The 53,826-nt window shown below is 37.1% G+C and overlaps 6 protein-coding genes across 6 annotated transcripts; 1 reads left to right on the forward strand and 5 right to left on the reverse strand.

Moving 5' to 3' along the window:
* Positions 1 to 2,470: 2,470 nt before the first annotated feature.
* Positions 2,471 to 3,430, reverse strand: LOC134497325 (olfactory receptor 14A16-like). The gene has a single exon (XM_063302992.1). The coding sequence runs from the start codon at positions 3,428 to 3,430 to the stop codon at positions 2,471 to 2,473; it is 960 nt and encodes a 319-aa protein (XP_063159062.1).
* Positions 3,431 to 19,811: 16,381 nt separating this feature from the next.
* On the forward strand, positions 19,812 to 20,726 carry LOC134495501 (olfactory receptor 14C36-like). Its single transcript, XM_063300995.1, has one exon. The coding sequence runs from the start codon at positions 19,812 to 19,814 to the stop codon at positions 20,724 to 20,726; it is 915 nt and encodes a 304-aa protein (XP_063157065.1).
* A 3,766-nt stretch (positions 20,727 to 24,492) lies between these two features.
* On the reverse strand, positions 24,493 to 25,452 carry LOC134496618 (olfactory receptor 14A16-like). The gene has a single exon (XM_063302331.1). It carries the CDS (start codon positions 25,450 to 25,452, stop codon positions 24,493 to 24,495), a length of 960 nt encoding a protein of 319 aa, XP_063158401.1.
* A 3,949-nt stretch (positions 25,453 to 29,401) lies between these two features.
* LOC134496619 (olfactory receptor 14A16-like) lies at positions 29,402 to 30,361 on the reverse strand. The gene has a single exon (XM_063302332.1). It carries the CDS (start codon positions 30,359 to 30,361, stop codon positions 29,402 to 29,404), a length of 960 nt encoding a protein of 319 aa, XP_063158402.1.
* Positions 30,362 to 43,182: 12,821 nt separating this feature from the next.
* LOC134496620 (olfactory receptor 14J1-like) lies at positions 43,183 to 44,142 on the reverse strand. The gene has a single exon (XM_063302333.1). It carries the CDS (start codon positions 44,140 to 44,142, stop codon positions 43,183 to 43,185), a length of 960 nt encoding a protein of 319 aa, XP_063158403.1.
* A 4,312-nt stretch (positions 44,143 to 48,454) lies between these two features.
* LOC134495500 (olfactory receptor 14A16-like) lies at positions 48,455 to 49,414 on the reverse strand. The gene has a single exon (XM_063300994.1). It carries the CDS (start codon positions 49,412 to 49,414, stop codon positions 48,455 to 48,457), a length of 960 nt encoding a protein of 319 aa, XP_063157064.1.
* Positions 49,415 to 53,826: the final 4,412 nt, after the last annotated feature.

Here is a 53,826-nt window from a genome sequence, read left to right on the forward strand (position 1 = left end):
TTAGCCTTTTAAATTTAGAACAAGAACTATCAAAGCAATCACTACACAAAAAAGAACCACAGAAGTTTTTTTGTTTTTTTTTTTAATCCCAAACAGGATGACTATTTATGCTTAAACCTTGTAGGGAACCCTAAACTATGGCTACATTTACTCTCATAGAATGGCTGTGCCTAAATATGACATTGGACCACTTTTGCTGGTTAATGTAAAATAGCATAAAGATCTGCACAACTTCCATCTAATCCTGCATGACTCCTTCCAACAGTCTGTGGTTCTCCATGACTACTCTATGTCATGTCCCACATTCACATTATTCTTAAGGGGCCACAGGCAATATAGGTAACCTTATTGGCAATATAAGGAAGCTCTGGCGTTGGAAGCGACTAAACAAATAAGCAACATAGGCAATATAGGTAACCTTATAGGCAATATAGGTAACGGATTACATAAGAACATAAGCAGTGGATTGGACACCTGGCCCATCTCATCCAGTAGTCTGTTCTCCCAGTGGCCAACCAACTGTTTATGGAAGCCCATCAGTCTCCTAGCAGATGACCTTCATAGGTGGTCATTCCACTATCAGGGCTAATAGCCATTAATCCCCATGACTTCTGTGAATTGTCCCAATCCACTTTTGAAGCCAGCCAAGTGGGTAGCCACCACCATAGCTCGTGGCAACACATTCCAAGGTTAAACTGTATCTTATTTTTTTAACATAACCTGTTTGTCCTGTTTCTTCCAGGATTCAATTTCATTGGCTAATCTCTGCTTCTAGTATTTTGGGAAGAGTAAATTCTCCTTGCCCATTTTCTCCACCCCATGCTTAATTCTGTACACCTCAAACATGTCCCATCTCTTTCATTTCCTTTCTAGACTAAAAAGCCCAAAATGTCATAGCCTTTCTTCATAGGGAAGCTGCTACAAATCTTTGGTCATCTTAGTTCATTATCAAATCCTCCTTCAATGGATACTCACAGTAGTTAAGCTTTTAAAGAAGTTTTCAACAGGTTCTCCAAAGCACCTTTTCCCCTGCAGATTCAAACACTGCACAGCCCTAATATCTGTTATCCTTAAGGATGTCTGTAACTCAGATTTATTATTATTTATTATTGTTCCAGGGTAAAAAGGCTTCTGGAAAAAAATGGTGTTTTAGGTGTCCCTATACAAAACCCTGTACTGTAATAATTCCACTGTCAGCAATGAAAAATTATCAATCAATTCACTGAATATTTTATTACTGTCACAGACCAGAATTACTGCAAAATTACATTATATTTTTATTTTTTTAATTTTATTTTATTATCAAATTTATATGGCCACTCATCTCACAAAAGGTAACTCTGGGCAGCCTGTGAGCCTTAGAATGCCTCTTTATACCCATAAGAACATTTGAAAGGAAACAAATTGTCCTGGTGAGGTTATCTCATCCCTCTATAAAGTGAGATGTGGATCTTAGATTCCATTGGTTTAGTGGTTAAATTGCTGGGCTATAAACCAGGAGTCTGTGAGTTCTAGTCCTGCCTTAGGCATGAAAGCCTGCTGGGTGACCTTGGGCTGGTCACTCTCTCTCAGCCCAACTCACCTCATGGGGTTGCTGCTTAGGGGAAAATAGGAAGAGAAAGGAGTATGAGGTGTGTTCGCCAGCTTGTGTTATTTATAAAAAAACAAAAGTGGGATGGAAAATAAATAATAATAATAAAAAATTAAGAGGCATGGTAGAATTTAATGGAGCTACATCACAGATATATCAGAATAAGGGGGTTTTCTGTGTCCTAGGATTTCATGGAGGACTGTGTGGCCCAGCTGAAAACAATTTAGACTGACACTTCAATCCAAACGGATGATTCAAGTTGAATCAAAATGTTAAATACTGTTTTTCCAAATTACTTCAGGGAAAAGAAATATCTGAGCTGATGCTCATTGTACAATGATACAATTTATTGATTTATTTTATATTGCATTATGGTTTTTATTTATCTCATACCTCCAAATTGAAATTGTAGAATCTTCTGGATATACAGTATATTAAACAGAGTTCAGAAGTCACAAGCTAAATATACATTGATCAAACTTTTCAACTCTGCATTTCCAGAACTCAGGGAACAAACACACACACTAGAATATTACTTATTTTGTAATTTGAATGTTCTGAATCAGATTTTCTCTCTTTTTCTCTCTTGGCCCTATTTCAAGTTCTACCATGAGAATCTTGCTCACCAACTAAAGTCCTCTGAAGCATGTTCATAATAAATGAGAGATCATGAGAATACACTGTCTCCATGTTAGGGTTGAATTTTGTGGAGGACATTTCATTTTTTTTTTTAAATGAAGACAGATAAAGACCCTCATATTAGGGTCAATTACTTTCTGGAGCAATGGACATAGTTTTGCCTAAATTTTGGAGATATCCTGATTAAAATATTTTTTGATTTCTCTGAAATATATGAAAGTGTTTAAGCCTTTGCAAAACTCACTTTGACATGATAAACTTAAAATAGGTTTCCATAGAAGAACATGCTGAAAGTAATAATTTTGCAAGGGCAACCTTGATCTCTTTGTTTCTCATGCTGTAGATCACTGGATTCAGCAGAGGTGGGATGAAGGTATATATCATAGTCAATGCCAAATCCAAACCAGATGGAGTGTTAGAAGGTGGTTTTAAGTAGGCAAACCACCCAGTAAATATAAATGTAGAAAATACAATGAGGTGTGGAAGGCAGGTAGCAAAGGCTTTTTGCCTTCCATGAATAGAAGGGATTCTCAGTACTGCTGTAAAGATCAGCACATATGTTATGATGATGAAGATGAAACAACCCAGCTGTATCATAGCACTGATTGCCAGAATAGCAATTTCGGCTAGGTAGGAGTCAGAGCAGCATAGCTTTATTAACTGTGGGATTTCACAGTAGAACTGATTGACAACATTGGAACAAAAAGGGACTGCAAAGGTACTTGTAGTGTGCATTGCTCCATAGAAAATTCCACTTAGCCAAACACAAAGCACCATTTGTGTACAAGCTTGCCTATTCATCAGCACTTCATATTGCAGTGGATTGCAAATGGCAACATACCGATCATATGCCATGACAGTAAGGAGAAAGAAATCAGATCCAACAAAGAACACAAAACAGAAAACCTGAGCCACACATCCAGAGTAAGAAATGTTTCTAGTGTTCGTGAAAGAATTGCCCATGGATTTGGGGATAATAGTTGAAACGGAGCCAAGATCCTGAATGGCCAGGTTCATCAGGAAGAAATACATGGGAGTGTGGAGATGATCATCAAAAATAACAGCAGAAATAATGATAAGATTCCCTAATACAATTGCCAGATATAATATCAGGAACAGAAGAAAGTGTAGAATCTGTAATTCCCGGACTGCTGAGAATTCAAGGAGCAGAAAATCAGAAGCAGATGATGTATTATCCATTTTGTTAAGAGGTATAGCATCTGGAAGAAAAGAAAAGTTAAAATTAAGCATTTCCAAGCTTCAAGAGCAGGGCCGCAACTAGGGTCTTTGTCACCTGGGGCAAACATGCATTCTGCGCCCATTTTGGTGCTCCACAGAACTCATTTTGGCGCCCCACCAGCACAGTGCCTGGGGCACATGGCCTGCTTGCCAACCCCGCACTGCCTAGTTGCAGCCCTGTTCAAGAGGGATTTGTAGGAAGATCTCTGGCATTTCAGGTCTACAAGCACTGCCGAGTATACTCTAAAGCAGCCATGTCTTTTTTCAGGCTTCTGCATTAACTGGAAGTTTCTCTTAAAGCAGACATATCCTTTTTTTTCCCTCTTCCAAGCTTCTTTCAAATCATTTTCACAGCATACATATACCTTAAAATTATAGTCTATGCTTATACAAAATATTTATCCCCAAATCCAAGTCAGACAAGAAAGTCAGCACTCAACTTTGGTTAGCCTTTCCATTCTAGGGGAACTGGATTTTCAGACATATAGTTTGGAAGGAAACTTGGACAATTATTTCAGTCCTTACTTATATGAAATATATAAACAGTTATTATAGAAGGTCACCAGTAAACATAAATAGCCAAAATGACACATCACACAGCACACAAATATTTTACAATACTTGGCTCAGAAACTGAAATGCTTTGACAAGTTTATTATAACAGTCAACAGCTCTTATAGACGTACGTACGTACGTACGTAACAAAATTCGGACTGTAGCAACACATGACCACACTTTCAATTTTTTCCAGCTAACAGGACAAAGTTTCTTCATAAAAGAAATATACTGATATCTTCATTCCACTTGAAATAAAATATGTTCAAGGTACATGTGATAGGATGGGGACATAGCAAGTGTTGGTCATGGTTACAACATCATGTTAAAAAAGAAAAAAGAAAAGCTTTTTTCTTATGAAAGGTTTTGGATGTTTTTTATGTAGTATTGATGAATAAAATAATGCCATCAGGAAATGTAGACCAAAAGAATCATAACCTGCTGAATAGTATAAAATCTAAGTTGTATTTGATTATAAAATAATCATTCTGGTGTTATGAATATTCACTTTAATCACTGCTCCATTTTCCCCCCATATGCTGGCAATTCAGGCAAAAATTTCAACATTGTTTTCAGGGAAAGAGGCTAGAGAATTTCTAAAAAAAGATTCAAGTTCTCAATAGGAAGAAAACTTCAATAGATTCTTTCTTCTTTAAATTCTCTATTGGGCAAAAATTAAATGGAAGGAAATACTGATAGCTAATCTCTGTCTATGAATGATGCACTCAGGCGTATCAGTGATATCTCAAGTGAGAAATGTACTATTGAAGCTATTTCAATAATATGGAGTGCAGAATTCTCTTTTGGCTATGGAAAGTATCAGAAAGGATGCAAGACTACACAGAATCCCTCTTCATCTTAACAATACTGACTGAGTTGTCTTCATCACCCTAAGCCCATCATCAAGATGAAGTCATATAGGCATAAAACAAGTCAAGGTTTCTAAAAATAAAGCATGTGACATAAATCATCAAAGAGAGAATTATTGAAAATTGTCTTGCTGCATTACTGTGAACTGTGAAACTAACTAGTCTGGGAAGGAGCACTCTACACTTATTTTAAAAACCTCCAAAGAGGAAAAAAAAAAACCTTTGTTTTCCAGTCGAATGCCACCAGTGATCATACTGGCTGGGTTAGTCAATTACAGTGAATGATGGTTTATTTTCAAAATGAGTTGTTAAAGGAGCCAGACTGGTCTAGTCCAAACATATCCCTACATTTCTGAATTACAGTGGATTGATCCACATATCACACAAAGCCAAGCGCACACTGTCCCATTATGGTGCTCCACAGCCATTAAACCATGATGGTTTAGGGTTATGTAAAAAGCAGACTAAGGTGATATCATAAATCATATCATCCTGGATCTTAATTTCTGAAAAATGCAATCTTAGCAGGGTAGCTGCTTTATTCTGTTTAGGAGCTAAAAACAAATACCTGAAAAAGGAGTTGTAACACCAGAAATGTAACCTATTTATTAAGAGAGTAATGTTCAAATTTTCCATTTATCTTCTGACCTAATCTAACTATCATCTATCTATCTATCTATCTATCTATCTATCTATCTATCTATCTATCTATCTATCTATCTATCTATCTATTTAACTAACTATCTATCGGAACTAATTATTACTCTATACAATCCAATATTTTGTATACTACGATCCTCCAATTATAGCATTTAATTTCTTGACTGAAAGGTCAGTATAAAAGAGGGATTTAAAAGAATGTTTGTATTTATATGGACATAGAATTTTATGAATTCTGTTAGCATCCGTTTTGAAATATTTATTGGCTAAAAGAATGTATGTCAAAGGAAGCATGCATTTGGGAAATTTGCAGAGGAAAAATAACTGGCCAAATTGTATAGGAAATATATATTTTAGAAAGGTGCTGATGAAAAAGTCTATTAGAGATAGTTACTGTATGTATAAAATATATATCTATTGTGGGGAGAAAGAGGGATGTGATATGTATTGAAAAGAAAATGATAGACAAGAATTTCAATTGTATTTCAAGCAACTGAAATACAATTGCTTGTATTTAGTTTTCTCAATGCTTTTTTCACAGGAAATTTAACAAAATGATGTTAGTAGTCCAGATTTGAAGTAATCCACAGATTTTAATATCTGGGCATTTTTCTCAGAATAAATCCATATTCTTGAGTTCTTAAGGGTTACTGTAAGGTAAGAATATGCTGAAAAAGAGAGAGAGAGGAAAGAAAGGCACAAGTAAGGAGTCTAATGAGACTGCATTCTTCACTTTTGTATACATACCCCACTTTTTCACTTAGCCTTTTAACTGTAACCCTTCAGCAAATGCTTAATGATTTATGGTTGAACTGGATGGAAATGTTCAACGTGTTATCATTTTAAGAACATGAAAATGATTTCCAGCAAAGACATTTTCCCTTTGATATTGTTAGATGGTAAGGGCAGTAAAGGTGGCAGGAAATCCTGGATGCCTGACCTTAACAATAACTTTTAAAATCACATCCATATCCAGGAATTGCAATTAATTAGCATATTTTGAATTTTCCATGGATTGTATCTGCTCTTAAGATAGAATCTCTCAGGACTACTTTAATTATGACAAAAGAGCCTCTTTTGGTTACAGAATATGAAAAAAACCCAGCTGTTCCACTGTTTGTTGCTTTTTTAATTTCTTAATGTTGATGAGATCAACAATTAAATATGTTGAAGTTTGATGTATTAAAGTTGTCTAAGAAAGTGAGAAATGGTTTGGTTGTTTGGTTGTTTTTAAATGTAAAGTATACAAAGAAACTTCAGCAAAGGATCGTTACCTTGTCACGGTGCTGGAGCTTGAGCACCTCAATGATGCCATGAGCTAAACCGTGAAGGGCCACCCAAGACGGGAAGGTCATGACAGAGAGGTCAGACTAAATGCGATCCCTGGGGAAGGTAATGGCAACCCACCCCAGTATTCTTGCCGTGAAAACTAAATGGATCAGTACAACCAGAGATATGTCGATATACCATCGGAAGGTGAGACCCCCAGGTCGGAAGATGGTCAAAATGCTACTGGGGAGGAACACAGGATGAGCTCAACTAGCCCCAGACGTGATGACGCAGCTAGCTCAAAGCCGAAAGGACGGCTAGCGGCCGACGGTGCTGGTGGTGAACGGCGAATCCGATGTTCTAAGGATCAACACACCATTGGAACCTGGAATGTAAGATCTATGAGCCAGGGCAAATTGGATGTGGTTATTGGTGAGATGTCAAGATTAAAGATAGACATTCTGGGCGTCAGTGAACTGAAATGGACTGGAATGGGCCACTTCACATCAAATGACCACCAGATCTACTACTGTGGACAAGAGGACCACAGAAGAAATGGAGTAGCCTTCATAATTAATAGTAAAGTGGCTAAAGCAGTGCTTGGATACAACCCAAAAAACGACAGAATGATCTCAATTCGAATTCAGGGCAAGCCATCTAACATCACAGTGATCCAAATATACGCCCCAACCACAAATGCTGAAGAAGCTGAAGTAGAGCAGTTCTATGAGGATCTGCAGCACCTACTGGACAACACGCCTAAAAGAGATGTTATTTTCATCACAGGAGACTGGAATGCTAAGGTGGGCAGTCAAATGACACCTCGAATTACAGGTAAGTATGGCCTGGGAGAACAAAACGAAGCAGGACATAGGCTGATAGAATTTTGCCAAGACAATTCACTCTGCATAACAAACACTCTCTTCCAACAACCTAAGAGACGGCTTTATACATGGACTTCACCAGATGGACAACACCGAAATCAGATTGACTACATCCTTTGCAGCCAAAGGTGGCGGACATCTGTACAGTCGGTAAAAACAAGGCCTGGAGCTGACTGTAGTTCAGATCACGAACTTCTTCTTGCACAATTTAGGATCAGACTAAAGAGATTAGGGAAGACCCACAGATCAGCTAGATATGAGCTCACTAATATTCCTAAGGAATATGCCGTGGAGGTGAAGAATCGATTTAAGGGACTGGACTTAGTAGATAGGGTCCCGGAAGAACTCTGGACAGAAGTTGGCAGCATTGTTCAGGAGGCGGCGACAAAATACATCCCAAAGAAAGAGAAAACCAAGAAGGCAAAATGGCTGTCTGCTGAGACACTAGAAGTAGCCCAAGAAAGAAGGAAAGCAAAAGGCAACTGTGATAGGGGGAGATATGCCCAATTAAATGCAAAATTCCAGAGGTTAGCCAGAAGAGATAAGGAATTATTTTTAAACAAGCAATGTGTGGAAGTGGAAGAAGACAATAGAATAGGAAGGACAAGAGACCTCTTCCAGAAAATTAGAAACATTGGAGGTAAATTCCAGGCCAAAATGGGTATGATCAAAAACAAAGATGGCAAGGACCTAACAGAAGAAGAAGAGATCAAGAAAAGGTGGCAAGAATATACAGAAGACCTGTATAGGAAGGATAACAATATCGGGGATAGCTTTGACGATGTGGTCAGTGAGCTAGAGCCAGACATCCTGAAGAGTGAGGTTGAGTGGGCCTTAAGAAGCATTGCTAATAACAAGGCAACAGGAGACGACGGCATCCCAGCTGAACTGTTCAAAATCTTGCAAGATGATGCTGTCAAGGTAATGCATGCTATATGCCAGCAAATTTGGAAAACACAAGAATGGCCATCAGACTGGAAAAAATCAACTTATATCCCCATACCAAAAAAGGGGAACACTAAAGAATGTTCAAACTATCGAACAGTGGCACTCATTTCACATGCCAGTAAGGTAATGCTCAAGATCCTGCAAGGTAGACTTCAGCAGTTCATGGAGCGAGAATTGCCAGATGTACAAGCTGGGTTTAGAAAAGGCAGAGGAACTAGAGACCAAATTGCCAATATCCGCTGGATAATGGAAAAAGCCAGGGAGTTTCAGAAAAACATCTATTTCTGTTTTATTGACTATTCTAAAGCCTTTGACTGTGTGGACCATAACAAATTGTGGCAAGTTCTTAGTGGTATGGGGATACCAAGTCATCTTGTATGCCTCCTGAAGAATCTGTATAACGACCAAGTAGCAACAGTAAGAACAGACCACGGAACAACGGACTGGTTTAAGATTGGGAAAGGAGTACGGCAGGGCTGTATCCTCTCACCCTACCTATTCAACTTGTATGCAGAACACATCATGCGACAAGCTGGCCTTGAGGAATCCAAGGCTGGAGTTAAAATCTCTGGAAGAAACATTAACAATCTCAGATATGCAGATGATACCACTTTGATGGCTGAAAGCGAAGAGGAACTGAGGAGCCTTATGATGAAGGTGAAAGAAGAAAGTGCAAAAGCTGGTTTGCAGCTAAACCTCAAAAAAACCAAGATTATGGCAACCAGCTTGATTGATAACTGGCAAATAGAGGGAGAAAATGTAGAAGCAGTGAAAGACTTTGTATTCCTAGGTGCGAAGATTACTGCAGATGCTGACTGCAGTCAGGAAATCAGAAGACGCTTAATCCTTGGAAGAAGAGCAATGACAAATCTCGATAAAATAGTTAAGAGCAGAGACATCACACTGACAACAAAGGTCCGCATAGTTAAAGCAATGGTGTTCCCCGTAGTAACATATGGCTGCGAGAGCTGGACCATAAGGAAGGCTGAGCGAAGGAAGATCGATGCTTTTGAACTGTGGTGTTGGAGGAGAATTCTGAGAGTGCCTTGGACTGCAAGAAGATCGAACCAGTCCATCCTCCAGGAAATAAAGCCAGACTGCTCACTTGAGGGAATGATATTAAAGGCAAAACTGAAATACTTTGGCCACATAATGAGAAGACAGGACACCCTGGAGAAGATGCTGATGCTAGGGAGAGTGGAAGGCAAAAGGAAGAGGGGCCGACCAAGAGCAAGGTGGATGGATGATATTCTAGAGTTGACGGACTCATCCCTGGGGGAGCTGGGGGTGTTGACGACCGACAGGAAGCTCTGGCGTGGGCTGGTCCATGAAGTCACGAAGAGTCGGAAGCGACTAAACGAATAAACAACAAATACAAAGAAAGGACTTACCTAATCTCTTAGCACTTTTCTTTGAACTTATCATGTCTTTCCGGTTCTAGTCTGAAATATCATGTCATTATGCCTGACATTTATATAAGTTTTCTCTGTTCCTTCTTTTTTGCTGCTGTTGTGTCTCCAGACAGAAAAAGACTGGATGGCAGAGAACAAGTCTCTGGGGATACAAAACAGTATATACAGTGTGTGTGTGTGTGTGTGTTTGTGTATGCCATTTTGTATCCCCAGAGCCTTTTTCTCTGTCATCCAATGAAAACCAACTTTATAAGTATAAAGAATATGGCTGTGCCATGGAACTGAGTGAAGTTGGAATCCAAGGAGGATCAAATTTATTGGTATCACAGATTTATTTTCCCAAGGCAGAGTAACTCAATTCAATTAACCTGTCCAAACCCAAATGCCCATTGGTTGCTTTAGCTCATATACATTCAAAGTATCTACTGTGAAAGAACAAACAAGCTACTTTTCCTTGTTAAGTAAAAGATTGGGTAGGTAGGAGGAGTAGAACAGGAAATGTGTCATGCGCTGCCTACCTCTGAATAATGCTCAGACACTGGTTCGGTGGAACAGGCTCTGGTTTATTCACAGCGCAGGTACAGCATCGGGAAAAAAGCTGAGAGTGACAGGAGCGCGCCGGTGCGGGGTTTAAATACCCCACGCCGGTCAGCGCCCCCTCACTCGCGGTCACGTCACCCCCCTTTGTCCAATACGTTGCTCTGCCGGTGGGTGAGGGGTTGCGAGGCCCCGCTGGCGTTCCGGGATCGCCAATCATCGGGTTTTCTATTCATCCGGTGATTGCTGTCAGCTGGGCGATCTCCGTTGTATTAGCGCTGATGGCTTGGGTGTGCTCCGTGATCCGTTTAGCTATTGTTTATTGGCCGTTAGTCGTTGTGAGTTGATGGCTACTTATCTTGAGCCCCTTCTCCTGTTTCCTTGCTATTGTCATGTGTGCCATTGCGCTGATGACTTCAGCTCAACGGCACTCATGACAAAATGTTGGATACCATAATGGACATCCGCACTAACATCCACGGATAGATTGTGAGGATAGATTGACTAGGAAAAAATACATGGGTGTATGGAGCTGATGGCTAGAAACAATGACCATGATAATGATGAGATTTTCCATGAGGGCTGCGAAATATATTATGAAAAAAACAATGAGGTGGACTATCCAGAGCTCCTCAGTATCAGGGAATCCATGCAGAAGGAATTCCCTAACTCTTGACTGATTTTCCATTCTGCTTTGTAGGCTTCAAAGCTCGGTATAGGAGGCCAAACCTCTGACCCTTTTCTAATGTACCAGTTGGCAGGTTTCACGATGGGCTGAAATGTTGTTCAAACAATTTCTTTTGATGTGAGAGTACTAGATAAAAACAGGTTGATCTATGGAATCTGTGTAATTATCCTCAAGGGGCCATTTCTCAGGAGCCTAGTTTATTTCCGCAGCCCTAAATCCATGTATGTGTGGCAAAATGTGCTTAGAGCCTTGTTCATACTGCCTTTAATCTATACAGCAAGTGCTATGCTGGACATTGAGACTGCTTTCAGACTAATTTCTAAAGTCTGTGACAAATGCATAATTGTTTTTGGTTTTGGTTTTCTTGGCTAACTACTTGCACATGAACAGCTGTAGTAGGGACTTGGAAAATAGCTTAAATTTAAAAAAAATGGGAATGTTTGACAAGAAATTCTACAAAATAGTCCAGGGAACACCCCAACAATCATGTGTTATCTTAAAAAAGCTAAGCACTTGCTAGTAATAGTTGGTACTTGGTTGCTACAAATCCATTAAGCAGTTCCATTGGACGCCCAGGCCTGGTGACATAACCAGTTCTTGGGGGACTTCCAGAGGCATAGCAGGGTGCAGCTAACCTGACTTCAGGCAGGAAGAATGTTCCAAAAGGCCAGTGCCACAGCAGAGAAGACCCGCCTCCTGTCACTCACTAAATACAAGTCCCTGTCAGATGGTACCCACAACATGCCTTCTCTGCCAGATCTAATGGGATGGGCTGATGTAATTGAGGAGAGGCAGTCCTTCTGATAACCTTCTTCCATGACATGAAGGGCTCTAAGGTCAAAACTAGGACATTGAATTGGACCCGGAGGCAGACTGGCAGCCAATGCAGCTTGTGAAGCAGATACTATGTGCTCTTCTAGGGGCACACATAACTGCCTGTGCCATTCCATTCTGCACCAGCTGAAGGTTCCAAATACTCTTTGAGGACAGCCCCATGTAGAGTGTGTTACAGTGGTCAAAGCTGGAGGTGACTAGGTCATGAGTGACTGTGAGCAGAGCTTCCCAATTTAGGAAAGGGCACAACTGGCACACAACACTTTGTAGATTTTTTGAAGGAAACTACCTGTATGTATCATGTTGTCACCAAAAGTCAAACCAGGGACACTCACAGGGGACTCATAAAAGTCAAGGTAGTGCTTGCAGCATACATAGACAAAGTGTAGGGCTTTGATTAGATGGACAAGTCCTGCTCCCATGTCCTACTCCTGAAGGATTTAAAATCATTACCTTTTTTGTTTTGTTTTGTTTTGTTTTGTTTTGTTTTGTTCATTTCATTTCATTTCATTTCATTTCATTTCATTTCATTTCATTTCATTTGTACCTTAGTCTATTTGGATAATGTGTATATTTTAAGAATGAGTAGTCATGTCATATGGAAAATTCTAAAAGCATTTTTTTTTCATATTATTATATGACATGAGGCAGGATGCTGATACTTTTTAATGGAAAATGTTTCTATAATACACTGGATGAGTAAAAATCCTTGGCTAAACCAGTATATTCACAAAACTAGACTACTAGAAAGGTAAAAAGGTATGTAACTAAAATGGCATAGTGTGCACGATGTTTCAGATATTTAATGATAAATTTAGAAATACTGAGATTTAATATGGATATCACCCACAGAACAGTGTCAAATCTGTTTTTTTCTGAGATACAGACATTTATACCTGGCTGAAAATATTTAGCATTTCAGACTAAAAAAGTATTTAAGAAGAAGTAGGAAACCTACGATGATTTTTATGGGGAACAGTGGGGAGGAACAAAGCTCTTATCTTCAGAATTAAAAGAAATGTGTGTTCTGTCACTGATAGACAGACAGACAGACAGACATTCTCCATTATCTTTATGTGTCTTCAGTAGTAATCCATTTTTCTTGGCATTTTCTCTCACAGATACAGTATTACAAAGTCTGTTATATAGTAGCAGCCATTTTGGTACAGGCCTTTCTGTAGTTACTATTCTAATATGTGTATTGGTGCTCCTATATTAGATTCCTATGTCCTACTGAGAAAACAGTCAGCAGTGGTGGTTCTACTTGGAACCCTCGTTTTCAGGCTTTGAGTCGCTTTGACTGGAAGAATTGATTTCACTTGTCTCTCTCTTCAGCTTCTGAGAAGTCATTTGTGATTAGTCAAAAGGTCTCATTGTACCTCAAGCTTTTTTGGGGGAGGTTGGGGTTACTCTCAAACTTGCAATCTTTTAGCAATCTTCTCTGGAATTCACCCTGCAACACTTCAGGTGACTTCAGGTTCTTCTAACTAACCTCCTTTAGCAGCTTAAAGCTGCCCATTCCTTTCTGGGATAACCAGCCAACATTCCTCTTTCCTGTTTTTCCAATTTCCCAATTTTCAAGAACCAATGCTGCCTAGATCCATCTTGGGTTGCTGGCTGTTACACCTTCATTTCTCCTCTTTCCATTCTTGTTCTCCAAATCTTCTGTTCTCTTTTGTTTTCAGTCTCCATCTTCTTTGTCAGCTCTGCATACCACCATCTCCTTTCTTAACAAGAAAATACAGGCTATGGGGAAGTTGTGATTATCCATTGTACTCTCAGGCTTCTGCTGTCCACTAAAAAAAAGAGGATCTGTTTGAGTGTATGTGTGACAAGATTCTACAGAGCAATGTGCAACAGCAGGCTGTCACTCACTTGTTTTCTGATGAATTAAATATATTCTGCTGTGATGGAATGTGTCTACAAGGGGGGAGGTGATATGATGCACTACAGTAACGCAGACGGTTCTGAGGAAGCAGGGAGCACTTTCCAAGGACGGGAGGGCGCCAGACAATAGACAACACAGTCTGGAGTTGGACCCTGTGAAGAGAAAGAGAGTCAGAATAGCCACTCCCTAGAATCACCCAGGGTATATCCTTTACATTAGAGTATCCCAGGGTTAGTCTGGCAAGATTCTGTCTCTATGGTGTAAGCATATAAAGAACTGTACTATGGCTGGCCTGCTTGTATGTTGTTCTTGGGCTGGGCCTGACATCCACACGTTGTATCTTCATTGCACATTGAACAGATAAGAACTAAGAAATTATTCGGAGTTGTTACCATACTTTTTAATTTCCACAGCTGTCCTTACTGACAAAAAGATTCCAGTTAAACAGAAATTACATAAGGGATGGAAGATATTCAATCTGATTTTGCATCAGCATAGCTTCTGAGGGAAAAGGTGCTGAAAACACAGATATGGAATGCCTTGAAATCACAGGTTGAGATAATATTGGGAGATAAAGGATGTGTCCTATTGCCATCATGACTGAATTTTAATTGGTGCTTCTTGATAGTATCTAGAAAGGTGGATAAAAGAATGAAAAGTAGATTTTTTCCCAATCCATACCAGTCATGACTTTTTCTACCCATATACCAATTCTTAGTCTAAACAATGTAAGAGCACAAATCAATAGTTCAATCATTGAGAAATTATGATGTCCATTATGGTGCGTGTCTGTTTACTTCTGAGCACTTTTCTAAATATGGTATAAAACAAATGAAATGCATTATATTTTTAATGCACAAGTCTAAGGGCAAGTGTTATACAGTATTTGAGAGTGTTTGTCACTGGGTAACTTAAAAACAGGAGAGAAACTTTGATGTAGTGGTTAAGGCAACTGGGTAGAAACTGGGAGACCACGAGTTCTAATCTTGCCAAGTAAAAATGCAGGGACTTATCCAGGCAGTTGCCAGGAGTCAAAAATGACTTGACAGCACAACCCTCCTGCCTCCCTGCAAAAAACATAAAAACATAAGCAAGCAACATACTCTTTAGTTGAGGAGATAAAACATTTATAAAAAACATAGTAACTTTTTAATAATGTATTACTTCGTGCCATGTATTTATTTATTTATTTATTTAAGCACTTTTGGGGCCTTATAAATATGGTGGCTGAAGAGAACTTTGTGTTCAGTTTTGCTTTTTTTTAATCCTGTGAGCCAATACAGACCCAGTTGTTTGGCAATTGCTCTTAGCAGATAGATAAACCAGAAAGTAAACTTGCCTCTCTCTGCTCTCATCATTCATTTGCATTTGATTTCTGAATGGGTCCTCCAGGAATAGTTTTTGGTCTCTGTTGAACTTCTGAGAACATGTTCGGACAAACATAAACATATATTCATCATATATTCATAATATCCGGTGTCCCATAGTAACCCCTTGATATATAAGTGCAGACAAACCTTTCGACTGTCTGAAGGAGAAGAAAGAGAGGAGGGGGTTGTATATATCCTATATGTCTTCATGAGTGTTCTAGAAGAAGCACATTGCTTGGAAGGGGCACAAACTTGCAGAAGAAATTCCACCTGGAAATAAAATATATGAAGAGAGAAAGTAAGATTTATGTTTTCATAATTTTAGTGATAAACCGGACATTGCTCTCAGGGCAGAATGAAAAGAACTTTATACTCTGCGGTCTGCAGAATATTTAAATAATATCAGCAGATTTCTGTGCAGTATTCCGTTCTCTCTGCTGAGCCTATATATTACACCAAATCTGCTCGTGTATGAGTAGATTTGGTATGAAACCCACCGGCCAAATAGCATGTCCTCCTATCCAATGCCTGTAAACTAACTGGGAGCCTTTGCTGGACACTCTGTGCATGTAATTTTGGACGGAGTAAGAACACTGTATGTTGCCCTGGAATGTCGAAATATATTACCAGTTGAAAACATTCCAGTAAGTAGATTGTTCTTCTCAATGGATCTCAGTGATATTCCTCTCTCCTCCTCATCTCCCTCTGCCTTCCTTTTCCTTCCCTTCCTTTCCTTGAATCTAAATAACCAAATCCAAAAAGAGAGTGAAAATGTATGGTTATGCAGACATATTCAGTATATGCTAGCATTTGCATTCACATATGTATCTACTAGATGGGACGCGGTGGCGCTGCGGGTTAAACCGCTGAGCTGTCGATCGGAAGGTCGGCGGTTCGAAACCGCGCGGCGGGGTGAGCTCCCGTTGCTCGTCCCAGCTTCTGCACACCAAGCAGTTCGAAAACATGCAAATGTGAGTAGATTAATTGGTACCGCTTCGGCGGGAAGGTAACGGCGTTCCGTGAGTCATACTGGCCACATGACCCGGAAGTGTCTATGACAACGCCGGCTCCAAGGCTTTGAAACGGAGATGAGCACCGCCCCCTAGAGTCGGACACGACTGGACTTTACGTCAAGGGAAACCTTTACCTTTACCTTATGTATCTACCTACGTACCTAGCTACACACATACATACATACGTAGGTTTAGAATGGTAATTTTCATCTTTATATAGTTTTCTTTGATATTATTTTCTATTTTATTTCAGGTCAAACATCGATAATTCTCTGTTTAATGGGACATAAAAGAGGGTGAGATGATGGCAGCATGCACAATCTTAACAAACTTTAAAAATGGATTGTATGTTAGGCAATCAAACAAATGAGTATAACGAGACCAGATGAGGGGGAAAAAGAACAACTCCTCTACCTATCTGTTTTGCTGAGATTTTTCGTCCTTTTTTTTCTTCTTCCAAATATTACTTCATTAAACAGTAAGAATATGTTGCCCTGGAATTTCCTAATATATTTGCAGTAAAGTACATTCAAGTAAGGAGAGTGTTCTTCGCAATGGATCTCAGGGATTTTCCTCTCTCCCCTCCTCCCCCTCTCCCTTCCCTTGAGACAAAATAACCAAGAAAACTGTTTAAATAACAAAGAAAGAAAATTGAACAAAGCTTAAAGTTCATTCAAGAAGAGTGTGAAAATGTATCATTATGCATATACACACACACACAGACACACACAGACTACCATTTGCATCCAGATGTGTATCTACCTACCTACCTACAGACATACAGACATACATAAGTTTAGAAGGGTAATTCTCATATTTTTATATTTTTCATGATATTCTTTTCTATGTTATTTCAGTTCATTTGTTTTTCTTATTGTCTCCTTTCAGAATGGAAAGAGATCCCACACACTATACAATATTTAATTATGAGCAAAGTTGAAAGAATACTCACCAACAAGATTCTATTACACCATTGATGTTATGGATTCTAGTTGTTAATTATTCTGCTATCGATTTACTGAGATCGTATATTCGGCTTTATTATTTTTTATTAAATGTAAAAGAATTGTTTATCTATTTTTTTTAAGTTCTTTATTTGCACACTTTTCAGCTTGTGATTGTTTGGTACAACATACAGAGTTACTTCATGGAAAGGAACACCTTTACTTATTTATTTATCATTTAAATTTATATCACTGCCCTTCTCCCCCAGTGGGGGAGTCTTATAAAATAAAGAGAATGATAGATTCATGGAGTTGGAGTGGTTCCTATTGACATCAGTGGAGAATATGTATATAAATCTCTCACAATTTCTCTCACAAAATATTCCATTAGCTCCCAAATAATAAATGGTATATTTGGAGATATGGGCATCCAAAGAGAAGCATGGCTAGAGGTAGAATTCAAATATAGATAATTCTCTGTTCAAAGGGATATAAATGAGAGGAAGATGATGACAGCATACACAATCTTAATAATCTTTTAAAATGGTTTGCATGCTGGGCAATCAAACAAATCAGTATAATGATGAGAAAAAATCTCTACCTGTTTTGCTGAGATTTTTTTCCTTTATTTTCTTCTTCCGAATAATATATTTTTTCACTCTTCATTTCTTCAATCATGTCTTTTTCACTGGCAATCATCCCCCTTCTTTTCTTATTGCATAAGTCACCTCTCTCATCAGATTATGATTGGAAAAAAGTAGTAATGTACCCCTTGTAATAACTTCAAGTGGTCTATATATCACACTTTATGTATGATATTTGACTCTTTTATTACTCTTTTTAATATTTTATATATCATATTTTATAGATACTTATATTTGTAGAATATTAGTCATGATAATGTAAATTAATAAGATTGCTTTTAAATTTGATTAAAGGGCTCATTTACATTATGGTCTATACATATTTTAACATTTAATTGGAACCTGTAAATTCAAATTTAAAATTATTTTAAATCAGATGGTTCATGTTTTAAGGCTAATGTGTATATCTTTACAGAAAAGTATCTTGTACTGGCCAGTGACCATAATAAAATTGAACTGAACTGATACACTTACCGTTTTGGGAGACATTAGAGGACAGAGTGCTATGTTCACCTCTGAGCTCTTAGAGGAAAAAAGGTGGAATATAAACCCAAAAAACCATGAGGGTTTTTCACTTAATTGGTCTTCCTGCTTTTTCTGGAAAACCTGTGCAGATTTTGTTATAGCAAGACCCATGTTTTGACTCACCAGCCATGGATGTCACTAGAACCAAGTTCAAAGAACTATGAGAAAAAAACAGCTGATTAGATACTAATGTTCAGATGTTCATATTCCTACAACTTCTCTATATTTTTCTTTTAAATTTTTTCTCAAGAGACATGAATGTGTCATGCAACCCATTCCGTGATGTGTGAAAACAGTCTCAGACAACATGTCCTTAAAGGTATAATCCATGATGTTGTTAGGATAGCAGAATTATCATTCATGCATCACACTCGTAAGGAAACATGGCCTTAGATTACAAACACACATCACAAAATAGTATGATGCAGTAAAAATCATCAGCATCATCTGTTTGCCATAATCTTAACTAAAATGAATGCTTCTTTTATGATTTAATATATCATGTTCTCATTACTGAATGCTGATAACCAAGGTTATCAGTTCCTGTCCAGTTCTGATTACTGCAACTTTTCCACATTCATACATAATATAGGATCACAGAGGAACCGCTCATCATTATTAAAGAGCTTGAGGAGATCAGCTTAAGATTATACAACTGAACAAGTGAGAAATACTCTATGCTATAATTATGGTTGTAGATAAGTAAAGTTTTATTTGTCCTATAACTGGTTTCCTTTACTTTCTTTGTATAAGCCACCGCTTGCACCCATATTCAGGCTTCAAACAGGGAATGTATAAATTATCCACATATGTGTGAATGTGGATATTATATGCAAAAAAGAGGGGTTACAGTTAAATGGTACCTGTTACTGGCCACAACTATTTTTTAAAATTCTTTCCAATTTGATATACCTTGGCATCCCTTTTTAAAGTTTCAAAAATAAGAAGGGGGGTAATTCCTATATTTAAACCTCAGGACATTTGAAGCGCTGTGGGGATAAAGAGGGCAAATGGACAATAGGATGGCTATTCTTATTATAGCTAGCAGCCAAACCATAATACGTGATTGAAGAGTCTATAACAACTTATATGTTATTTGTGTCTCTCACCCTGGGTGGGGTGGATACATATTGAAAACATCCTTTGATAACGAACGTCCAATACACAGTTTATGGATTCTTCATGTCTCCCCCTCCGTCACGAAAAGTGTTCATATTTAAATGCAAATTTTATACTATAAGAGGCTATGATATTAATTTTTTTCCTGTTTTGTTTTCTTGCAGCTGGTAATTAATTTAAGAAATGGAGAATCAATCCTCCATCTCTGAATTCCTGCTCCTTGAATTCTCATCAATTCAAGAATTGCAAATCGCACAGTTCTGTTTAGTTCTGGTTTTATATTTAGTGACCCTAACAGGGAACCTTCTCATTATCTCTGCAGTGGTTTTTGATTACCGTCTCCACACACCCATGTACTTCTTCCTAATGAATTTGGCCATCCAAGACATTGCTTCTGTCTCAGTTCTTATCCCAAAATTCATGATCAATTATCTGTTGAATAGCAGACATATCTCTTATTCTGGATGTGTTGCTCAAGTCATTTTCTTTGTGTCCTTTGTAGGATGTGATGTTGCCCTTCTTACAGTCATGGCATATGATCGCTATGTTGCCATTTGCAATCCTTTGCAATATGAACTGATAATGAATAGGAGAGCTTGCATGCAAATGGTTGGAAGTGTGTGGGTTATTGGCTTCCTCTATGGTGGGTTACATACTGGGGGGACCTTTGTAACTCCTTTCTGCTCCAATGTTGTCAACCAGTTCTTCTGTGAAATCCCACAGTTACTTAAGCTTGCTTGCTCTGATTTATACCTATTTGAAATTGGAGCTGTAATTTTTAGTGTTCTGATTCTGCTTGGCATCTTCATCTTCATCATTATTACCTATATAAAAATCTTCTCTGCTGTCCTGAGAATCCCATCTGTTCAAGGGAGGAAAAAGGCACTGTCCACTTGCCTACCTCATATTGTTGTTTTCTCTGTATTTTTAATTCTTGTATGTTTTGCTTATCTTAGGTCCCCACCTCAGAAACCTTCCCACTTGGATTTGGCAATTACTATACTTTACTCCATTATTCCACCCATGCTAAATCCAATGATCTATAGCATGAGAAATCAGGAAATTAAAAATGCTCTATCAAAGCTATTAAGTTTCTGAGATTGTTCTAAGCATATATTATTCAATTACTTTATAGAAAGGCAATGTGCATAGCTATGAATCTCTTTGTGCAGCAATTATAATTGTAGGAAACTGCTGTCAAAGGTTAATTTCAGCAATAACTGCCAGATATAGGTAGAAAAACCATGCATAGAACTCAATTAAAACTTTTTCATTTCTATTTCCCTTTTAAATTTTAAAACCTCAGCCAGTTTCTTTGTAGATCCACTGAAGCATCCTTTTCTAAATCATTGTCTTGGTCTGTCAGTTGTAAATCCACTCTCAATAACATCTCTATCTTGTCAAATAAAATTTATTCTACGTCTGTCATTTCTTCAATATTGTCTATCCATAGAAGCAGGCAACATTACTGACATTGTTGGTTTTGTGACTACTATTTTCTGATTCCATTTTACAGAAGTCTCCTTCAGTATTTTTATTGTTATAACATTTTACAACATTTTATAGGTTTGTAAATCTTTCCTCTACCTAAATTTTTAATCTCTTTCTCCATTCCCCATTTTTTTTCTTGCACTTTTATGCTTTCTTTCTATTCTTTTTTTCTTTCTTTAAATTTGGTTTGTATTAGATTTCATTATTATAATCAAAAATCTTAAGAAAATTATCTGTATAAATAAACAGTCAATATACATATTCCCCAATAAGAGGGAGGTTTTTCAGAGAGGGAATACTCCATCTCCACATCTCCCCTCAGTGAACAAGTTGTTTGAATCCTGGAAAGAGCTAAAATATTGCTTGCATTACATGAGCACGTCCATTCCTACAACCTAACTGACATACAGCCTATTACCTGAAGTTACCTCTTATATAAACATCCCAGAATTACCTTAGTGATAAATGTGGCATGCAAATCATTTTGCATATCCTCAGCAGGAGAAATTATATTTGAAACTTTCTACAAAAATGATGATCCAAATTTTGACAACACATTTAAAAAATGTTGCATGTTGATGTCCCATGTCAGCGTTTCAAAAGTTTCATAAGGATATCTTTTTGATTCAGTATGAAAGAGGAATGCCAGAAGTTATCTGGTGCAAAAAAGAAATGAAGTAAGGAAAAAAATGTTAGCTTTGTTGTGCTTTCTTCTATAGAATAGTCACTATTTGAACTTAAGTCTCCATATACTGTATGATTATCAATAGTAATTTCTGTGTTTGACTGCAATGTCATAGACACAGAATCTAAGTCTCAAACATACTCTTAATTTTTCAAATATAATTCTATTCCTATTAATGTTTTACTGCTCCTAATTAAAAAAAAGGGGGGATGTTAACAAATATACATTTGTTATAATAGTCCTCCCAAAGGAAAGGGGATGGAAGCTCAGCTTAGTTTCATTCTTATACTGTTTTTCATTTATTTTAGGAGGCCGAAATATTGTGCATCACTGTGTATCATTGGAAACTATCCTGAGGAACACAAATATCTTGAGTAACCCATAATATACTTTAGAAATAAATAAATAAAGCCCTTCATAAGAAAAATTCTCTCTGAGATGAAAATCAGAGGTTCAGGAATGTAGTTCACGGAAGCCCTTGAAGTATACCCATTGTTGATACAGAGAAAAAGAAGATGAAACATGGAATATGACATAATCCTTCTATTCTGAAAAGCCTTCCTTTGTATAAGGGTTAGAGAATGTGAGGCTCTTTATTATCTATTTATTTAAAGTATTAATGGACCGCACATCATATTATGTACTTCCATATAGAACATCTGGGCACTGTGCAGCATTGAAATACTTAAACTATTATAGAATATGTAATAAACATATTAATTAAAATAAATAAATAGAATGACAAAATTTTAAACGTGGTATGTTGGATGGTACCATATGGTACTTCATGTAGTAAAACTTGGATGGATTTAATAAATTTGATTTAATATTCTCTTCAGGATAGTAGAGATAAAATATTGTTTATTTGCATAAGTAAAATTGAATGTCTTGCCATTTTTTATAACAGTATTGTTAGTAGTATAATAAAAATAACCCACTGTATTTCCATTGTATATTTCTTATTTATGTATTTCTGCATTTATATTTCACATTTCTGTCACCCCCCGTCTCCCCCCAAAGGGGAGACTTAATTTGTAGGGTAGTTTATGATAGAAAGATGAGACATACAGAGAGAGATAGAGAATTAGAGAGATGGAAGAGACAGAAGGTCTTCAATTTTTTTAAAAAAGGAAGGAAGGAAGGAAGGAAGGAAGGAAGGAAGGAAGGAAGGAAGGAAGGAAGGAAGGAAGGAAGGAAGGAAGGAAGGAAGGAAAGAAGGGAGGGGGGAGGAAGGGAGGGAGGACCGAGGGAGGGAACATTTCATACTCATCACACTCAGCTCGTAATAAACGAGAAGAGTTCCCTATGACTGTGTAACAGTACAACTTAGGCAGGTCAATGACAAAGATGATGAAGGTTATATGAATATTTAAGGTAGATCTACCCACCCAACTCTTTCAGAAGGGTATATATTTATACTACTCTACTCCAAAGTGGATACTGCTGCTCCTCATGATTGTCCAATATCTTTCAATGTAGCGATAGGAAAATGTAACATTTAATAGTCACAACTGTGGTAAGCATGGAACAGCACTGGACACTGGATAGGGTGATGATGCAAAATTCTGGAGATTCATCATTTGTGCCTGAATTGGAATTGCCCTCCCCACCCCCCACCCCTCTCACATATTCTTTGGTCACTTGGGGAAACAGGATTTTTTGCATTTATTTATTTTTAAAATGCATTTTATCCACAATAGAATTACTTTTCATATATTCCTTGCCACAAAATAACACTCAGTACTACAATTTCAAGGATACATGAAAAGGGCTGCTATAGGTAAAACATTTCATTCCCTCCTCCCTCTTACAGCATAACAGAGTACCTTTCAGCTATTTTAATTTCCTCCCTCCTATTTTCTTCTAGTTCTACCCTTCATAATTCTGCTATTCAGTACACTGCATACAACCAAGATTCTCCAAAAGCTTTATCATAACAAACAGAATGTTATTCATCCATGAAAGCAACTTTGCTTGTTGGTTTCTGTGCATAAAAGAACATGTATTTTTTGTTTTGTTTTTATTTTGTTTTTCTCTAATAATATCTCTAGACAGGTATACAAATTTTATTCAGGTGAAATAATCAATTAAAATCAACATTTCGTGAGGGGAAAAAAAATCTAATAAGACAGCCAGTATAAAAGTTGTATTTAAAGAAATCATATATAGAAAGAAGCACAATCTGAAACATATTTTCTATATGTTTCTACTAGGTTTGCCATTGAATATAAGTAATATGAAAAATAATGAATGGGTTATTTTCTCTTTTAGAGGAAAAGGTGTATGAAATTTAACAGCACACTTAGCATTCACTTGTATTTCTTTATGTTGTATCACGAAGATTTTTGTCTAGATCTCTGTCTGTGACAATAATAGTCTTTGAGTAGATTAAGGCTCTTGGTTGTAAGCTGCTCAGACTTGTCTTAAGATGAGTGCCTATACAAATGCTTTAAATAAATAAATAAATAAATAAATAAATAAATAAATAAATAAATAAATAAATAAATAAAGCTACAGAAAGGAATTGTAGCTGCATCAATTGCACTCAGAGAAAGCCTAAGCCTAACCCACTGAATCAATAGCATTTTTATTTATCAATTAATAAGCTTAGGAAATGATGGTTCAGTATATGTCCAACTCACCCACTGAAGATGAAATATACTGCAAAATGGCCCGTTTAGGCATTTCCTAAAGTACACATAACTGAGAAAATTTATGTAAGGTATTAGAAGAAATATTGAGGATCAGCTTCCTGAATGCCATTTTGAGTTCCTTGTTCCTCATGCTGTAGATCAGTGGATTCATGACTGGTGGCACCAGACAGTAAAACATGGAAATCAAGATATCTGATGTTGATGGGGAGCTGGATGTGGCTCTCAGGTATACAAAATTGCCACTTACCACAAACAGACAAATAACTATGAGATGGGGTAAACAAGTAGAGAAGGCCTTTTGCTTCCTTTGGGTGGATGGGATTCTAAAAACTGCTCTGAAGATCTGAACGTAAGAAAAATAAATTAGAGCGAAATAGAGAAAAGCTAAAGAAGTACCAAAGATGAGAGCCCAGACTACTGCAAGATGTGACTCAGAGCAAGAGATCTTGAGCAACTGAGGGATTTCACAGAAGAACGGATTGATCATCCTGGAACAGAACTCCAATCCAAATAAAAGTACCATGTAGATCATTGAATAAAACAAGCCACCCATAAATGCACTGGTTGCCATGTGGATGCAGGCTTTTTTGTTCAGTACAGTCTCATAACGCAATGGATTGCAGATGGCTACATAACGATCATATGCCATGACACCAAGGAGAAAGAAATGAGACAGCATGAAGAAAACAAGGAAGAAAACTTGGCAGAGGCATCCAGAGTAAGAAATGGTTTCAGTGCTCATTAAGGAATACAGCATGGACTTTGGAACTGTGACAGAGATGGAGCCAAGATCTTGCAAGGATAGATTGACTAGGAAAAAATACATGGGTGAATGGAGCTGATGGCTATAAACCATGACTGTGATGATGATGAGATTTTCCATGACGGCTACCAAATATATTAGGAAAAAAACAATGATGTGGACCATCCATAGCTCCTCAGTATCAGGGAATCCATGCAGAAGGAATTCACTCGGTCTTGTCTTATTTTCCATTCTGCTTTGTAGACTTCAGAGCTTGGTACAGGAGGCCAAACCTCGGACCCTTTTCTCAGGTAACTGTGGCACTATTCACAATGGAGTGGATGATGTTCAAACAATTTCCTTTGATGTGAGAGTGCTAGATAAAAACAGAGGTTTATCTATGGTCTGTGTGTAATTATTCTCAAGGGCCCATTTCGCAGGAGCTTAGTATACTTTAGCAGCCCTAAGTCCATGTAGGTGTGGGAAAGTGTAGTTAGAGCTTTGTTCACAGTCTTTAATCTATACAGCAAGTACTATACTGGCCTTTCAGACTCCTTTGATTCCAGCACAAGATAATTTCTAAAGTCTTTGTGACAAATGCATAATTGTTTTTGGTTTTGGTTTTCTTGGCTAACTACTTGCACATGAACAGCTGTAGTAGGGACTGGGCAAATAGTTTGGATAAAAATAATGGGAATGTTTGCAAAGAAATTCCAAGTATTATTTCATGTAATGCCAACTAATGCAGGCTTATCTTAAAAAAAACTAATCCTTTCCTAGTAATGGTTAGCTCTTGGTTAGTACAAATCCATTAGTTACTCAAATTTAGTTGTTTATTTTATTATCTGTACTGTTTATACTGGAAACTACTTATGCCTTGATGAAATATCACCAGGTTTTACCAAAGAGGTAGGCTAGGACATAGGAGGAGGAAGAGGTGTAGGAGGAGGAGGAATGTGGAAATAGAAAATCATGTTTCCTATTTTTTTGAAGGAAATGACCTTTGGTTAACATGTTATCATGAGAAGTCAAACCAGGGACACCCACAGTGGACTCAGAGAAGTCAAGGTGGTGCTTGCAACACACATACAAAAAGTATAGAGCTTTATCTAGCTAGATAGAAACAGGGACACAGAAGGGGAGAGGGACAGGGACAGAGAAAAAGTTAGCCAGATAGAGAGGGAGAGAAAGAGAGTGATAAGATAGATAAATAGAGAGAGAGAGAGAGAGAGAGGGATAGAGCGATAAAGAGATCACAGAATATCTACAGCAATCCAAAAGCCTTCAGTGTGGATGGGATGATGGAAAATGGAGTGCTCTCTTTCCCATTGTAATCCCCTCTTAGGCTGATGATTAAAGGATAATGAATAGGAAAGTTTGGAACAAAATTACTGGCTGTACATGGATTGTCAGATTTCTCACTGCTGTATTACACCTTATGAAACTTTTTCTTCCTTGGGTTATATTTGAGAACCTTTAGTCTGATTTACTGATTCTCTTTCAGTGATCTTCCAAATCTGTTATCAATTCATTTCAATTCATTTCATATCCCAAATATGTGGCTTTTATTTGCTTTCTTCATAGTTTCTCATATTACCCTCTTAACTTCTATGGATGTATTATTAAATACATTTCAATATAATTACATAATTTAAATTTGTAGTTAATTGGTATATTTTTAAGAGCAGAATGCTGCCAAAATAAAAAGTCATTTAATATGTATGCATTTCAGTGCACATTATGTTTCATACATTTAATGCTATGTTTGATAGTACTCTGGTGTGTTAACACAGTAGTAACTCATAGCTTATTGCAAAAGTTGCTTTTTCTCTGAGGAACCAACATTTACATCTGGCTGATACTACTGTGTACTCTGTAGTACTCTGCTAAAACTGTTTCTGTGCCTTGATATTCAGATTTAATAATTAATTAAGAAGAATGTGGGGAAGTCCATGATTAATATTTTGAACAAGAAACTTCTTCCAATGAGATTTTACTGCAACAATGAAATTTTGTATTACAGTCTTCTACATGTTTTCTTGTAGAAATATGGATGTAATCTGTGTCTAAGAAAGATCATTTTTTATTTTTTATTTTAATTCTGAAACTCCATATACTTAGCCTTTTAAATTTACAACAAGAACTATCAAAGCAACCACTACACAAAAAAGAACCACAGACGTTTTTGTTTTTTTTTTAATCCCAAACAGGATGACTATTTATGCTTAAACCTTGTAGGGAACCCTAAACTGTGGCTACATTTACTATCATAGAATGGCTGTGCCTAAATATGACCTTGGACCACTTCTGCTGGTTAATGTAAAATAGCATAAAGATCTGCACAACTTCCATCTAATCCTGCATGACTCCTTCCAACAGTCTGTGGTTCTCCATGACAACTCTATGTCCTATCCCACATTCACATTATTCTTAAGGGGCCACAGGCAATCTAGGTAACCTTATAGGCAATATAAGGAAGCTCTGGCATGGGCTGGTCCCTGACGTCACGAAGAGTCGGAAGCGACTAAACGAATAAACAACTTAGGCAATATAGGTAACCTTATAGGCAATATAGGTAATGGATTACATAAGAACATAAGCAGTGGATTGGACACTTGGCCCAACTCATCCAGTAGTCTGTTCTCCCAGTGGCCAACCAACTGTTTATGGAAGCCCATCAGTCTCCTAGCAGATGACCCTCATAGGTGGTCATACTACTGTCAGGGCTAATAGCCATTAATCCCCATGACTTCTGTGAAGTGTCCCAATCCTTTTTTGAAGCCAGCCAAGTGGGTAGCCACCACCATAGCTCGTGGCAACACATTCCAAGGTTAAACTGCATGTTATTTTTTTAACATAACCTGTTTGTCCTGTTTCTTCCAGGATTCAATTTCATTGGGTAATCTCTGGTTCTAGTATTTTGGGAAGAGGAAATTCTCCTTGCCCATTTTCTCCCCCCCATCCCATGCTTAATTCTGTACACCTCAAACATGTCCCATCTGTTTCATTTCCTTTCTAGACTAAAAAGCCCCAAATGGCATAGCCTTTCTTCATAGGGAAGCTGCTACAAATCCTTGGTCATCTTAGTTCATTATCAAATCCTCCTTCAGTGGATACTCACAGCAGTTAAGCTTTTAAAGATGTTTTCAACAGGTTCTCCAAAGGATCTTTTCCCCTGCAGATTCAAACACTGCACAGCCCTAATATCAGTTATCCTTAAGGATGTCTGTAACTCAGATTTATTATTATTTATTACTGTTCCATGGTAAAAAGGTTTCTGAAAAAAAATGGTGTTTTAGGTGTCCCTATACAAAATCCTGTACTGTAATAACTCCACTGTGAGCACTGAAAAATTATCAATCAATTCATTGAGTATTTTATTACTATCACAGACCAGAATTACTGCAAAATTGCATTATTTTTTTTTATTATTTTATTTTATTATCAAATTTATATGGCCACTCATCTCACAAAAGGTAACTCTGGGCAGGGTGTGAGCTTTAGAATGCCTGTTTATACCCATAAGAACATTTGAAAGGGAACAAATTGTCCTGGTGAGGTTATCTCATCCTTCTACAAAGTGAGATGTGGATCTTAGATTCCATTGGTCTAGTGGTTAAGGTGCTGGGCTAGAAACCAGGAGTCTGTGAGTTCTAGTCCTGCCTTAGGCATGAAAGCCTGCTGGGTGACCTTGGGCTAGTCACTCTCTTTCAGCCCAACTCACCTCACAGGGTGGCTGTTTTGGGGGAAATAGGAGCAGAAAGGAGTATGAGGTGTGTTGGCCAGCTTGAGTTATTTATAAAAAAAAAAAAAAAGTGGGATAGAAAATAAATAAATAAAAATTAAGAGGCATGGTAGAATTGAATGGAGCTACATCATAGATGTATCAGAATAAGGGTTTTTTTTGCTTCTTAGGATTTCATGGAGGGCTGTGTGGGCCGGCTGAAACTGATTTAGACTGACACCTCAATCCAAACGGATGATTCAAGTTGAATCAAAATGTTAAATACTTTTTTTCCAAATTACTTCAGGGAAAAGAAATATCTGAGCTGATGCTTATTTTTCAATGAGTCAATTTATATTAGGGTCAATTGCTTTCTGGAGCAATGGACATGGTTTTGCCTAAATTTTGGAGATGTCCTGATTAAAATATTTTTTGATTTCTCTGAAATATATGAAAGTGATTAAGCCTTTGCAAAACTCACTGTGATGTGATAAACTTAAAATAGGTTTCCATAGAAGAACATGCTGAAAGTAATAATTTTGCAAGGGCAACCTTGATCTCTCTGTTTCTCATGCTGTAGATCACTGGATTCAGCAGAGGTGGGATGAAGGTATATATCATAGTCAATGCCAAATCCAAACCAGATGGAGTGTTAGAAGGTGGTTTTAAGTAGGCAAACCACGCAGTAAATATAAATGTAGAAAATACAATGAGGTGTGGAAGGCAGGTAGCAAAGGCTTTTTGCCTTCCATGAACAGAAGGGATTCTCAGTACTGCTGTAAAGATCAGCACATATGTTATGATGACGAAGATGAAACAACCCAGCCCTATCATAGCACTGATTGCCAGAATAGCAATTTCGGCTAGGTAGGAGTCAGAGCAGGATAGCTTTATTAACTGTGGGATTTCACAGTAGAACTGATTGACAACATTGGAACAAAAAGGGACTGCAAAGGTACTTGTAGTGTGCATTGCTCCATAGAAAATTCCAGTTAGCCAAACACAAAGCACCATTTGTGTACAAGCTTGCCTATTCATCAGCACTTCATATTGCAGTGGATTGCAAATGGCAACATACCGATCATATGCCATGACAGTAAGGAGAAAGAAATCAGATCCAACAAAGAACACAAAACAGAAAACCTGAGCCACACATTCAGAGTAAGAAATGTTTCTAGTGTTCGTGAAAGAATTGCCCATGGATTTGGGGATAATAGTTGAAACGGAGCCAAGATCCTGAATGGCCAGATTCATCAGGAAGAAATACATGGGAGTGTGGAGATGATCATCAAAAATAACAGCAGAAATAATGATAAGATTCCCTAATACAATTGCCAGATATAACATCAGGAACAGAAGAAAGTGTAGAATCTGGAATTCCCGGACTGCTGAGAATTCAAGGAGCAGAAAATCAGAAGCAGATGATGTATTATCCATTTTGTTAAGAGGTATAGCATCTAGAAGAAAAGAAAAGTTAAAATTAGGTGTTTCCAAGCTTCAAGAGCAGGGCCGCAACTAGGGTCTGTGTCACCTGAGGCAAACGTGGATTCCGCGCCCATTTTGGTGCCCCCCCAGAACTCATTTTGGCGCCTCACCCAGTGCTAATTTTTGCACCCCACCAGCACAGTGCCTGGGGCACATGGCCTGCTTGCCCCCTCCCCCAGTTGCAGGACTGTTCAAGAGGGATTTGTAGGAAGATCTCTGGCATTTCAGGTCTACAAGCACTCCCTAGTACACTCTAAAGCAGCCATGTCTTTTTTCAGGCTTCTGCATTAGCTGGAAGTGTCTCTTAAAACAGCCATATCCTTTTTTTCCCCCTTCCAAGTTTCCTTCAACTCATTTTCACAGCATGCATATACCTTAAAATTATAGTCTATTCTTATACAAAATATTTATCCCCAAATCCAAGTCAGACAAGAAAGTCAGCACTCAACTTTGGTTAGCCTTTCCATTTTAGGGGAACTGGATTTTCAGACGTATAGTTGGGAAGGAAACTTGGACAATTATTTCAGTCCTTCCTTACATGAAATATATAAACAGGTTATTATAGACGGTCACCAGAAAACATAAATAGCCAAAATGACACATCACCCAGCACACAAATAATTTAGAACATTGGCTAAGAAACTGAAATGCTTTGACAAGTTTATTATTACAGTCAACAGCTCTTATAGACATACATACATATGTATGTACGTATGTACGTACATAACAAAATTGGGACTGTAGCAACACATGACCACAGTTTCAATTTTATCCAGCTAACAGGACAAAGTCTCTTCATAAAAGAAATATACTGATATCTTCATTCCACTTGAAATAAAAATATGTTCAAGGTATATGTGATAGGATGGGGACATAGCAAGTGCTGGTAATGGTTACCACATTATGTTAAAAAAAAAGTAAAAGAAAAACTTTTTCCTTATGGAAGGTTTTGGATGTTTTTTATGTAGTATTGATGAATAAAATAATGTAATCAGGACATGTAGACCAAAAGAATGATAACCTGCTGAAGAGTATAAAACCTAAGAAGTATTTGATTATAAAATAATCATTCTGGTGCTATGGATATTCACTTTAATCACTGCTCCATTTTCCCCCCATATGCTGGCAATTCAGGGAAAAATTCAACATTGTTTTCAGGGAAATAGGCTAGAGAATTTCTAAAAAAAGATTCGATTTCTCAATAGGAAGAAAACATCAATAGATTATTTCTTCTTTAAATTCTCTATTGGACAAAATTTAAATGGAAGGAAATACTGATAGCTAATCTCTGTCTATGAATGATGCATTCACCCATATCAGTGATATCTCAAGTGAGAAATGTACTATTGAAGCTATTTCAATAATATAGAGTGCAGAATACTCTTTTGGCTATGGAAAGTATCAAAAAGGATGCAAGACTACACAGAATCCCTCTTCATCTTAACAATACTGACTGAGTTGTCTTCATCACCTAATCTCATCATCAAGTTGAATTGAAGTCAGATAGGCATAAAACATGTCCAGGTTTCTAAAAATAAAGCATGTGACATAAATCATCAAAGAGAGAATTATTGAAAATTGTCTTGCTGCGTTACTGTGAACTGTGAAACCAACTAGTCTGGGAAGGAGTATTCTACACTTATTTTAACAACCTCAAAAGAGAAAACATCTCTTTGTTTTCCAGTTGAATGCCACCAGTAATCATACTGGCTGGGTTAGTCAATTATAGTGAATGATGGTTTATTTTAAAAATGAGTTGTTAAAGGAGCCAGACTGGTCTAGTCCAAACATATCCCTACATTTATGAATTAAAGCGGCTTGATCCACATATCACACTAAGCCAAGCTCACACTGTCCATTTAATGGTATAGGATTATGTAAAAAGCAGACTAAGGTGATAGCATAAATCAGATAATCCTGGATCTTAATTTCTGAAAAATGCAAATTCAGCAGGGTAGCTGCTTTATTCTGTTTAGGAGCTGAAAGCAAATATTTGAAAAAGGAGTTGTAACACCAGAAATGTAACCTATTTATTAAGAGAGTAATGTTCAAATTTTCCATTTCTCTTCTGACCTTATCTATCTATCTATCTATCTATCTATCTATCTATCTATCTATCTATCTATCTATCTATCTATCTATCTGAACTAATTATTACTCTATACAATACATTTTGTATACTACGATCCTCCAATCATAGCATTTAATTTTTTGACTGAAAGGTCAGTATAAAATCGGGATTTAAAAGAATGCATGTATTTAAATGGACATAGAATTTCATGAATTTTGTTAGCATCCCTTTTGAAATATTTATTGACTAAAAGAATGTATGTCAAAGGAAGCATACATTTGGGAAATTTGCAGAGGAAAAATAACTGGCCAAATTGTATAGGACATATATATTTTAGAAAGGTGCTGATGAAAAAGTCTATTAGAGATAGTTACTTTATGTATAAAAAATGTATCTATTGTGGGGAGAAAGAGGGATGTGATATGTATTGAAAAGAAAATTATAGACAAGAATTGCAATTGTATTTCAAGCAACTGAAATACAATTGCTTGTATTTAGTTTTCTCAATGCTTTTTTCACAGGACATTTAACAAAATGATGTTAGTAGTCCAGATGTGAACTAATCCACAGATTTTAATATCTGGGCATTTTTCTCAGAATAAATCCATATTGTTGAGTTCTTAAGGGTACTTGTAAGGTAAGAATATGCCGAAAAAGAGAGAGAGAGGAAAGAAAGGTGCAAGTAAGGAGTCTATGGGAGACTGCATTCTTCACTTTTGTATACATACCCCACTTTTTCACTTAGGCTTTTAATTGTAACCCCTCAACAAATGCTTAATGATTTATGCTTGACCTGCATGGAAATGTTCAACGTGTTATCATTTTAAGAGCATGAAAATGATTTTCAGCAAAGACATTTTCCCTTTGATATTGTTAGATGGTAAGGGCAGTAAAGGTGGCAGGAAATCCTGGATGCCTGACCTTAACAATAACTTTTAAAATCATATCCATATCCAAGAATTGCAATTAATTAGCATATTTTGAAATTTCCATGGATTGTATCTGCTCATAAGATAGAATCTCTCAGGACTACTTTAATTATGACAAAAGAGCCTCTTTTGGTTATAGATTATGAAAAAAACCCAGCTGTTCCACTGTTGCTTTTTAATTTCTTAATGTTGACGAGATCAACAATTAAATATGTTGAAGTTTGATGTATTAAAGTTGTCTAAGGAAGTGAGAAACGGCTTGGGTTTTTTTTTAACATTAAAGTAAACAAAGACAGGACTTACCTAATCTCTTAGCACTTTTCTTTGAACTTATCATGTATTTCCTGTTCCAGTCTGAAATATCATGTTTTCTCTGTTCCTTCTTTTTTGCTGCTGTTGTGTCTCCAGACAGAAAAAGACTGGATGACAGAGAACAAGTCTCTGGGGATACAAAACAGTATGTACAGTGTGTGTGTGTGTGTGTGTGTCTTTGTGTATGCTGTTTTGTATCCCCAGAGACTTGTTCTCTGTCATCCAATGCAAACCAACTTTATAAGTATAAAGTACATGGCTGTGCCATGGAACTGAGTGAAGTTGGAATCCAAGGTGGATCAAATTTATTGGTATCACAGATTTATTTTCCCAAGGCAGAGTAAATCAATTAAATTCACCTGTCCAAACCCAAATGCCCATTGGTTGCTTTAGGTCATATTCTTTCAAATATCTACTGTGAAAGAGCAAACAAACTACTTTTCCTTGTTAAGTAAAAGATCGGGTAGGTAGGAGGAGGAGAAAAGGAAATGTTGGATATCATAATGGACATCCCCACTAACATCCACTGATAGATTGCAAGGATAGATTGACTAGGAAAAAATACTTGGGTGAATGGAGCTGATGGCTAGAAACCATGACCATGATAATGATGAGATTTTCCATGAGGGCTGCGATATATATTATGAAAAAAACAATGTGGACTATCCAGAGCCTCTCTGTATCAGGGAATCCATGTAGAAGGAATTCCCTAACTCTTGACTTATATTCCATTCTGCTTTGTAGGCTTCAAAACTTGCAATAGGAGGCCAAATATCTGAACTTTTTCTAATGTACCAGTTGGCAGGTTTCACGATGGGCTGAAATGTTGTTCAAACAATTTCCTTTGAAGTGAGAGGACTAGATAAAAACAGGTTCATCTATGGGATGTGTGTAAGTATCCTCAAGGGGCCATTTCTCAGGAGCCTAGTTTATGTCCGCAGCCCTAAATCCATGTAGGTGTGGCAAAATGTGCTTAGAGCCTTGTTCATACTGCCTTTAATCTATACAGCAAGTGCTATGCTGGACATTGAGACTGCTTTCAGACTAATTTCTAAAGTCTGTGACAAATGCATAATTGTTTTTGGTTTTGGTTTTCTTGGCTAACTACTTGCACATAAACAGCTGTAGTTGGGACTTGGAAAATAGCTTAAAATAAAAACAAAATGGGAATGTTTGACAAGAAATTCTAAATAATAGTCCAGGGAACACCCCAACAATCATGTGTTATCTTAAAAAAGCTAAGCACTTGCTAGTAATAGTTGGTACTTGGTTGCTACAAATCCATTAAGCAGTTCCATTGGACGCCCAGGCCTGGTGACATAACCAGTTCTTGGGGGACTTCCAGAGGCATAGCAGGGTGCAGCTAACCTGACTTCAGGCAGGAAGAATGTTCCAAAAGGCAAGTGCCACAGCAGAGAAGACCCGCCTCCTGTCATTCACTAAAGACAAGTCCCTGTCAGATGGTAACCACAACATGCCTTCTCTGCCAGATCTAATGGGATGGGCTGATGTAACTGGGGAGAGGCAGTCCTTCTGATAACCTTCTTCCATGACATGAAGGGCTCTAAGGTCAAAACTAGGACATTGAATTGGACACGGAGGCAGACTGGCAGCCATTGCAGCTTGTGAAGCAGATAATATGTGCTCTTCTAGGGGACACATAACTGCCTGTGCCATTCCATTCTGCACCAGCTGAAGGTTCCAAATACTCTACGAGGACAGCCCCATGTAGAGTGTGTTACAGTAGTCCAAGCTGGAGGTGACTAGGGCATGAGTGACTGTGAGCAGATCTTCCCAATTTAGGAAAGGGCACAACTGGCACACAACACTTTGTGGATTTTTTGAAGGAAACTACCTGTATGCATCATGTTGTCACCAAAAGTCAAACCAGGGACACTCACAGGGGACTCATAAAATTCAAGTTAGTGCTTGCAGCATACGTAGACAAAGTGTAGGGCTTTGATTAGATGGACAAGTCCTGCTCCCATGTCCTACTCCTGAAGGATTAAAAATCATTACCTTGTTTTGTTTTGTTTTGTTTTGTTTGTTTTGTTCATGCCATTCCATTTCATTTCATTTCATTTCATTTCAAATCATTTCATTTCATTTCATTTCATTTCATTTGTACCTTAGTCTATTTGGATAATGCATATATTTTAAGAAAGAGTAGTCATGTCATATGGAAAATTCTTAAAGCCTTTTTTTCATATTATTATATGACATGAGGCAGGATGCTGATACTTTTTAATGGAAAATGTTTCTATAATACACTTGATGAGTAAAAATCCTTGGCTAAACCAGTATATTCACAAAACTAGACTACTAGAAAGGTAAAAAGGTACTTAACTAAAATGGCATAGTGTGCACTATGTTTCAGATGTTTAAGGATAAATTTAGAAATACTGAGATTTAATATGGATATCACCCACAGAACAGTGTCAAATCTGTTTTTTTCTGAGATACAGACATTTATACCTGGCTGAAAATATTTAGCATTTCAGACTAAAAAAGTATTTAAGAAGAAGTAGGAAACCTACGATGATTTTTATGGGGAACAGTGGGGAGGAACAAAGCTCTTATCTTCAGAATTAAAAGAAATGTGTGTTCTGTCACTGATAGACAGACAGACAGACAGACAGACAGACAGACATTCGCCATTATCTTTATGTGCCTTCAGTAGTAATACATTTTTCTTGGAATTTTCTCTCACAGATACAGTATTACGAAGTCTGTTATAAAGTAGCAGCCATTTTGGTACAGGCCTTTCTGTAATTACTATTCTAATATGTGTATTGGTGCTCCTATATTAGGTTCCTATGTCCTACTGAGAAAAATGTCAGCAGTAGTGGTTCTACTTGGAACCCTCGTTTTCAGGCTTTGAGTCTCTTTGACTGGCAGAATTGGTTTCACTTGTCTCTCTCGTCAGCTTCTGAGAAGTCATTTGTGATTAGTCAAAAGGTCTCATTGTACCTCAAGCTTTTTTTTTGGGGGGGGGGGGTGGTGTTTCTCTCAAACTTGCAATCTTTTAGCAATCTTCCCTGGAATTCACCCTGGAACACTTCAGGTGACTTCAGGTTCTTCCAACTAACCTCCTTTAGCAGCTTAAAGCTGCCCATTCCTTTCTGGGATCACTAGCCAACATTCCTCTTTCCTGTTTTCCCAATTTCCAAATTCTCAAGAACCAATGCTGCCTAGATCCATCTTGGGTTGCTGGCTGTTACACCTTCATTTCTCCTCTTTCCATTCTTGTTCTCCAAATCTTCTGTTCTCTTTTGTTTTCAGTCTCCATCTTCTTTGTCAGCTCTGCATACCACCATCTCCTTTCTTAACAAGAAAATACAGGCTATGGGGAAGTTGTGATTATCCATTGTACTCTCAGGCTTCTGCTGTCCACTAAAAAAAAGAGGATCTGTTTGAGTGTATGTGTGACAAGATTCTACAGAGCAATGTGCAACAGCAGGCTGTCACTCACTTGTTTTCTGATGATTTAAAACTATTCTGCTGTGATGGAATGTGTCTACAAGGGGGGAGGTGATATGATGCACTACAGTAATGCAGACGGTTCTGAGGAAGCAGGGAGCACTTTCCAAGGAGGGGAGGGCGCCAGACAATAGACAACACAGTCTGGAGTTGGACCCTGTGAAGAGAAAGAGAGTCAGAATCGCCACTCCCTAGAATCACCCAGGGTATATCCTTTACATTAGAGTAGCCCAGGGTTAGTCTGGCAAGATTCTGTCTCTATGGTGTAAGCATATAAAGAACTGTACTGTGGCTGGCCTGCTTGTATGTTGTTCTTGGGCTGGGCCTGACATCCACACATTGTATCTCCATTGCACATTGAACAGATAAGAAATAATAAATTATTCGGAGTAGTTACCATAATTTTTATATTTCCACAGCTGTCCTTACTGACAAAATGATTCCAGTTAAACAGAAATTACATAAAGGATGCAAGATATTCAATCTGATTTTGCATCAGCATAGCTTCTGAGGGAAAAGGTGCTGATAACAAAGATATGGAATGCCTTGAAAGTTGAGATAATATTGGGCGATAAAGGATGTGTCCTATTGCCATCATGACTGAATTTTAATTGGTGCTGCTTGATAGTATTTAGAAAGGTGGATAAAAGAATGAAAAGTAGATTTTTTCCCAATCCATGCCAGTCGTGACATTTTCTATCCATATACCAATTCTTAGTCTAAACAATGTAAAGAGGACAAATCAATAGTTCAATCATTGAGAAATTATGACGTCTGTTATGGTGCATGTCTGAGTACTTCTGAGCACTTTTCTAAATATGGTCTAAAACAAATTAAATGCATTATATTTTTAATACACAAGTCTAAGGGCAAGTATTATACATTGTTTGAAAATGTTTGTCACTGGGTAACTTAAAAACAGGAGAGACACTTTGAGGTAGTGGTCAAGGCACCTGGGTAGAAACGGGGAGACCACGCGTTCTAATCTGGCCAAGGAAAAATGCAGGGACTTGTCCAGGCAGTTGCCAGGAGACAAAAATGACTTGACAGCACAACCCTCCTGCCTCCCTGCAAAAAACATAAAAACATAAGCAAGCAACATACTCTTTATTTGAGAAGATAAAACATTTATATAAAAACAATAGTAACTTTTAAATAATGTATTATTTCGTGCCATTTTATGTATGTATGTATGTATTTATTTATTTAAGCACTTTTGGGGCCTTATAAACATGGTGGCTGAAGAGAACTTTGTGTTCAGTTTTGCTTTTTTTTAATCCTGTGAGCCAATACAGACCCAGTTTATTTGGAAATTGCTCTTAGCAGATAGATAAACCAGAAAGTAAACTTGCCTCTCTCTGCTCTCATCATTCATTTGCATATGATTACTGAATGGGTCCTCCAGGAATAGTTTTTGGTCTCTGTTGAACTTCTGAGAACAGGTTCGGACAAACATAAACTTATTTTCATCATATATTCATAATATCCGGTGTCCCATAGTAACCCCTTGATATATAAGTGCAGACAAACATTCCGACTGTCTGAAGGAGAAGAAAGAGAGGAGGGGGTTGTATATATCCTATATGTCTTCATGAGTGTTCTAAAAGAAGCACATTGCTTGGAAGGGGCACAAACTTGGAGAAGAAATTCCACCTGGAAATAAAATATATGTAGGCACTGTCTACTTGCCTACCTCATGTTGTTGTTTTCTCTGTATTTTTAATTCTTGTATGTTTTGCTTACCTTAGGTCCCCACCTCAGAAACCTTCCCATTTGGATTTGGCAATTACTATAATGTACTCCATTATTCCACCCATGCTAAATCCAATGATCTATAGCATGAGAAATCAGGAAATTAAAAATGCTCTATCAAAGCTATTAAGTTTCTGAGATTGTTCTAAGCGTATATTATTCAATTATTTTATAGAAAGGCAATGTGCATAGCTATGAATCTCTTTGTGCAGCAATTATAATTTTAGGAAACTGATGTCAAATGTTAATTTCTTCAATAACTGCCAGATATAGGTAGAAAAACCAGGCATAGAACTCAATGAAACCTTTTTCATTTCTATTTCCCTTTTAAATTTTAAAACCTCAGCCAGTTTCTTTTGTAGATCCACTGAAGCATCCTTTTCTAAGTCATTGTCTTGGTCTGTCAGTTGTAGATCCACTTTCAATACCATCTCTATCTTGTCAAATAAAATTTATTCTACATCTGTCATTTCTTCAATAACATCTTCTGGATATTGTCTATCCATAGAAGCAGGCAACATTACTGACATTGTTGGTTTTGTGACTACTATTTTCTGATTCCATTTTACAGAAGTCTCCTTCAGTATTTTTATTGTTATAACATGTTACAACATTTTACTGGTTTGTAAAACTTCCCTCTACCTAAATTTTTAACCTCTGTCTCCATTCCCCACATTTTTTCTTGCACTTTTATGCTTTCTTTCTATCTTTTTTTCTTTCTTTAAGTTTGGTTTTTATTAGATTTCATTATTATAATCAAAATTCTTAAGATAATGATGTATATAAATAAACAGTCAATATACATATTCCCCAATAAGAGGGAGGTTTTTCAGAGAGGGAATACTCCATCTCCCCATTTTCCCTCAGTGAACAAGTTGTTTGAATCCTGAAAAGAGCTAAAATATTGCTTGCGTTACATGAGCACTTCCATTCCTACAACCTAACTGACATACAGCCAAGAACCTGAAGTTACCTTTTATATAAACATCCCAGAATTGCCTTAGTGATAAATGTGGCATCCAAATCATTTCTCATATCCGCATCAGGACATATTTTATTTGAAACTTTCTACATATATGATGATCCATATTTTGACAACACATTTTAAAAATGTTGCATGTTGATATCCCTTGTCAGTGTTTCAAAGGTTTCATGAGGATTTGTTTTTGATTCAGTCTAAAAGAGGAATGCCAGAAATACTCTGGTGCAAAAAAGAAATGAAGTAAGAAAAAAATTGTTAGCTTTGTTGTGCTTTTTCTATAGAATAGTCACAATTTGAACTAAAGTCTCCATATACTGTATGATTATCAATAATGATTTCTGTGTTTGTCTTCAATGTCATAGACACAGAATCTAAGTCTCAAACATATTTACTCCTTATTTTTCAAATATAATTCTATTCCTATTGATGATTTACTGCTCCTAATAAGAAAGGGGGGGATGTTATTGAATATACATTAGTTATAATAGCCCTCCCAAAGTAGAGGGGATGGAAGCTCAGCCTTGTCTCATTCTTATAGTGTTTTTCATTTATTTTATGAGGCAGAAATATTGTGCATCACTGTGTATCATTGGAGAGTATCCTGAGGAACACAAATATCTTGAGCAACCCATAATATTGATATTCTAGAGATGATGGACCCGTCCCTGGGGGAGCTGGGGTTGTTGACGACTGACAGGAAGCTCTGGCGTGGGCTGATCCATGAAGTTACAAAGAGTCGGAAGCGACTAAATGGATAAACAACAACAACAACCCATAATATACTTTAGAAATAAATAAATAAAGCCCTTCATAAGAAAAATTCCCTCTGAGATGAAAATCAGAGGTTCAGGAATGTAGTTCACGGAAGCCCTTGAAGTATAACCATTGTTGATACAGAGAAAAAGAAGATGAAACATGGAATATGACATAGTCCTTCTATTCTGAAAAGCCTTCCTTTGTATAAGGGTTAGAGAATGCGAGGCTCTTTATTATCTATTTATTTAAAGTATTAATGGACTGCATATCATATTATGTACTTCCATATAGAACATCTGGGCACTGTGCAGCATTGAAATACTTAAACTACTATAGAATATGTAATAAACATATTAATTAAAATAAATAAATAGAATGACAACATTTTAAACATGGTATGTTGGATGCTACCATATGGTACTTCAGGTAGTACTTGGATGGATTTAATAAATTTGATTTAATATTCTCTTCAGGATAGTAGAGATAAAATATTGTTTATTTGCATAAGTAAAATTGAATGTCTTGCCATTGTTTATAGCAGTATTATTAGTAGTATATTAAAAATAACAATATATTTCTTATTTATTTATTTATTTATATTTCACATTTCTGTCACCCCCCGTCTCCCCTCAAAGGGAGACTCTGGGCGGTTTACAGCAAAATCAACAATTTAAAGACATAAAACCTAATTGGTAGGGTAGCGTATGATAGAAAGATGAGACAGACAGACAGACAGGCAGAGAGAGAGACAGAGATGGAAGAGACAGAAGGTCTTCAATTTTTTTTTAAAAGGAAGGAAGGAAGGAAGGAAGGAAAGAAGGGAGGGGGGAGGAAGGGAGGGAACATTTCATACTCATCACACTCAGCTTGTAATAAATGAGAAGAGTTCACTATGACTGTGTAACTGCACAACTTAGGCAGGTCAATGACAAAGATGATGGAGGTTATATGAATAGTTAAGGTAGATCTACCCACCCAAATCTTTCAGGAGGATATATATTTACACTATTCTTGTCATGAGTAAGGATGGCGAGCAGGGGGCTCCCATCCAGACTGTCAAGCGCATGCGTAGCACTGAGGAATTGTTCAGCCATTCAAAGAGACACAGATCGGGACCGCCTTAACCCTTGGGGGTTATATGTCTGGGTTTTTCCCACGCTTCTTCAGTTTGTTAGGATTCCTGTTAAGTACTAGTAATAAATATTAGAGACCAGTTCATTGTCTCAGTGTGTTTCCTGGTTGTTAGGACAATTCTACTCCAAAGTGGATACTGCTGCTCCTGATGATGATCCAATATCTTTCAAAGTTGTGATAGGCAAATGTAACGTTTAATAGTCACAATTGTGGTAAGCATGGACCAGCACTGGACACTGGATAGGGTGATGATGCAAAATTCGGGGGATTCATCATTTGTGCCTGAATTGGAATTGCCCTCCCCACCCCCCACCACTCTCACCGACATATATTCTTTGGTCACTTGGGGAAACAGGATTTTTTCCTTTAAAAAAAAAACAAAACTGCATTATGTCCACAATAGGATTACTTTTCATATATTCCTTGCCACAAAATAAAACTCAATACTACAATTTCAGGGAGACATGAAAAGGGCTGCTATAGGTAAAACATTTCATTCCCTCCTCCCTCTCCAAAGTTTACAGCATAACAGAGTACCTTTCAGCTATTTTCATTTCCTCCCTCCTATTTTCTTCTAGTTCTACCCTTCATAATTCTGCTGTTCAGTACACTGCATACAACCAAGATTCTCCAAAAGCTTTATCATAACAAACAGAAGGTTATTCATCCATGAAAGCAACTTTCCTTCTTGGTTTCTGTGCATACAGGTACATGTATTTTTTTCCCTTTTCCCTTTTTCTCTAGTAATATCTCTAGACAGGTATACCAATTTAATCCAGGTGAATGAATCAAATAAAATCAACATTTTGTGAGGGGAGAAAAATCTAATAAGACAGCCAGTATAAAAGTTGTATTTAAAGAAATCATATATAGAAAGAAGCACAATCTCAAATATATTTCCTATATGTTTCTACTAGGTTTGCCATAGAATATAAGTAATATGAAAAATAATAAATGGATTATTTTCTCTATGAAAGGAAAAGGTGTATGAAAGTTAACAGCACACATAGCATTCACTTGTATTTCTCTATATTGCATCACAAAGAGTTAACACTAGATCTCTGTCTGTGACAATAATAGTCTTTAACTAGATTGAGGCTATTGGTTGTAAGCTGCTCAGCCTTGTTTTAAGATGAGTGCCTATAAAAATGTCTTAAATAAATAAATAAATAAAGCTACAGAAAAGAATTGTAGTTGCATCAATTGCACTCAGAGAAAGCCTAAGCCTAATCCACTGAATCAATAGCATTTTTATTTATCAATTAATAAGCTTAGGAAAAGATGGTTCAGTATATGTCCAACTCACCCACTGAAGATGAAATATGCTGCAAAATGGCCAAATGGTTTAAAACATTTATTAAAGTACACATAACTGAGAAAAATTATGCAGGGTGTTAGAAGAAATATTGAGGATCAGCTTCCTGAATGCCATTTTGAGTTCCTTGTTCCTCATGCTGTAGATCAGTGGATTCATGACTGGAGGCACCACACAGTAAAACATGGACATCAAGATATTTGATGTTGATGGGGAGCTGGATGTGGGTCTCAGGTATACAAAATTACCACTTACCACAAACAGACAAATAACTATGAGATGGGGTAAACAGGTAGAGAAGGCCTTTTGCTTCCCTTGGGTGGATGGGATTCTAAAAACTGCTCTGAAGATCTGAACGTAAGAAAAGGAAATTAGAGTGAAATAGAGAAAAGCTAAAGAAGTACCAAAGATGAGAGCCCAGACTACTGCAAGATATGACTCAGAGCAAGAGATCTTGAGCAACTGAGGGATTTCACAGAAGAACTGATTGATGATCCTGGAACAGAACTCCAATCTCAATAAAAGTACCATGTAGAGCATTGAATAAAACAAGCCACCCATCCATGCACTGGTTGCCATGTGGATGCAGGCTTTTTTGTTCAGTACAGTCTCATAACGCAGTGGATTGCAGATGGCTACATAACGGTCATATGCCATGACACCAAGGAGAAAGAAATGAGACAGCATGAAGAAAACGAGGAAGAAAACTTGGCAGAGGCATCCAGAGTAAGAAATGGTTTCAGTGCTCATTAATGAATTCAGCAGTGACTTTGGAACTGTGACAGAGATGGAGCCAAGATCTTGCAAGGATAGATTGACTAGGAAAAAATACATGGGTGAATGGAGCTGATGGCTATAAACAATGACCGTGATGATGATGAGATTTTCCATGAGGGCTACCAAATATATTATGAAAAAAACAATGATGTGGACCATCCGTAGCTCCTCAGTATCAGGGAATCCATGCAGAAGGAATTCACTCAGTCTTGTCTTATTTTCCATTCTGCTTTGTAGACTTCAGAGCTTGGTACAGGAGGCCAAACCTCTGACCCTTTTCTCAGGTAACTGTGGCAGTATTCACCATGGGGTGGAATGCTGTTCAAACAATTTCCTTTGATGTGAGAGTGCTAGATAAAAACAGAAGTTTATCTATGGGATGTGTGTAATTATTCTCAAGGGCCCATTTCTCAGGAGCTTAGTTTACTTTAGCAGCCCTAAGTCCATGTAGGTGTGGGAAAGTGTGGTTAGAACTTTGTTCACAGTCTTTAATATATATAGCAAGTACTATACTGGCCTTTCAGACTCCTTTGATTCCAGCACAAGATAATTTCTAAAGTCTTTGTGACAAATGCATAATTGTTTTTGGTTTTGGTTTTCTTGGCTAAGTACTTGCACATAACAGCTGTAGTAGGGACTGGGCAAATAGTTTGGATAAAAATAATGGGAATGTTTGCAAAGAAATTCCACGTAATATTTCATGTAATGCCCACTAATGCAGGCTTATCTTAAAAAAGCTAATCCCTTCCAAGTAATGGTTACCTCTGTGTTAGTACAAATCCATTAGTTACTCAAATTTAGTTGTTTATTTTATTATCTGTACTGTTTATACTGGAAACTACTTGTGCCTTGATGAAATATCACCAGGTTATACCAAAGAGGTAGACTAGGACAGAGGAGGAGGAGGAGGTGGTGGAGGAGGAGGAATGTGGGATTAGAAAATCATGTTTCCTATTTTTTGAAGGAAACTACCTGCATGTATCATGTTGTCATGAGAAGTCAAACCAGGGACACCCACAATGGACTCAGACAAGTCAAGGTAGTACTTGCAACACACATGCAAAAAGTATAGAGCTTTATCTAGCTAGATAGAGACAGGGACACAGACAGGGACAGGGACAGGGACAGGGACAGGGACAGAGAGAAAGCTAGCCAGATAGAGAGGGAGAGAAAGAGAGAGATAAGATAGAGAGAGAGAGAGAGAGAGAGGGATAGAGCGATAGAGAGATTACAGAATATCTACAGCAATCCAAAAGCCATCAGTGTGGATGGGATGACAGGAAATGGAGTGCTCTCTTTCCCATTGTAATCCCTTCTTATGCTGGTCATTAAAGGATGATGAATAGGAAAGTTTGGGACAAAATTACTGGCTGTACATGGATTGTCAGACATCTCACTGCTGTGTTACACCTTATGAAACTTTTTCTTTCCTTGGGTTATATTTGAGAACCTTTAGTCTGATTTACTGATTCTCTTTCAGTGATCTTCCAAATCTGTTATCAGTTAATTTCAATTCATTTCATATCCCAAATATGTGGCTCTTATTTGCTTTCTTCATAGGTTCTCATATTACCCTCTTAACGTCTATGGATGTATTATTAAAAACTTTTCAATATAATTACATAATTTGAGTTTGTAGTTAATTGGTATATTTTTAAGAGCAGAATGCTGCCAAAATAAAAAGTCATTTAATATGTATGCATTGCAGTGCACATTATGTTTCATACATTTAATGCTATGTTCAATTGTACTCTGGTTTGTTAACTCAGTAGTAACTCATAGCTTATCGCAAAAGTTGCTCTTTCTCTGAGAACAAACATTTACAACTGGCTGATACTACTGTGTACTCTGTAGTACTCTGTTAAAACTGTTTCTGTGCCTTGATATTCAGATTTAATATTTAATTAAGAAGAACGTGGGAAAGTCCATGATTAATATTTATGAACAAGAAACTTCTTCCAATGAAATTTTACTGCGACAATGAAATTTTGTATTACAGTCTTCTACATGTTTTCTTGTAGAAATATGGATGTAATCTGTGTCTAAGAAAGATCATTTTTATTTTTTCTTTTAAATCTGTAACTCCATATACTTAGCCTTTTAAGTTTAAAACAAGAACTATCAAAGCAATCACTACAAAAAAAAAGAACCACAGAAGTTTTTTTGTTTTTTTTTAATCCCAAACAGGATGACTATTTATGCTTAAACCTTGTAGGGAAACCTAAACTGTTGCTACGTTTACTCTCATAGAATGGCTGTGCTAAATATGACATTGGATCACTTCCACTAGTTAATGTAAATTAGCATAAAGATCTGCACTACTTCCATCTAATCCTGCATGACTCCTTAACAACAGTCTGTGGTTCTCCATGACTACTCTATGTCCTGTCCCACATTCACATTATTCTTAAGGGGCCACAGGCAATATAGGTAACATTATAGGCAATATAGGTAATGGATTACATAAGAACATAAGCAGTGGATTGGACACCTGGCCCATCTCATCCAGTAGTCTGCTCTCCCAGGGGCCAACCAACTGTTTATGGAAGCCCATCAGTCTCCTAGCAGATGAACTTCAAAGGTGGTCATACTACTATCAGGGCTAATAGCCATTAATCCCCATGACTTCTGTAAATTGTCCCAATCCTTTTTTGAAGCCAGCCAAGTGGGTAGCCACCACCATACCTCGTGGCAACACATTCCAGGGTTAAACTGCATGCTATTTTTTTTAACATAACCTGTTTGTCCTGTTTCTTCCAGGATTCAATTTCATTGGGTAATCTCTGGTTCTACTATTTTGGGAAGAGGAATTCTCCTTGCCCATTTTCTCCACCCCATGCTTAATTCTGTACACCTCAAATATGTCCCATCTCTTTCATTTCCTTTCTAGACTAAAAAGCCCCAAATGACATAGCCTTTCTTCATAGGGAAGCTGCTACACATCCTTGGTCATCTTAGTTCATTATCAAATCCTCCTTCAATGGATACTCACAGTAGTTAAGCTTTTAAATAAGTTTTCAACAGGTTCTCCAAAGCACCTTTTCCCCTGCGGATTCAAACATTGCACAGCCCTAATATCTGTTATCCTTAAGAATGTCTGTAACTCAGATTGATTATTATTTATTATTGTTCCATGGTAAAAAGGCTTCTGAAAAAAAAATGGTGTTTTAGGTGTCCCTATACAAAATCCTGTACTGTATTAATTCCACTGTCAGCACTGAAAAATTATCAATCAATTCACTGAGTATTTTATTACTGTCACAGACCAGAATTACTGCAAAATTACATTATTATTATTTTTTTTTTATTTTATTATCAAATTTATATGGCCACTCCTCTCACAAAAGGTAACTCTGGGCAGGGTGTGAGCTTTAGAATGCCTGTTTATACCCATAAGAACATTTGAAAGGGAACAAATTGTCCTGGTGAGGTTATCTCATCCCTCTATAAAGTGAGATGTGGATCTTAGATTCCATTGGTCTAGTGGTTAAGGTGCTGGGCTAGAAACCAGGAGTCTGTGAGTTCTAGTCCTGCCTTAGGCATGAAAGCCTGCTGGGTGACCTTGGGCTAGTCACTGTCTTTCAGCCCAACTCAACTCACAGGGTTGCTGTTGTGGGGAAAATAGGAGGAGAAAGGAGTATGAGGTGTGTTCGCCAGCTTGAGTTATTTAAAAAATATATATATAAATGTGGGATAGAAAATAGATAGATAGATAGATAGATAGATAGATAGATAGATAGATAGATAGATAGAGAGATAAAAAATTAAGGGGCATGGTAGAATTGAATGGAGCTACATCACAGATGTATCAGAATAAGGGGGGTTTGTGTGTCCTAGGATTTCATGGAAGGCTGTGTGGCCCGGCTGAAACTGATTTAGACTGACACTTCAATCCAAACTGATGATTCAATTTGAATCAAAATGTCAAATACTTTTTTTTCTGAATTACTTCTTGGAAAAGAAATATCTGAGCTGATACTCATTGTTCACTGAGTCAATGTATTGATTTATTTTATACTGCATTATGGTTTTCATTTATCTCATACCTCCAAATTGAAATTGTAGAAGCTTCTGGACATACAGTATATTAAACAGGGTTCAGAAGTCAGAAGGTAAATATACATTGATCAAACATTTCAACTCTGCATTTCCAGAACTCAGGGAAAAACACACACACATTAGAATATTATTTATTTTGTAATTTGAATGTTCTGAATCATATTTTCTCTCCTTTTCTCTCTTGGCCTTATTTCAAGTTCTACCATGAGAATCTTGCTCACCAACTAAAGTCCTCTGAAGCATGTTCATACTAAATGAGAGATCATGAGAATACACTGTCTCCATGTTAGGGTTGAATTTTGTGGAGGACATTTCATTTTTTTTGCCCCCATTCAGAAGACAGATAAAGACCCTCATATTAGGGTCAATTGCTTTCTGGAGCAATGGACATGTATTTGCCTAAATTTTGGAGATATCCTGATTAAAATATTTTTTGATTTCTCTGAAATATATGAAAGTGATTAAGCCTTTGCAAAACTCACTGTGATGTGATTAAATTAAAATTGGTTTCCATAGAAGAACATGCTGAAAGTACTAATTTTGCAAGGGCTACCTTGATCTCTTTGTTTCTCATGCTGTAGATCACTGGATTCAGCAGAGGTGGGATGAAGGTATATATCATAGTCAATGCCAAATCCAATCCAGATGGAGTGTTAGAAGGTGGTTTTAAGTAGGCAAACCACACAGTAAATATAAATGTAGAAAATACAATGAGGTGTGGAAGGCAGGTAGCAAAGGCTTTTTGTCTTCCATGAACAGAAGGGATTCTCAGTACTGCTGTAAAGATCAGCACATATGTTATGATGATGAAGATGAAACAACCCAGCTCTATCATAGCACTGATTGCCAGAATAGCAAATTCGGCTAGGTATGAGTCAGAGCAGCATAGCTTTAGTAACTGTGGGATTTCACAGTAGAACTGATTGACAACATTGGAACAAAAAGGGACTGCAAAGGTACTTGTAGTGTGCATTGCTCCATAGAAAATTCCAGTTAGCCAAACACAAAGCGCCATTTGTGTACAAGCTTGCCTATTCATCAACACTTCATATTGCAGTGGATTGCAAATGGCAACATACCGATCATATGCCATGACAGTAAGGAGAAAGAAATCAGATCCAACAAAGAACACAAAACAGAAAACCTGAGCCACACATCCAGAGTAAGAAATGTTTCTAGTGTTCGTGAAAGAATTGCCCATGGATTTGGGGATAATAGTTGAAACGGAGCCAAGATCCTGAATGGCCAGGTTCATCAGGAAGAAATACATGGGAGTGTGGAGATGATCATCAAAAATAACAGCAGAAATAATGATAAGATTCCCTAATACAATTGCCAGATATAATATCAGGAACAGAAGAAAGTGTAGAATCTGTAATTCCCGTACTGCTGAGAATTCAAGGAGCAGAAAATCAGAAGCAGATGATGTATTATCCATTTTTTAAAGAGGTATAGCTCTAGAAGAAACAAAAGTTAAAATTAGGCGTTTCCAAGCTTCAAGAGCAGGGCCGCAACTAGGGTCTGTGTCACCTGGGGCAAACATGGATTCCGCGCCCATTTTGGTGCCCCCCCAGAACTCATTTTGGCACCCCCCCAGTGCTCATTTTGGCATCCCATCAGCACAGTGCCTGGGGCACATGGCCTGCTTACCCCCCTCCCCCCATTGCAGCCCTGTTCAAGAGGGATTTGGAGAAAGATCTCTGGCATTTCAGGTCCACAAGCACTCCCTAATGCACTCTAAAGCAGCCATGTCTTTTTTCAGGCTTCTGCATTAGCTGGAAGTGTCTCTTAAAGCTGCCATATCCTTTTTTTCCCTCCTTACAAGCTTCTTTCAAGTCATTTTCATTGCATGCATATAACTTAAAATTATAGTCTATTCTTATATAAAATATTTATCCCCAAATCTAAGTCAGACAAGAAAGTCAGCACTCAACTTTGGTTAGACTTTCCATTCTAGGGGACCTGGATTTTCAGACGTATAGTTTGGAAGGAAACTTGGAGAATTATTTCAGTCCTTCCTTATATGAAATATATAAACAGGTTATTATAGATGGTCACCAGAAAACATCAATAGCCAAAATGACACATCACCCAGCACACAAATAATTTAGAACACTTGGCTAAGAAACTGAAATGCTTTGACAAATTTATTATTACAGTCAACAGCTCTTATAGATATACATACATACATACGTACGTACGTACGTAACAAAATTGGGACTGTAGCAACACATGACCACACTTTCAATTTTATCCAGCTAACAGGAAAAAGTCTCTTCATAAAAGAAATATACTGATATCTTCATTCCACTTGAAATAAAAATATGTTCAAGGTACATGTGATAGGATGGGGACATAGCAAGTGCTGGTAATGGATACCACATTATGTTAAAAAAAAAGTAAAAGAAAAGCTTTTTCCTTATGAAAGGTTTTGGATGTTTTTTATGTAGTATTGTTGAATAAAATAATGTAATCAGGACATGTAGACCAAAAGAATGATAACCTGCTGAAGAGTATAAAACCTAAGAAGTATTTGATTATAAAATAATCATTCTGGTGCTATGAATATTCACTTTAATCACTGCTCCATTTTCCCCCCATATGCTGGCAATTCAGGGAAAAAATTCAACATTGTTTTCAGGGAAAGAGGCTAGAGAATTTCTAAAAAAAGATTCAATTTCTCAATAGGAAGAAAACATCAATAGATTATTTCTTCTTTAAATTCTCTATTGGACAAAATTTAAATGGAAGGAAATACTGATAGCTAATCTCTGTCTATGAATGATGCATTCACCCATATCAGTGATATCTCAAGTGAGAAATGTACTATTGAAGCTATTTCAATAATATGGAGTGCAGAATTCTCTTTTGGTTATGGAAAGTATCAGAAAGGATGCAAGACTACACAGAATCCCTCTTCATCTTAACAATACTGACTGAGTTGTCTTCATCACCCTAAGCCCATCATCAAGATGAAGTCATATAGGCATAAAACAAGTCAAGGTTTCTAAAAATAAACATGTGACATAAATCATCAAAGAGAGAATTATTGAAAATTGTCTTGCTGCGTTACTGTAAACTGTGAAACCAACTAGTCTGGGAAGGAGTATTCTACACTTATTTTAACAACCTCCAAAGAGAAAGAAAAATATCTTTGTTTTCCAGTTGAATGCCACCACTAATCATACTGGCTGGGTTAGTCAATTATAGTGAAGAATGTTTTATTTTAAAAATGAGTTGTTAAAGGAGCCAGACTGGTCTAGTCCAAACATATCCCTACATTTATGAATTACAGTGGCTTGTTCCATATATCAGACTAAGCCAAACTCACACTGTCCATTTAATGGTTTAGGATTATGTAAAAAGCAGACTAAGGTGATATCACAAATCATATCATCCTGGATCTTAATTTCTGAACAATGCAAATTTAGCAGGGTAGCTGCTTTTTTCTGTTTAGGGGCTGAAAGCAAATATTTGAAAAGGGAGTTGTAACACCAGAAATGTAACCTATTTATTAAGACAGTAATGTTCAAATTTTCCAATTATCTTCTGACCTAATCTCTCTCTCTCTCTCTCTCTCTCTCTCTCTCTCTTTCTCTCTCTCTCTCTCTCTCTATCTATCTATCTATCTTTCTATCTATCTATCTATCGGAAGTAATTATTACTCTATACAATCCAACATTTTGTATACTACGATCCTCCAATCATAGCATTTATTTTTTTGACTGAAAGGTCAGTATAAAAGAGGGATTTAAAATTCTGTTTGTATTTATATGGACATAGAATTTCATGAATTCTGTTAGCATCCCTTTTGAAATATTTATTGACTAAAAGAATGTATGTCAAAGGAAGCATGCCTTTGGGAAATTTGCAGAGGAAAAATAATTGGCCAAATTGTATAGGACAAATATATTTTAGAAAGGTGCTGATGAAAAAGTCTATTAGAGATAGTTACTGTATGTATAAAAATAGATGTATTGTGGGGAGAGAGAGGGATGTGATATGTATTGAAAAGAAAATGATAGACAAGAATTGCAATTGTATTTCAAGCAACTGAAATACAATTGCTTGTATTTAGTTTTCTAAATTATTTTTTTCACAGGAAATGTAACAAAATGATGTTAGTAGTCCAGATTTGAACTAATCCACAGATTTTAATATCTGGGCATTTTTCTCAGAATACATCCATATTGTTGAGTTCTTAAGGGTGGTTGTAAGGTAAGAATATGCTGAAAAGGAGAGAGAGAGGAAAGAAAGGCGCAAGTAAGGAGTCTATGTGAGACTGCATTCTTCACTTTTGTATACATACCCCACATTTCCACTTAGCCTTTTAATTGTAACACCTCAACAAATGCTTAATGATTTATGGTTGAACTGGATGGAAATGTTCAACGTGTTATCATTTTAAGAACATGAAAATGATTTCCAGCAAAGACATTTTCCCTTTGATATTGCTGGATGGTAAGGGCAGTAAAGGTGGCAGGAAATCCTGGATGCCTGACCTTAACAATAACTTTTAAAATCATATCCATATTCAGGAATTGCAATTAATTAGCATATTTTGAAATTTCCATGGATTGTATCTGCTCATAAGATAGAATCTCTCCGGACTACTTTAATTATGACAAAAGAGCCTCTTTTGGTTACAGAATATGAAAAAAACCCAGCTGTTCCACTGTTTGTTGCTTTTTAATTTCTTAATGTTGATGAGATCAACAATTAAATATGTTGAACTTTGATGTATTAAAGTTGTCTAAGAAAGTGAGAAACGGCTTGGTTGTTTGGTTGTTTTAAAATGTAAAGTATACAAAGAAAGAACTTACCTAACCTCTTAGCACTTTTCTTTGAACTTATCATGCATTTCCTGTTCCAGTCTGAAATATCATGTCATTATGCCTGACATTTAAATAGGTTTTCTCTGTTCCTTCTTTTTTGCTGCTGTTGTGTCTCCAGACAGAAAAAGACTGGATGGCAGAGAACAAGTCTCTGGGGATACAAAACAGTATGTACAGTGTTTGTGTGTGTGTGTTTGTGTGTGTGTGTGTGTGTTTGTGTGTGTATGTGTATGCCATTTTATATCCCCAGAGACTCGTTCTCTGTCATCCAATGCAAACCAACTTTATAAGTATAAAGAATATGGCTGTGCCCTGGAACTGAGTGAAGTTGGAATCCAAGGAGGATCAAATTTATTGGTATCACAGATTTATTTTCCCAAGGCAGAGTAAATCAATTCAATTCACCTGTCCAAACCCAAATGCCCATTGGTTGCTTTAGCTCATATACATTCAAAGTATCTTCTGTGAAAGAGCAAACAAGCTACTTTTCCTTGTTAAGTAAAAGATCGGGTAGGTAGGAGGAGGAGAACAGGAAATGTTGGATTCCATAATGGACATCCGCACTAACATCCACGGATAGATTGTGAGGATAGATTGATTAGGAAAAAATACATGGGTGTATGGAGCTGATGGCTAGAAACAATGACCATGATAATGATGAGATTTTCCATGAAAGCTGCGAAATATATTATGAAAAAAACAATGATGTGGACTATCCAGAGCTCCTCAGTATCAGGGAATCCATGTAGAAGGAATTCCCTATCTCTTGACTTATGTTCCATTCTGCTTTGTAGGCTTCAAAGCTTGCAATAGGAGGCCAAATATCTGAACCTTTTCTAATGTACCAGTTGGCAATATTCACGATGGGGTGGAATGTTCTTCAAACAATTTATTTTGATGTGAGAGTACTAGATAAAAACAGGTTCATCTATGGGATGTGTGTAAATATCCTCAAGGGCCCATTTCTCAGGAGCCTAGTTTATTTCTGCAGCCCTAAATCCATGTAGGTGCAACA

The sequence above is a fragment of the Candoia aspera genome, chromosome 4 (genome assembly GCF_035149785.1).
Source record: "Candoia aspera isolate rCanAsp1 chromosome 4, rCanAsp1.hap2, whole genome shotgun sequence".
Lineage (NCBI taxonomy): Eukaryota > Metazoa > Chordata > Lepidosauria > Squamata > Boidae > Candoia > Candoia aspera.

What these genes read in the sequence shown, in the direction of transcription:
- LOC134497325 (XM_063302992.1), bottom strand. Translation starts at nt 3,430, where the DNA reads ATGGATAATACATCATCTGCTTCTGATTTTCTGCTCCTTGAATTCTCA.
- LOC134495501 (XM_063300995.1), top strand. Translation starts at nt 19,812, where the DNA reads ATGGAGAATCAATCCTCCATCTCTGAATTCCTGCTCCTTGAATTCTCA.
- LOC134496618 (XM_063302331.1), bottom strand. Translation starts at nt 25,452, where the DNA reads ATGGAAAATAAGACAAGACCGAGTGAATTCCTTCTGCATGGATTCCCT.
- LOC134496619 (XM_063302332.1), bottom strand. Translation starts at nt 30,361, where the DNA reads ATGGATAATACATCATCTGCTTCTGATTTTCTGCTCCTTGAATTCTCA.
- LOC134496620 (XM_063302333.1), bottom strand. Translation starts at nt 44,142, where the DNA reads ATGGAAAATAAGACAAGACTGAGTGAATTCCTTCTGCATGGATTCCCT.
- LOC134495500 (XM_063300994.1), bottom strand. Translation starts at nt 49,414, where the DNA reads ATGGATAATACATCATCTGCTTCTGATTTTCTGCTCCTTGAATTCTCA.